Here is a 57,466-nt window from a genome sequence, read left to right on the forward strand (position 1 = left end):
AAAAATAAGACACAAACCGCGAGATATGAGCAAAGATTCCAAACTTGCCTAATATTCCTGGATAAAATATTGGGTTAGCCGTTTTTAAAAATGAAGTCATTTAACACTAGATTAGTAAAAATGACCATCTTCTGTCCAATTTGAGTTCTTAATTTCATAGCGTAAAAAGGTTATGGCTGACTGCCGTTTTAAGGGATCGAATATTTCGTTTATAATTTAGTTACCAATTTCATTAGTTGTGATAGTTTGCCCGACATTTCCCATCCATAAATCACCATGTAATAATACAGGTTTTATGTCAATATTTTCAAAAAATTTTGGTATTTTATTCTTCAAACTTTGCCAAAGATTCAAAATTTCTTCCTTGTCATCTGTGTACTAATAAACAGATTAATATTGTATAATTTGTTCAGTTATATAACAACTTAATATTTTAAATAAAATTTAATAAGAAACAATTAAATTAAGTAAATTTTAGATATTTGAATAAAAGAAGTCATATTCTTTAATTAATTAATGGTTTCAAAAAAATTTGGTGTCTTTCTGATCTTATTGTTTCCTAGTGTGGAAATTTGATGTCCAAACTATGTCCTTGATATTTTAAGCTAGGTCATGCTAACCATGTCTTATGGAAGTCGATAATACTTTTGGGTATAAAAAATAAATTTGTATTCTCGGACCCATTTCCTATCATCGCCTCACTAGTATAATTCACAATTTTGGTGGATTAATATTTCATTTGTAAATAGAAGGAATAATAAGTTTTTCTAATCAGGGCCTTGTATCTATTATTGAAGAGAGGGAGCACATATTAATTGGCTGTTTTATAAATTGACCCAAATTGGGCTATATAATAACACTAGCATTTAGAGATTGTTTTTGGCTGACCTCATACTTTATAATAAACCACCTCCTTTTTAAAGTACAATAAAGTAAATTATAATAAAACTTTATATGATATAAAATATTTAACTTAATATAAATTACTTTGTTTGTAAGACTGTTAATCAGTGGTTTTAATTTTTGTTCAATATAAAATGTCTAAGATAAATGACTAAAATAATTTTACAATAACTTTTACTGTCCAATTACTACACCAGGAATTTGGTTGCGATATAAATCCATTATAACTAGGAACATGAAATCCAAAATTTTCTATTTTATGATCAAATGAGTGAAGTCTTAATTACAGTAAAATTAATATCTATTTTTTTTTAAAAAAACTGAGTTAAAGCTTTAACAAATAATTCTACATCTTTGATAGGTATCATATTGATGTATTCCATTATTATAAAAGAGTAATCATTTTGAATATTATAGGCCACCTAATAAGTTTTTTAATAAATTTATAAACATTTAACCTTAAAGACATTGGGAACCCTTATAGACTGGGTACACTTTAATTCTTCTAACCCACTATATTCACTCTCAAACAATTTTAAAGACTATCAAAGTTAAAAATATAACAAACTAATACCATATAAACTTGTTTGAGGGCATTAAATTTGATAAAATATTTCTGATCATCAATATGGCATATAAATGATTCACTTATGTATCCCCCTTTAATGCTTTCAACATCACTGATATAAGAGGTTGGAAATTCACTTTGTATGAGATCCACAACTAAATCTGGATTCATTATTTTATTTTGAATAGATCATTTTATTTCCAGCTGTAAGATTAACCAATAGAAAATTATGAAATTTTTATCATTCGCCTGTGACTGCGAGACAGCTGGTCGGTTCAAATATATGTCATTTATATAATAATAAAAAATTTAGAATAAATGCTTTATCAATGATATCTGAACAATGATATATTGAATAGGCTTCAGGCGTGTACGTAACGAGTGAGATGGGGGGAGGGGGGTTTCAAGGCCAAAATATTTAGATGCCGACTAGAAAAAATTAATAAATATTACTATTTTAAAAGTATTCATTTTTATTTTAATAATTTTTACCTCATATCTCATATATATTCCAATTTACATTTATTTATCACATTACTGCATAAATAATACGCTTATTCTACAAATTAATGCTGATTTTAAATTTTTCTTGGCGCTATATTTATCTATCACTTTAAAATTTCCCAAAATTTGTAACTTTTTTACTACAAAATAAACATCGCTTTGAATAAGACTATGGGAAAAACTGATATTGAAACTTAAGAAAATTTGAGCAAATGTAGATGACGTATTTTATAAATAATATGTTATTGTTGAGTCAAAGGCTGATTTCCTTGTATTTAATATTTACAGTGGCGTAGCTAGGACTTTTCCTTAGAGAAGGTTTATACATATAAAAGCCTGGGGGCTTCGCCCCCAGACCCCCCTTTAACGGGCCTTTGGCCGGGTTTATCTTAAAAATCATATATGTTTTTCTTAGAATATAAAAGTCCTAGAATTATTGATCTATAATTAGTATTGTTAAACGGCTCGATTTGAGCCGATTTTTATAAACAGCTAACTCAATATTTTAGACAAAAAAATATTGCTCGAGCCTAGAGATTTCACATGTCTAAACCTTTGTATCATCCATCCAAATTTTCAGGCTTGCATAATTTTTTGGCTAATATTTTTTAAATTCATCAATAATATGTTATTATAATTTAGTAGATTACTCTCCATGACTTTATAATAATACTCTCCAGAATAATTTCAATAGTAATATCCTTCCACAAACATCAAAACCAGAAAAATATAAATATTAATGGTATTTATTTGTTAAAAAGTCATTTTTGAGTCTTTTGAACGTATAAAAAAAAATTCTCTGGGAGGGGGGTGGATAGGGGTCCAATCCCGAAAACCCTCCCGTAGTTAAGCCACTAAATATTTATCTACTATGACTCTCAAAAAAGCAAGTACATCGTTCCACTATTAATATATGGTCAGTTGAAGAATACTATATAATAAATCTCTTTATCCCACACTTGAATACATTAATTTTAATGAATGAATGGTTCTTGATAAATTTGGTCTTAAAAATCTGCAAGTATTATTACCATAGAATCCTTCCGAATATATTTTAAAACTTGATGGAGAAAAAATAAAATATTTATCTTATTTTTATTCGGAGGATGTTAAATTCAGTGATGTAAACCCTTCGATAAAAAAAAAGGTCCAGATCCAGATTTGAATACAGTAATTTACAAAGGGTCCGGGTTCAGGGAACTTAAAAAAAATGACTCAAAATAAGATTTTTTTTTCATTCATTTATTAGTATACTCAATATATACACATTCATAATTTACAAATAAAAAATTTAAAAATAAAATAATTAATATTTTAAATGTTATATTCAATCGCACAATCATAATATCTTATAAAATTTCATCCTTCGGACTTCCACGTATTAGACAATATATATTTCAAAGATGAAAATCCATGTTCTACGCTTACCTAAAATAGTTATCTTTATAATACATAAATTATTGTACTTGTGTCGCCGGTACATTCATGACGATTCTAGACAAGATATATAATTCTGGATATATTAAATAATTTTCTTCTCAGAATTTTAAAATATTTGTATCCTTAGTTATTTTCTTAACTTCTGAAAACTTTTTTACTAAAGATGCGATAGGCATTTTTTTCCTTTCTATCTGATGATAATTTGGTTTTCTTTTCTCTATCTAAAAGTTAAATTTATAGATCATCAATGTTGCTTTCATTATCATTATTATCACTACAACCAGTAGGTATTGACGTAGTCTCTAATATATTGTAAATAATGGAGTTTTGCTTATGCCATATATCCTCAAGATGATCTTTAACTACTTGTTTTTACTCAATAAAACTTGATATCAAGGATCTAAATATATAGAAGCGTATACAACACTATTTCGCAAATATTGTTGCTCTCGAATTTTTATGTTTTCTAATATTTCGTATGGAAAAAAACTAGTAAATCTTTTTAAATCAATCGGCATCTAATCCATATGCCATAAAAATCAGTTAAACATAATTGTTCAGATTGTAATCTTAATGATGTTATTTATAAAGGAACTAATACACTAGTAATGTCCATTATTTGACATCAATCATCTTCCTACAAAATATGCTCTTATAATAAAATCATTACAAAAATCTTTCAAACTTAATAATCGTTCTAGCTTCATACAAATTGAGGATCAACATGTTGTGCAATCTAATAATGCCATTGACCTTGTTATTGATTTTAATATTCTTACAATTGGGTGAGTTCTTAAATATTTAGAAACATCCATTGCTTTATCAATGATAGTTTTAAAGTGATTATTATTTAGGCAATCATAAATAGCCAATTATAGAGTATGGGCTGCACATCTGATGTAATATATATTTGTGGGGAAATCTAATAATAAATTTCATAATAAAATATTATTACCTACACTAAAAAAAATTTATGATATCAATCTATAAATAAAATGGAAGTCCAGGAAGAAAATTGAAAGAAAACGCAAAAATGATTCCACGAAAAAAAGCAAATAAAAAATTTATATTATTTTATATAAATATTTATATTTTTTTATGACACCTAGAACCCTTGAATCCTCTACTTTTAAAAAGGGTCCGGGTTTGGGTACAGCCAAAATACAAGGGTTCAGAAGGGTTTAGGGTCCGGGTTTTCACATCCCTGGTTAAATTTCTCATGATGCATTACCATAATATATCATTTAGCAATAAATATCAAATATAGGGGTCCTGGTACTCGTTTACCGTTAAATCTTTCAATAGAAACATTTATTTCCTCAAGACTATCGAGAAACTTCTTATTATCGCTATGAATTCCTTTCGATAAACCTCTAGCTTCTGCCCTCGAGCTCTGGAATGTCAATAAATCTTAAATTTCTCATCGCCTTTCTTCAAGAATCCTTTTTTTGAAAAATTTATAATAAAATATGTTTAGAAACCTTTAACAGGTTGGGCCAATAACTTGATTTTTTTTATTTATAAAAATGTATACAAAAACATTATATCCAATTCAACTTTCGAATATTTAAAACAAGCCTTGGACACAACCTTAAATAATTTGATATAAAATATAGTCGAATATGATAGGATAAGGGGCGTAATTAACATTTAAATACTAGTGAAAGATCCTTTACAAAATGGAAAGAAATAAAATTTGCCATAATATGATTTTTGCAAATCGGGAAAATATTTTGGTCACCATACAGCTGATAAATTAGCTATAATATTAATTAGGTAAATACACCTATTCGCGTTTTTTTACCCATTCGAATCGATTACTGGTAAATTAAAATTTTCTTGAGATTTTAAAGCGAAGCAGTTGATATCAAAATCTTTAAAGGCCTCTTAATATGATTTTAAGTAAAAGAATTTATATAATGGCAGTATTTAATATATCGATTATATAATAACAGTAACAATATCAATAAATAATAATAATAAAATAATGTATATATAATTATACATAATCAAAACAACTTTATTGAACTTCGATGATTATAGTTAAATTTTCTCCTAAATTTGTTTCCTTAAGGGGAACTCCACTATTAACATCATAAACCTCATCTGGCCACCAAGTGCGTCTTTCTGGCTCTTCTATTTAATAATTAAAAAAAATTATACATTTATATAACACTTAGATGACCTATTTAAAGAGATATGAAATTCTCGGGAATTCGGAATTCTCAATTTTTAATTGTTAAGAGTCATTTATAAATGTAATTAAATCGAATTTGACTTAAAATAAATTATAGCAAAATACATCGTATACTCCTGAATTTCACACAAACTTTGCCATATTGGGAATTTCACTTAGATTTTAATTAATTTTTATTATAAACTTTTAAAAAAAATACATGAATGTTTATGTCGGAAATTTTCTGAAATTCGTAGGGTAGGGAGTACCCCACACATGCTAGAATTTGATACCCATAATGTTGATAAAAATATCGCTGATTCCTTCTCCCCAATACCTAGGCCAAAATATTTTAAGCACCTTTTGTTTGATACCCATATCAAATTTTTAGTTTTTATTCCCCTCCCCACCAACCCAGACACAGTCCAACTCATTAAAATCAAGATTGAATACTACTAATTCAGTCAAAATACTTTTGAATTATCTTTTATTTGATATCCACCCCCCCCCCTCCCCAAGACCAAAATCCATTAAGACCAAGAGTGAATATTATTATAATCAAAATATTTTTAAATAGCTTCATTTGATGCTCATATAAATTTGTGTTAATAAAATATTCCTGACTTCCAAGACCTAAACCCGCCCACATAGAGTGATAATTATCATTTTAATCAAAAGATTTTTTTAATTACCTTATATTTTATACCAGTATCAAGTTTTTATTTTTTAACCCCACCTCCCTTGTCCAGACTAGGACCAGCCCTTTGAGACCAAGAATAAATGCTACTATTTTAACAAAAGCTTATTTGATACATTGTCATGATAAAAATATTCATGACCTCTCAAGTTCTAGAGCCGCCCACTAATGATAAAATGTATTTAAATTACCTGTTATTTAATACCCAATTCAAATTTTTACTTTTTACCCTCATACCCCCTCTTATCCACTCCTAGACCAAGTCCAACCCATGAACACCAAGTCCAAGTTATGAACACCAAGATGAATATTATTAATTCAACCAAAAATATTTAAATTAGCTTTTTGATACCCAAATCGATATTTTGTGTTGGTAAAAATATTCCTGGCCCCCAAAAGCCTAGTCTCGCCCATGGGATAGATCTCCAGTTGGATAGATTTTTTTCTTAGCTATCGATTGACACCTATATTAGACATATCTATAAAGCCAAAAAAATAACTAAGCTAGCGAGTTATTATATAGTCATATGAAATAAATATTATTGTATGAATATTAGCATATTGAATATCATTGAAAGAATAATGGTATAAGGAATACCATTGGATGCTTATAAAGTATGTTATTGGGTTAATATAATTGACATTTATTGAAGAAATTATTATTAAAATTTATATGTTTATACTCCATGGTAATTTTTTGTATTAATAAACTCGTATAACAATCAAATCGTGCAACATTATAAAAAGATTTAATGCTTGATAACTAAAAAAAACATTTAAATATTACACTTTATTTTGAGAATAATGTCTAATAATGGCGAATTATCATTTTATAATTGTTTCAACCGACTTTTTGATAATGCCAATTACTACTCAGGTATTGGTAGATTTGCGTACACCCCTTTTGATATCTTTATGAGGAGTTTAAAACACTCATCACGCATGATGACATGCTTTGATACAAGAAAATATAATTGCGTTCAAGTTACTTACCAACCGCCGAGCGGAAAAGGTTTTCAATATAAACCCCCCACGCAAGAAAATTTTCAAAAAAAGTTGTCCTTAAAAAATTTTGATTCAAGAAAGATAAGTAAAACCGTCAGTGAAAAAAAAATCGAACATCGTTATCAAATGGACGTGGAAAAATATTCGGGTATATACCCAAGAATATGGGTTAGGAAGTTCGATTGTCATGACGATGCCAGATGTTGTTCAACGCCAGACAACACGAACAAGAATAGTGAAACATGTAATGAGAGCACTCTATCACTAATCGACAAAAATGGGATTATTTCTTTGGACAATTACGACATGCAGAATGATATTGCAAAGGATCCCTTATTTATATGGAAAATAAAGGTCAAAATTTTGACGGACATCAAGAAGAGGATGCTTCAATGTGGATTAGATACTAGCGCATTCAATATACCGAATATTTGATGTAAATAAAGTATGGCTTATCCCTTTAAATCCTGATACATTAATATATAATGTTACAATGTATATTTAAGTATATATTGAAAATATTTATGAGTATTTAGTATATATTTTCTTTTTATTTATCGGGTATGACATTTATAAATTTACCTTAACATAGAATGGGAGATTCTAGCCGTTTATACAATGTTTGTGACTGTCGCATAAAACTTCAAATTAAAATTTTTCCAATTTTAGTTTTAAAGATAAACGCAGAACCGTTCTTTTGATTTAAAATATCATCCATTAATTTTAGGCTGCTAATTAAATTTATTGCTATATTGTGCGGTTGTATAAATCGCGCGTTCAGAGCTGAAACTATGGCACTCGATTTTACACTTAAATCAAATTATACTGCAAATGAAAATCAGGAATCTTAAATCTTAACAAGTTATATTTTTACTTAACTTCCCTAAAAATATCGCGAAATTTACCTCTTAAATTCTCAGAATAAATTAATTTTTTAACGTACAAATACAAAACCTCAATCTGTATTCAGAAATTTGTAAAGGAACGAAAATGGCTTCACTTTTTGCAATGATTCTGATGTGAGACTCTTTAAATATTTTTTGGCAAAATATCGCTAAATGTATCCTAATGAATAAGCTATATAATATTTTGAAATCTACTGAAATTAATAAAATGTTTTAAAAGCTGTCATATTTCTTTTAATTTCTTTCATTTTTTGCTATTAACAGGTCATCAGCATGTTCGTAATTAAAAATATTACTATAACCAAATTATCGGTATTCTCGGGGATGCTGGGTTTGCTGATGACTAATAATCCTATTCTTATCTGGTCTTAGGTACACAGTGTAATTCCTACATTCTTCATTTCATTTGCCGTTCTACGTTATCTTTAGTCTCACAAGAGATAATAGCTATCTTTAACCCAGTCGTTCTTCGCTTTTCACTCAACATGTTTGGTCAATTTAAGTATTCCAAGTATCCCTTTCTTTCATTCACTTTTTAATGCAAGTTAAATGGATATCAAATAGTGCTATATCGAGAAATTTTTCGGAAATCAGTTGCTGCATGAACATCGACTCACCATTTTCCCTAAAAAACATTTATAAGAGAAATATTTCTAACACGCTCCAATCATTCATTCCTTGTATCATTTCATGACAATAAACTTTTGTGCCAAAGTATGGGTATCATTTAACCACGAATTAAGCCAATGCCTTATTATTCTCAAATATTGATATCTTTTCAATTTTAGAAAGGGATTTCTAATTCCTCATTAGATTCTATCATACTTAATGGTGATATTTCGCTTAATTTATCAACGAATGTGAAAACTAACCAATTGCAAAAAAGCCTTAAAGAAAACAGATAGAGTGCCACAATTTCCTTTAAGTAACATGAATATCGATAGTAAAATAAATGGCAGCCGGATCCTAATTTAGAAGCCCACGGTTAGTTCTTGTTTGTTTGATAAAACAATCAGGTAAGAGAGACTCCATCCGTCGATTTAAAGATTTCATTCTAAATTGTGGTTAATTCTATTTAAAATTAATATATTTAGCATAGGGGCAAAAAAACACATTAGATGCATTTTTATTTTATCAATAAACAAAGCAAATTTGTCATCTGAGAGAAATTCCATGCAAATCAATATACTTACAGCAGCACTCTCAGGTATTTTCTAGGTTTATCCGGACCTTGAATTTTTTAAAAAAAATCTACAACATTCTAAGATTATTTCTTTTTACAAGATTTCCTAATCAAAAAAAGGAAAGGGTCGGATTAAAAAAGGAAAGGGTCGGATTAAAAGAGGAAAATGTCCGGTTAAACATATAATAGATATTATGGTAGCTAAGCAATAACTATAGAGGCAACTCATAACTAAATTAAAGGCATCGAATCATTTTATTTTTAGAAATAGTAATTATTTTATTGTAATTAATTACTAACGAGTAATTGTAATTAGCGGAGATGCACCTCAGGTCAATACTCGCAGTATCTCTAAGGGACAATAAATAGTTTAACTTAAAAAAATAATAATTAGAAAAAATAATTAAAATTAAATATAAAAAAGTTAAATGAGGTGAAAAAAAAATGGTAAAAAGAATTACCTAAGATAAAAAAAATATTAAAAACATTTAGGGTGGGGGGTGATCTTATCACAAAAAATAAGAAAAAAATTAAAAACTTTAGCTTGAGAAATATCGAAACCATTCTTAATTTTTGAAAATATTTATTTTAAATAGAATAAATAAACGAATAAATAAACGAATAAATAAACGATTCTTTTTAGTGGGACTTATTTTTTTTGAATTAAACTAGTATTAATTTACTTGATCGTAAAATTTACGACCCAATTTTGTGTTCAGGCCTGCTCACGAACCCGGCGTCTGGACCCGACTTTAAAAATATTTAAAAAACGCATGTGACTTTGCCATAATTATCCTCAACAATCAATATGAGGTATTTTTTATATTTTTGAAGTTGTTCATTAATTATTATTTTTTTAGTTAATTACTTAGATAATTTTGTTTTAAGAAAATATTTTTTTATTAAAAATAAAATTAAGATTTTTTTATATTATTGAAGTTAAGTTTATTAATTATTATTTTTCAGCGTTGTTATGAATGTGATGAGGATGACTGATGATGATTTAATATAATATCATTTTGACTATTAAATTAAAAATATTGTTTTACAATAAAACACATTTACTTTTAAAAACTTGAAAGAAAATGTTAAAATATTTTTTTAAAAAAAATTTATATTTTCTACGGCAAACGCTTGAAGATTGAGCCGAGTTAGCTTGTAAGCCATTACCCAATTATATCAGTTACACAAACTTTATAAAAAGTGTAAATTGAAGATTTAATATATTTTGATTTCAGAATAGGCAGGACAAAAAGAGACTTGTTTGTAGCCACCCCCCCCCCCCCCCAGATAAAACGATCCAAAAGTATTCTAAATATCCCATTCAAGCTCAATCTTGCCAAATTTAGAAACCAATGTTATCAAATGTATTTGTCTAACATACATTTCTAAAATTAGAAAAAAAATCAATAATATGTGTTTAAAAAATAGAACTAAAATTAAATAATCCGGCCAGAAAGTTTGTGGTTCGTGCTCAGAGCTAGTTGGCCTTACACAACCAACCAATTAACAACACATATTAAACCTTTTCCTTTTAGGGTAAACCATCACTTTTTTGATTGGTCAATTTCATTTTTCAATCGGATATTTTAGTATGTCAAACGAATCTAACAATAAAGGGAGAATATGATATCTACCCCCCAAAGTTTGCATTTTTTAAACTATCTTTAAGTTTACAAATTTAATAAGACAGATGTTTACTCTTAGAAGAACTAAGATTACTCACAAACCCCTAAGGAGTGGAAGATATGGATGTAGCTATCGACATATGCTGCAGATAGAAATTATATGAGGTTGGGAAATAGGGATTTCTGGATTTTTATAGTGTTTGTCATCTCATCTTTCTATGGATGCTAACTTGGATTTTCCATTAAAAATTGGTTATAGCTAATGTATTCTAAAAATCACATCTTAAAACTTTTAAGATTTAACCATTGTTTTAGATTTTGCAGATCTATGGCGGTGCAATTAGATTAGTTAGAAGAGGGGTGTATTATTAACTTTTACTTAGATTAATATATTTTAGTCTAATTTTTAGTATTAAAAATTCGAGAATGATGTTTTTAAAGATAATAAATTCAAAATCAGATATATTTTCATGTATAAAGCTTTAGGGGTTATATTGCTTATATTTGTATTATTCTCAGTGTCAGGGTCCACACTGATATCTTTTAATGAAATTTGAAGGGATGTTTAGTCACAATGTCAATTTCTATCTTTCTCATTTGTTTTGTCATAACCCTTTAGGGTTAGGGTTACTTTTAGTTCTTCTGCTAGCAGCTTTAGTACATGTTGATACACCTTCCTTATTGTTTACCTTGGTTATTGTAAAAACTTACATAGGAGGCTCCTGTACTCCTGTGTTTTGTTTCATAATCGAATAATAAAATAAATTTAAAAAAAATGCATATATTCTATGAATAACCTTTTTGTCATAAACTAATTTATCCTCATTTTTTTTTAGATATTAGAAATTAATATAATGAAGAAAAGAAGTACTCATTTCAAACACAATAATTTATTGATTTTTCCAGATACAATAATTAAATACAAATAAAATATATTAGAGATTAGCAATCATATAAAACAAAATATAATGCATATTTTTTTTAGATAAAATTTAAAGTTTTAGTAACATTGATGTTCGTCATATATATTTTTGGTTATAATTATAAATTATCTGTATCGACATAAATAACAAATATTGGTCATTAGATTTACTAGTTATATTTATAAATACAAATAAAATTATATTGTTATGAGATAAACAAAATAAAATTTGTCTAAAATATTACAAAAAAAAATTCATAATACATTATTTTAAGGATAAAATTATGAGTATGAAACGAAATTGAACAATATAAATCGAATATATTTAGACGCATTAAAAAAGTTTATTAATATTATTATCTAGCCGCTTTGATTCACTTTTATTTCCATAAAACTTATAAATACAAGATTCTACCTTGTTTTGTAAAAATTTATTTTTAAAAAATGGCTATAAATAAAATTTGTAATATTTTTATGAAACCCAGAAAGCTTAAGTCTTTCCAAAATCCCTTTTCATAAAAAATTTAGATTAAAATTATTTTGTCATTTTCTTAAAAAAATAATTAGTAACTTATTATTCTAATATAACCGATTCTACATTAAAGATTTCATGCCTTGAGATTCGAATTCTGCCCAAGCGTCATTTAGTTCGATAAATATTAATTTGGCCATTTTTTCTTGTGGGGTGCCGCTGAGCTGTATAAATGCATTTTTTAAAAATATTTATATCAGCTGTTTTTTTATTATACGAGATATATTTTTTTTTAAAAATCAAATCATATCTATACCTATGTAAGTAAATAAAATTCCTAATTACTTAATCTATTAAAGGTCAAATTTAATCATATTATAATATTGCCGGTTGAATATTATAGTGTTCTATATTTATTTTTTTATAATTTTTCAGAACATTTTTAAATTTCATAATGCTCAACCGAAGATTTATATTTTTTTTAAAAAACTTTATCTGGGTGAACGCATAAGATAGCTTTCCTAAACACCTTTTTGACTTGATCGCCAGTCACTAATTGATGTATGCCGACCTCGTTCCATCGCGTTTCTCCTTCCCATAATACGTTGTGTAAGGAAGACAGAAGGGCCCTTATATTTTTGCGCTTACCTACGATCCAATCCAGCACCTTTAAAATATAATATGTTTTTAAAAGTGAGTAAAAAAATTACTAACTTTGATTAGAATTATTCAATATTATAATTTATATATTTTTAAAAAAAAGTAAAAGAAAATTGTTAACTATCATATAATATCAGCTGTTTTTAATGGTTAATTTAATTTAGTTCTATGTATTTGTCAATGGTAATAATGTCAGTTGTCATCAAGTATAAATATTATTAATTATGAAAAAAAAGAATGAAAGTGAAACATTTTCAATAAAAATACAATTTTTAAAATTATAATAAAATAACAGTTTGGAATCGGAACCAGAACCGAGCCCAAATTACCGGAAGTGGCGCAAATTTAGGAACTGGAAACTAAAACCCATTTTAATTTTTTTTAGACAGTTCTAATAAAAGTGAAAATGTTGTGATTCATTTTAAAGGATTTATTTATTTCTTTAAATTTGATTGCCTTCACAGTTTGAAAAAGAAACTGAAACTTTGGAAACAGCATCAAATTTAAAATTTCCCTACTTTTCAAAATTTTAAGAGCTAGAACCCTTTTTAGACCAGGTTCCAAATCTCGCAAAATACAAGAGCAAAAATATAAAAACCTTAATCTCCTCGGGGTCGGCATTGGCGTTTATTAATAAATTTTGCTTCTTGAGCTGACTAAGAGTAGCCGTATTACGTTTATAACCGGGTTGTGGGTGGCTACTTTGACTATTATTTATATTGTATTGTAAATTCGAAGGAGCAAAGCCCTGACTCTCGAGAATATCTTCAAAATCTAAGGTCTTCGTCTTGACATTATCGAAATTTTTGGAGGATTTGGAAGGCTTACATGATTGGTTTTTATTAACAGATGGATTTGTTGGGGGTTGAGGGAGTGTATCATTAAGAAGATTTGGTGGTGGCTAGATATTTTAGGTTGGTTGGAAAAAGGAGAAGAGAATATAAGGGTAATGATATAGAAAAAAAATTAATAGGCGCAGTCAATAATTTTACTTGAATTAAATGTTAATAAATTCGTAATAATTATATATTATCATATTTTCCTTAATTTTTTTGCTTTTTAGAAATTATTTAAAAACCTTTCCTATTCAACGTCAACCTAGATCAGTGCTGGCAATGATAAACACAGCATTCTTGAAAATCTAAACCTAATTACAATTGTTTACCACTTGAATCATCCAATAAAATGAATAAACCCTTATATAAGACATTAATCAAGTATATTTAAAACAATATTATCCTGCTAAATTTGACTATTTTATCAGATGGGGGAGGGGATTAGTAAACACTTAGTTGAGATAATAAATTTTTGTCTATATTTGATAACTTTTAAAGCTAAATATTAATTTAACTCAAGTTCTAAGCCAACTCTTACATATCACTTATAAACCATGATATAAATTCACATTAAATCAATTTCAATACTCGCGATGATGACTCGAGGAAAAGCATTCCAGAAATGATTCTCTTAACCTCAGAACAATATAAATCACGCATATTTAAAATACTGTCATTGAGACCAAATTAGCTTTAACCTTCTCCTATAATAGTCAAATTTAGCAGGAATTTTTAAAAAATACTCGATTAATGTCTTATAAATGTGGCCAAATCATATATTAACTAGACATGGGTTTTATACTGTGGTTTTCTAGTGATTTCTAAAAAAACAAAAAAAAAATAAGTAAAATATGACAATAAATAAGTAACATTTTTAAATGTAGTAAATTGATTTATAAAATTAACAAACTCACATTTAATGAATGATGAATCTAGTATATGTGATAACGGGATGGAAATCTCTCGATTTAAAATCATTTACTAAGAGTGTAAATTTGAAAAATCTGATTTGAAAACTTATTTTGCATGTATTGTTTCAGATAAATTTCGCCGTAAACATTTGTGCATCAATTTATATGAAAAAAAATCTATATAATTAATATACATTAAGAGTAGTTCCAAACTAAGTGAAAAGATTAAGAAAACTCATAGGACAAGGTATTTCATCTGTACATATTGGAATAAATTTTCGGTCAAAAGTTTTTTCAAATTTAAAAATCGCAATCACTGGATCTCTCAATTATAATTCATTTTATAAGAGCGATAATTTAAATTTTATTTGAGCAGAAATGTATTGCAACATATAGCCTGGACACTGGGTATTTCAAACAATTTTGCGGGACTTTTGAAGTATTTTTTTAGTTTCCATCCATTTTTATATAGAAAAAAATGGAATCAAAAGTTTATGGCGAAAATTGTTTGAAATTAAGATAGGTATATTTTTCTCACTCTGAATTTTTATATTTGAACATATCCTTCAGTAAATAGAGATTTCGAACAGCAAGAATTCCATATTAAAATATGAGCATTATATTAAATATTCTTAAAAATTATTAACATTAATAATATAATTATATAATATATCAATTTATAAAAATATAAATAAATATCATTAAATAATCTTGGTTTTCATATGAAAAGACAACTCAATTTAATGTATAAATTCCATATAAACAAAAATATATCAATATTTTTTTTAAAAAAAATCCAAACTTTGGCCTCAATAGGTGGCTTAACATTGCAGGAGAGATTTTGTGAATTCGATTCTGCTAAAGATTCGAAAGGGTCCAAAGATAAAAAATCCATTTTCTGAACCCCCTTATTTTTGAAATTTGCATTGATCTTTGATTTGTCTTGTAATGAGTGATCATGACTATCACCAAAATTCAAGTTTTTTAATTGGAATATCGAACCGGTGGACAGAGGAATGCTAGGCTTATGATGAGGAACGTCGGAGACATCTTTGAGATCGGCCATATTTACAAATTTATAAAAATATATTTTTAAAACTTTAGAATACGACAAGATTAGATGTGCGTATTTAATTTAGAGTTATGCTGCACTTATAGTAAGCGCGATTCCCACAAGAGATGTGGAATTCTTCGTTATATTAGGTATAAACTATAAATACTGAGCGAAATGATGAAATCGCGACATCTGTTTATGTATATTTCGAGCAATATTATTTCTCTGATTTCGCTAGCAATTAATTTCGCATCGCTCGAGTGAATCGCGTTCACTAAAAAACGCAGCATAAGGGTAAAATTAACTTTATAAAAAATACATACCATCAATTATTAACAGTGGTTCTGATTTGATAGGTAGAATATCATTTTTGAGGGTCGAAGAGGCGACATCATGGTCAAAATTGTTAGCAAATTCGGAATTTAGTAAATTGCATAATATATATTTTTTTTTTAATTGTATATAATATTAGTATTGATTTAACGTGTACTTGCCATTTAAAAAAAATGATATTTCCATAAAACATTTGTTTTCACTGTTAAATATCCTTGAGTGCCGAATGCCACAAACACATAAGGCACATATAATTTTTCCTATCTCGTATTTTTTATGTTATAATGAATAATTTTGTGGTGACAACTTTTCACGAAATATTACAATTTAAGTTATAGGCCAAAATAATATTGGTTAGAAGTATCTTTTTATCAATTGAGTCTGCGGATTAAAATTTTGGTAAATATTTTAATTTAAAATAGATATGTCAAAAAAAAATCTCATTAAACAACCCTTTGGCACTAACCATATATACATCAAATACCCCATTTTCTGTTATAGATAAATATTGGAAATTATTTGTCAAATAAGTTCATCTATTAATTTTTTATAAATTATTATTTCACAGCAAATATATTAACCCTCGATATTATGGGAATAATAAATCACTCAGAAATATCAGAATCTATTATAGCCATAAACAACTGGGTCACAACTAAATATAAATATTGTCAATCTAGCAGATTACGGAAGCCGAAGATGTATGGAAGATAGTTGGAATTTGGAAGAATGTTAATTATATTTACCTCTTAACCTAGTGGTTGAGGGGGGGGGGAGGACTTCTTTTAAATCTTAATAGTGCCGCCATAATTACTTAGGGGATTTTAATTTCAGATACTTACAGCATTTTTTAATATGGTTAGACGTCTTTGCTGTATTGCAATATTTACATATTTTAATGAATCCTTTTTAGTATTAGAACAAGAACTTTTTAAATTTATCAAAATATTCCATTTTGGGCGTGGTAACTAAATAAATAAATTTAGTAAATAATTTATATACTTTTTAGTTAACTTCAACAAAATTTGATTTTTATGTAAATATGCTAACACTTAATTAATTTATATAACTATTTATCTTATCACATATAAATATACTGTCAAAATATCTTCTATTAGAATGCTATTTATTAAGATTAAACTTCTTAATCTTTAAAATAATAAATTATCATAATAAATGAAAAAAAAATCGGGGATTTCCCTAATATTCCCGAAAACTATCTGGCTATTTTGATCTCTAACTTCTTTTTTTCTGAAATCGAGCGAATAATAATTAAACTAACCTTCTTTCTCTATTCGTTCAGAGTGCACCTCTTCATCTTCTTTATCATCGCTATCGTAAAATATGGAATTACTGATAGGGTTAATAGTCTCGCTTTGATTTTCGGTATTGTGGGCAATAGAATCTGTTGTGGTATAGTCTGTGAAGCCAATAGCAGTCCCGTTAGAAGAATAAGAAAATTTGCGTCTTCCTTTTTTTTGTATTATATAAGATATAGAATAAATTTAAATATATTTATATATTATGTTTAAAGATAAAGCGAGTAATAAAGTGGGGTCCATTCAACCCCTATAATTATAGAGTATACAAATTTTGAAAAACCCGTCAATAGTTATTATCTTTGATCGGCTAACTCTTATATGGATATTTTTTGCCGAATGTGATAGTTCTCTATGGAGTCATCAATACTGCTAGAAATTCTCTTGTTCACTCTTTTTTTAAATAATGGAAGAAAAAGGTAGTATAGTATTTTGATGACTCATTTTCGGCTTTTTAAAAAGAGAAATTGTTGAGAAAATTTTCAAGTAAAACAGGGGTCACCATGAAGAACTTGCACATTAAAAAAAATATCCATATAAATATTTGACTGGAACACACACAGTATCAATCAAAATCACGGGTTCATGCCCAAATAATAAAAAAATTAAATCTTTTTATGTTTGAGATCATACCATAATTCAGAATTATATCCTGATATTCCTTGGCGGTAAAACAGGATATATCGGAGTTCAAGTTGGACTTATCTTCCACGCTAATCCTGGCCCAAGGATTATGCTCAATCACTGTGGTTTCGCCAAAATTTTGATCGCTTTCGTAATTTATAACCACCTGAAAGTGAGAAGGAAATTTGTCCAAGCTCTCATACGTATCTATATCGTTTCTTAGGTAGGAGATATGTTTATATATAAATTACAATTTAATATTTTATGTAATAGTAATTTATTTAGACTAAGTTATTTTTTATATTTATTTTATATTACGTATATAAATTTTATGAAATATACCATTACAATTTTAATGTCATATGATCCACCGACCTTGGCATCATGCAAGCGTTCAATTGAAATTCAAAAATTTTTATGGCATCCAACTAAATTAATTTTATTTAAAAATACCCATATAATGAGAAAGGAAATTAAAATGATTGGTGAAAAAAAAAATTCTTTATTAATTATAATATAACTTTAAAAAGTATAATAATCAGCCGACTATTTAATTTTGTAAGGATAGTTTTCTTTTGCTATCAAATATAAAAAAAAATATGTAAAAAATTATTTATTACCTTAGTTGCAAAAGACGTTGATTTGGCGTGATAAACGCAAACCAAAAAATCAGAACTAATTACCGCGCTAATATTTAGATGAATAATTTCCTCTTGATACGAATAGGATCTGGGAAGATAAACAAATAAAATGAGTCATTTTAGACAGGGATGTGAACCCGGACCCTGAACCCTCGTATTTTGGCTGAACCCGAACCCGGACCCTTTTAAAAAGTGGAGGGTTCAAGGGTTCAGAGTAAAAATTTTAACATATAAATTTTTTTTTAAATAATGTAAAAATATTATTTTTAAAAAATAATATAAAATTTTTATAATTTTATTAATTTTTTTCGTGGAATCATTTATTTTATATTCGCGCTTTTCTTTTGATTTTCTTCCTAAACTTCATTTCATTTTATTTAGAGATTGATACCATAAATTATTTTCTAGTGTAAGTAATAATATTTTATTATGTAAATTTATTAATATGCTTTTTGCCTAAAAAAAAGCATTCATATTCAAATGTCTGAGGAGAATTTGATGAATGCTTTAGTTGAGCTTGTTACAATAAATGGAAGACCTTTCAATATTATTGAGGATTCCGGTTTAAAAAAATTATTGATCCTATTAGTAAGGCAATTGGAACATCAATTAACCGTTTATTAAGGACTTAGTGGTTGATGAATCGAAAAAATGCAAGCAAAAATTATAAAAGAAACAAAAAACAAATTAATTTCATTAAAAATGGATTCCGCCCAAAGATTAGGGAAAAATATTTTAGGAATAAATATACAATATATTAAAGGAAATAATATAATCTTAAGAAATTTAGCAATGAAGGAGATTAAAGAAAGTTCAACTTCTGAAAATATAAAAAGAATGATAATAGAAACTTTAAATAAATTCCATATTCCTTTAAGAAATGTTTATACCATTACTACGGATAATGGTGCTAATCTAGTCAAATCTATTAAATTATTAAATGAATGTTCATTGGACGAAATGGATGATATAGATATAAATAATGATGATAATAATTTTGAGGACATAAGTGAATTTGACATACCAGAGATAATAAAAGATTTTTCCACGAAGATATACTGTATCAGATGTGCAGCCCACACACTACAATTAACTATTAATGATTCCCTCAAAAATAATATCTTTAAAACTATAATTGACAAAGCAAGGGATGTTGCAAAATATTTAAGAACTCCTACAATTGTACGAGTATTAAAATCCATGAAAGGCAAATGGCAATATTAGATTGCACAACCCGTTGGTCCTCTATCTGTATGATGCTAGAGCGATTAATAAGTTTAAAAGATTTCTGTGATGATTTTATTATAGGATCATGTGAAATCATTTTGTCAGAGGATGATTGAAATCAAATCAAAGACCTTACTAGGGTGTTGGTTCCTTTGAAAATTACTACATTATGATTGCAGTCAGAACAGTTGTGTTTATCCGATTTTTATGGCATATGAGTGGAGATGTCGATTAGAATTAGAAAAATTTACAAGTTCCTTTTCATACGAAATATTAGAAAACATGAAAATACGAGAGCAACAATATTTGAAAAATAGTGTTGTGTATGCCTCAATATATTTAGATCCTCGATATCAAGTTCTATTAAGTATTGAGCAAAAGCAAATGGCAATAGACCATCTCGACGATTTATGGCATAACCATAACTCTATTATTAACAATATATTGGAGGCTTCAACATCTAATGGTTGTAGCGATAGTAATGATGATAGTAATATTGACGATCTCGAAATATTATTAGATAGAGAAAAAAAAATAAAATTATCATCAGGATCAGATAGAAAGGTGAAAAAAATATCGATTGTATCTTTAATTGAAAAATTCTCAGAAGTTAAGAGAATTAATAGGGATAAAAATATTTTAACATTCTGAGAGGAAAATTCTCTAATATATCCTGAATTGTATACCTTGTCTAGATTCGTCATGGCTGTACCGGCGACACAGGTACAATAATTTATATATTATAAAGATAACTATCTATTTTAGGTCAGCGTAGAACGTGGATTTTCTTCTTTGAAATACATATTGTCTAATTAATGTGGAAATCTCAAGGATGATATTTTAGAAGATATTATGATCGTTCGATTGAATAAAATATTTAAAATTTAAATTATTTCATTTTGAATTATGAATGTGTATATATATTGAAGTATAATAAAAATGAATGAAAAAAAAGTCTTATTTTGAGTCATTATTTTTATGTTCCCTGGACCCGGGTCCTTTAAAAATTTATTACAGGACCCGAACCCGGACCCTTTTTTTTTGTTGAAGGGTTCACATCCCTGATTTTAGAGTTCTAACCTCGTCGTGATATCATTTTCATTATATGAAAGTTTTAGTATGAAAATTTAATTGTCTAAAATTAGTATAAATAATTCCATAACTTGTGTAGTAAATTGGAATCATTAATTTTATTTAATTTTAATATTTTTTTAAAAAAAATATGCAAAATACAATTAAATTAATCATACCGTAAGGAATCTATTTCGGTTAAAGAGGTAAAGATTTTGACGTCTCCTGACCAGATCTCAACGAAGGGTCTGCATCCGGTTCTGAAAAAATTGAGTATTCAAAATAGTATATAAAAAACGATTTTTTTTATATTAAAACATATAAGAAAAGGTATTTTAATAAAAAATAAATTAGGCGCAAATTATAATTAAACTTCCTATTTCCGTATTATTTTTTAAAATAAAATAAATAGTTAGATTAGATTTAATTATTTATTATTCCTTGTTATGCAAAAATTTATAAGTTTGTTAAAATATAAGAATTGATGTTAATAAAACGTTTTTTTTAATTATGTAAATTCCTAGCTAACAAACATTATAGATTTCCTTATCCATTTTAATATCAAAAAAAAAGTATTATTATTAAAGGCTTTTAATAGTCATTCGTATATTATTCATGGCATAAACCTGCATTCACATACAGCATAGAATACAAAAATAGAGCGTATTTCGTATAATTTGCTGAGAATTCGCGCTAACTATGAATGAGGGGTAACGGAGGACTGCTGCTTCCACCCCCTTAATGGCTAGAGAGGCCCAGCAAAATAAAATGGAGGACAACAAATAAAATTTATAAAAGGAAGTTAGGAGGCCCCAAAAATATTTTTTCCCGCGTGAGGGGCATTTTGAAGTACATCTAGCTATAATGAAAGTTTTAAAACAGTTAGAAATAGTCTTAATTGGTAGGTATTTTAAAACCCTGTGGGTCTAAAAAATCTACTAAACCAGCTTTGAGCAGTGACTCTGAGCTAAAAGAAAGAGACCCGGAACAAAAACTCTTAAAATATTTTTTGTTGACCTTAGGAATGTATATAATATTTAATATAAATGGCTCAAAATATCTATTCAATAGGAGACCACGCGCTCTCGATGGGCGAATCTATGGCTGGGGGGGGGGGGGGTCACGAACATTTTTATCAATGTAAAATATTGATATGGATATCAAATAAAAGGCATTTTTATTATATCTTGATTGTAATCATAATTATTATTATAAGTGGGAGGGCCTATGACCTGAGGGGTTAGGAATATTTTTATCAACAAAAAATATTGATATGGGTAATAAAAGGTAATTTAATTATATTTTCATTGTAATCTTACTTATTATTCAAAGTGGGAGGGTCTAGGTCTTGGGGGTCAGTACTCAGGAATATTTTTATCAATATAAAATATCGATATGGTTATAAAATATAAGATAATTATCATATCTTTTTTATAAATGATGAATATAATTTCATTACATGTATTACAGCTATATATCAAAAACCTGCAGGTCCAGTCTTCCTAATTTTTTTTAAAATTACACCCAGACCAGGGCGGGACTAAAAAATTAAAAATATTTACATAATATTTTTTTAAAATATCGATTTATTTTTATAAATACAATATATTATACTAGCTGATAGCCAGTCAAGAATGATGTGGAACAGAATTTTCTCTTTATATATACAAATACAAATAAATAAATATTTCGTTGAAAAGATTTTTTTATTGTGCACATAAATTAAAGGTTGCAAATATATTTAAATATATAGTTATTACAAAAATATAGTCCAAAAGGGGCTAAAATATATGCGTTACTACAAAAAAATATATTCCAAAAGGAGCTTTTAAGATGCCTAAAAATATGTCCAATAACTTTTTTATTTGTCCTCTTAAAAATGAAATTTTTTAACCATAAAAGTAAAAGCATTACTTGAAACAAATATTATGGACAAAAAACCCAAATTATGCAATGAAAGATGATTTATTCTGTGTATGGACGTAATATTGAATATTTGGATTAGAACCTCTAGAAGAATTGAAATGTTTCCAATAGATGGAAAAAATGTTCCAAAGTGTTATAAGTCTATAGATTTTTTGAAAAATAAAAATATATTAAATGAGTCAAGTTGTTCGACCAATCATGCCATTCATCGTTTATTACAAGTAAAAGAATTTGAAATATACAAAACTTCTTCACCAAAAATGGTCGAAATAATTTTCTGATTTTGGAATCTTTGAATAACATAGTGAACATCTGATTATAGCTATCCTCAATTTTGCTATACCAACTCATAATGCTAACGTTGAAAGAATCTTTTCTTTAATCAACAATCAATGGACAAATGAGAGAAATAGATTCTCCGTGATATTTAAAAAAAAAATTATATGCATGCAATACAATTTTAGATCGTTTTGTGCCAAGATTTCTATAATTTTTTAGAGAAAAGACCAAAACGAAAAATATCTGCAAATGAGAAATAAAGTTATATGAATTTATTCTATTTTTTAATGTTTATTTATATATAAATGCAATAAATATCAATCAAATTATTTAAATTTATTTAAATGTCTTATTTAAATTATGTATACACTAAGGAAGATCTGGGAATTGTATCTAAAAGGGACCTATAAATATTTGTTTCATAAAAATTAAACATTTGAAATAATGGGCCATGATGGAAAATGCCAAAAACGGATCTGACTGGATTTAAAAATCAATAATAAGTTGAGAAATAAATAATCATAGCCACAAAATAACGAAAAATTAATTATAAAAATGGTTTAATATATAGAGTAAATTGTAAAAAAAACTGAAAAATCCTTCCCCCAATTAATTAAGCATACAATTTAAACAGGAATTCGTAATGTTTTTTTAAAATTAAAAACGTAACGCAAAAGCTCAATTTGTTCGCACTATTATTTATAATTTTATCCCTGAACTCAGACCGAACTCTGTTTCTCTGTCGAGGGGGTTAACATCCGTGAATTATTAGCATATGTGTAAAATTGATAATATTTTATCATTTATTTAATATCTGTGTTGATGTCTAAGTTTGTCAATCATATACAGATGATAAATATATTACCATTTATAATTAACTATGACAGTAATCCATCCATCCCAAATGTTGGTAAAATGCTTGGTCACAAAAATCACGGACCCGATTTTGTGCTCGGGCCTCCTCTGCTCTAGCATCAAATTGGTTCGTAATTTTTACGACCATGCAAATTAACAACACAAATTAGGAACATGGACTTCCGGTTCATGAAAATGTTTAGAGAAGAATTTCGGGTCCTGGTTTTTAGATTTGTCCCGAGTATCAAATTCATCGAATATCTTTTTCAAAATCATTTATTATATTTTTTTTTGTTTAAACTTGGATTTGTTGAAGAAGGGTACGTGACTTAAAACGAGGCTTTTGAGAAGGATGGGCGAATCTTGGTACAACGTGAACCTATTATGAGACTCCATTAACTGGTAAACGTATTGGAAATATCTGCGTTTGTAGCGTGTTTTAAAATTTTCAAATGCTGGTATAAAATATATAAAAACCTAACAAATCAAAATTATATTTTCATTGAAAAAATCTTCAAAACCTCTGATGGGAATGTGAAAGCATAGGGTCACACCTACGACTTGTATAAAATTTCGTAGCAGCTATAGAACAGTTAAAAAGGTGACTGTAAGCTGAAAAGGCTAGGAATGACATGGCTGTATTGCTTTTATCTTCGTCCTTTGTAATTTAATATATTATTAGTTTAGTTCATAAATGAATATATTTTCGGATTTAACAACGATTTTCATCAATTGATAATTTTTTTGGTGGGGAGGATTTACAGCCGGATGTTCTTTTTGGCAAAAGCTCAATAGTTGCTTGTTACAACCCGAATTGATCTTTGCATTAAATTAGCCACCAGAACCGGGGAAAAGTGTGGGAAGTCTAAATAATTTTGTCTTGCTCAATCTCAAATAAAATATATCTCTTGATTCTTAAAACCAAAGCGCCAATCAAAACGTATATATATAGCATATAAAATCCTGAAAGGTAAAAGTAGACTTTCAAAAGTTGTTGTATCCACGCTATCACTTCAAAATTTAAAAACATTTCAAAAAACGCAGGATATTTTGTTTCTTAATAAATAATTTAAAATGCAAAACTGAAATGTTTCCAATTTAAACGAATGCGTGTGAAATGCATTGTCGCGTTTAACGCTGTGTTGAAACGTTCAATTAGAGCGCACTATTAAATATTATAACACTGGTCTCTATTTTAAACCTGCTTAGTGGTAGATTCTACCATTTATGAAATTATTCAAGACATCAGCTTTAATACATGATACTAAAAATATAAAATTTACCATGGAATGTATAACGCAAATATTTTTAGTGTGCGCTAGAAGCCATAAATGCATGTGATAACACAGTTCGAATAAGGAATTCAGGGCGGGAACGCGGAACGATTTCCAATGACAATTTTTCACCTTCACGGCGCATTCGTATATTTTATTTAAAAGTGTGAATGGTAATTAGGCAATAGGATAAATAGAGATATATAAATATTGATGCGATATCGATGTATATTAAAATGATATAGAATGTGTAATATAATAATTTAGTTATTTTTTCGTCTTATATGTATGATTTGCATGAAGAATTTATTTTGACCAAGGTTTTTTTTTAAAGATAATTTATATTTATTGTTAATATTAGGCATGTAAATGAATTTTTATATTTTTATTTATTAATTTGGAAAATTTTTAAATATGTAAATGAGAAAAAAGAACGAAAAAAAAATAATTCGGATTAGAATATTATTTTTTTACTTTTTGTAATATAATTTATATTTTTTTACTTTTATTTTTTGGTAAATCACTAAAACTCGGGGAAATATTTAATTTTATTTTTTTTTAACATTTTTTTTATTAAAAAATAATAAATATACGATCGTGTAAATATTGGTTGAAATTTATTTTTGTGAAAATTTTCACAATTCTTTGATTTTACAATAAAAACGGAGTATATTATTTTAAAATTTTTAAAAAGTTAGGACTATTAAATCAAATACTGGATAATTAATCAATTTATTTGAATAAACATAATATATAAACAATGATAATATTAATCGTTTTTATGATTATTCGATTTTTGCTACTCATACTATAACCAATATTTATTTATTTTTTCTAAATTCATGGATTAGAACAATTTAATAAATTCGCATTTTATAATATAAACCTCGTCAACATTTTATGCATTAAAATATTATATTCTTTTCAAAAAATAAAATATAAATTTCTAAAAAAACCCTCTTTTGAAATAACTCTGATGGATAGTGCCTGTCTTTGGATAAATTGTAAACCGCATAATGTTGATTATGAGCTAGGTCCAGGTAATTTCTAAGCTCCTTCACGCAAACAAAAAACAATTCTTCTTTCGGATCGTGAGGTATTGACATGACTTTGTACACAAAATAAGCATTTATTTAGAAATTTTTATAGATAAAAAATATGTTTATTTCTTTCTTTGTAACCTTCATCTTTCTTTTTTACCTTCTTAATAAACATTAGGATACGGAAATGTAACCCGTCCACGATATTTCTAACATCATTCTAAATTTGACATGCCAAAATTCGAAAAACTTTACATGACCGAAAAACAATTGCAAATTATAAGATTCTTAGGACTGGAAATCAAAATGCCAAAAACGAGGGGAGGCGTTATATACTAGTATTAATGTCAGAAAAATAAACTATTTTATAAAATTTAAGATTACTATGTAACTGTTTCATCTTAAGAAGAAAAATTTTCGCCAGGTAATAGGATAAATTATGTATTTTTTAATAAAAGAGCAGAAAATATACTGTAGAGAAGTTTAGATTAGTTGAATCTTATTTAAATATCAGACCCACCTCAAACTAAGCCAAATTGACTTGATTATGCCTGTCAACACAAACATAAAAAATAGGTTAAGCTTAAAGACTACATTGAATTCACAGCTGTTGCGGAATATTATTTCGCAAAATGGTGTTCACAAATGGACCTTAGGTTTGCATTAATGCAAACATTGGTTGTATTTAAATGTTGCCTAAACCCCATAACATATAATATACCATAAATTAATTTAATTTTGAATAATTACTTGCAATACGAGAGGTTATAAACCATATATCTAAACCGGGCTTAGAGCTAAAATAGGTATAATAAAATAAATATTTTTATAAGTTTAGCAAAGTTTTAAAACTTAAATATAACAAAAATAATGTTTAAAAAAACCCAAAATTTTGGTTAGCCATAGATTGAATGACTTTGTTTGATGTTTCTTTAATATTTTTGAAGATTGTGCCGGACGTTTGTCTTAGTGCAGTGAGTAAATTGTTTGAATTGGTATTAACTCCATTATTAAAAGAATTGCAATAATTATTATCGATTGTATTGTTGGGTAGACAATTGTTATTTTGTTTGATAACTTGAATAAATTTAAATTTCATATAAAATAATTTAAATCAAGCTTACATACCAATAAAAAAAATTTTATAAAATATCTATCAGATAAAATCTTTGAATATCATCGAAATGTGTCTCAATTTGTAATAAATGATATTTTCATCATAATTGAAATTGATCATTAGTATTAATTTTTGTAGAAAAATTGGGCTCGTTAAAGCGTGAATTCAACCTATGGGATAATAAACATATTTACCGTGATTTCTATTCGCGTAATTAGTGTGTATCGTTTCGTCATTCTCTTTGCTTGAATTCTCATTTAAGATGTTACCATTATCATTTAGATTCTTTCCTTCATTGTGTCTTTCTTTCCGCTTGTGTTTTGAGGAGTACCTATGATCGGCGGCGCGATCAATTTTATCAGCGTGGGCCATTTTGAAATCCCCGTTCCCGGTCAGAATATTGATCTCTTCGTAAGATTTTTCCAGGGAATCAATATTTTGGTCGTTGAAATTGAGTTTGGATTCAGGGTCGATTTTGAGCTTGCACGCTATCGTGATGAGTTTGTCAATGAGAGTTAAAATGTCTGGTCTGTCAAGGGGATCCCCAGTTATAATGTTTTCTTCATTTTTTGAGGAGTGAGTGGGGGGGGGGGGGCAAATATGATAAACTTTTTAAAAAGTATTTTGTGTGATGCTGATAGAGACTGCCTTAGAACTAAAAGAATGAATATCGCTAACGACACCAGTGGTGTATGTTTAGGTTTTAACAAGTTGATGTATGCTTTCTTTTATATGGACGATTACTAACTTAATATTGGATTCTTGCTTGCATAAAATTTCCTATATTTCTCTTTCTAATGCTTGCAAAAAAAATTGACAACCAACCCATAGTTTATTTTTGCTATGATAAAACTTTTTAACATAATAGTAAATTTTCTTGGACATACTAAGGATTTGATGAAAAATAGAATATTTCGTATCGGTTTCTGGAATGCTATAATTACAATACAATATGCGTAGCTTAGCTGAATCTTCGAAGGGATGTTTACCAAAACATAGCAAATATAACAAACAACCTAATGCCTAAAATAATTATTTAAATTGTTGTATAATCATTACAAATAAATAAAGATGGTACTATAAATCCCTATTAGGTAGGTCTTTTCCTTGCCTAAAAATTCTATTAAAAAATGCTTATCAAAATGCGCCCCTGTTCTATGTTCTTAAATTGACATCGGAAGTTTTAAAATATATTTTTAGTCATTATATACCCATATATCGGCTTTTTCATTGATAGGATGATTAGAATATAGATCCAGCATCTCAGGTGCTCTATACATAGGAGTCGTATGTTTTGCTATCTAGTTTGTTTTTTTAAATTTATGAGAGAATTTTTAATTGCAAATTATCCTAGTAGAATAAAAATTTAATTGCTTGAATAGCAAAATCAATTGATTGAATGATATGAAATGGCTTTCTATTATCTTTTTTATTTTCATATGAAAAGCTGGGGGGAAACTTTCTCGTACTAAATAAATTAACAGTGTTAGGATATACGTTTTAAAATCGAACTTTCCTATATCGATATATAGATAATTTTAAAGGAGCGTGCATTTCGAACCCGTTTTTATATAAATAAACGATATAATGAATTTGTAAGAAAATTATTAAATAATGTGAGAGTGCAATGGTAACCTTTCACGGGATTTACAAATTTAGCCGTGTAACAAATCTCCATTTTGAATATGAAAAATAAAATGAATGTAAACTTCTTCTTCCGCCATCCCTCGTTGAATTGACGTCCAATCAGGGTCGGGGTAATAACCTTGGAGAGTAGAGCTTCCAAAATCGCAGAGCTTTATTTTACCGTCTCTACCTACCAAAAGATTTTCTAACTGCAAATTAATTTTATTTATTTAAATAAAATTTTGTTTGCTAATTTTTGCTTGAAAGATTCGAAAAATCAAAAATATATCTTATAGCATTTTAGAGATAATGAGTTATAAAAAGATGCATATTATGGTTTATTATAGGTTAATGGTCAAGTTTAGAAAATGTTCAAATTAGTTAGGGTTATTATAAAATAATTCCACTCCATCTAGATTTTTTTTTATAGGAATTAATTTTGCTCTTAAAAATAAACATTTGTTTGAAATAAACGATAAACAAGGGAAAATTTACACCTTTATATCCCTGTGTATGATTGGGGGATTTTGGGCGTGCATGTGCTGAACCGCCTTGCAAGTTTGGTAAAATATTTTACAAACCTCCCTGATAGGCAAACCGGACGGTGAAATATTAGTAGTGTTATTATTATTTATAACATTGTTGATGGTAGGCTGATTATCGATATTGGGAATTCTGACCGAATTTTTATTCGTGGGAACTGTATTAATATTAACGGTAGTATTGCTGCCGCTCGAGGGAAAATTGTTGAAAGGGAACACGGAGGGTGTTGATGGATAAGAGGAGGAAAGGTGTGGTAAAGTACCGGTAGAGAGCGGGGCGTACAAGCTCATCAACGATTTACCTGCAATGAATGTAAATTTAGAGTATCTATAAAAAAAAAATTACAACAAAAATGGGGAAGTAAAATGTATAATTATATCACTCATTATCAGAATTGTTAAATGATGGATACATTTATTTCTAAATACTTAGAGATCTAAATATATTTAAAGTAATCGTCTATCAACTCTGATTTTAACCAGCCCGCATGATTTGCAGAATGGTGATAATTTAGCGATTTAATAAGAATGCCGTTCTTACTTTTTTACGAAAAATAGGCATTTATTTTTTATTAAGTAGCGTTTTTTTTTACTGTACTTTTCAAATTTAATTCTTTTTTTATAAAATGCATTTATAAAACTTTATTATCAAGCCAAGTTTTCGCAGATAAAAAAAATACCCAGAAAAAGTTTTTATACTTAAACCTTCATAATTTTCTTCTTTTTTTCCATATTTATAACTTCAATTTCTTTCGAAATTTTATCCGGAGTCGAGATTTTTTAAATTAATATTTAATCTTAGTTAAATTAAAATATCCCACTATATTTAATTTTATTTCTTAGGGAGTTTATATAATATAATTGCTAATAATCGTTTCAGACTTTATTATTCAAGCCCAGACTTCAACGTAAAGAATTAGTTGTTACAATTAAGAAAATTTGGGATACCAGATAACTGGTGTAGGCCCATTTTACAAGTTTTTCTTTTAAAAATTATAAATAGATAAAAACTTTGACACAGCTCCATTAATAGAATGAATTCATCCTTGCCATTCTCGGACAATCTTTTGTCAATATGAGCGGCTTCGTAAAACTTGATGATATTGGGATGGTCATTCAATTTACGCTTTAAAAAAACAAAATAGTTTCAATATAATAATTTTTGTTTATGACATCGTCGATCGATACCCGTGTTGTTAAATCACCTTGTTTTTCGATTGTTTTTAAATAAAAAGGGTTAAATAAAGATTTCCGCCAAAAATATATTATATAAGTCTCGAGATTTCGCTAAAAATGGCACGAGGTGATTAAACAACATTAAATAATGAAAGATTATCAAAAACCTAGCAAAGATTTAAGTGATTTGAATAGAAGTTCTAGCATTCAAATTTCGATATAGCATGCTAACCCCCCCCCCTCCCCAAAACACTTTCAAAATCTTCTTAAATTCCTATCCACAAAATGTTTCTATATTGACCAGCGCCTTTACTAATTGTCCAATAAAAACGTAACGAGGAAAGGTTATCAACAACATGTTAAAAAATAATGTGTAATTCGATATTTACCATAATTTCGATTTCCCTTTTTATTGATCGACTAGTTTCAGTATCTAACGCGAATAGTCTCTATATATAGAATTATCATATATAAATATATTTTCACAAAAAAAAAGATAAGAAATATTAAATCATTTAATCCAAAAAAATAGTTTAATTAAATTTGATAAAATTTTAGGTGTAATAAGGGGTGAGGGTGGGAGGTAGATAAAATTTGATATAAAATTAATTATTAATTTTGTCTAGCTACGTTTTAATCGTTGACAGACTGTGAAATTTTTGCGCATGCTCAAATCAAATCAAATCTGAACGAATATTAAATAACACATTCTTAGGGTGGGTAAAAATTCCATGGGAAAAGAAGGGGAGGGAGGTGAATGTATTTGTATTTACTTTTAACGCATATTCGGTTCCTGTTTGGATATCTTGAGCACAAAACACGTAAGAGAAACCACCTGTAAATAATTGGGAATATAATTAATAATTTTAAAAAATACTGATCATTTAAAAACTGCCAAAATAAAAAAATGGCAAAATATTTATTATTTTAAATTAGCCTGATCCTATAAAATACTTAATTCTAAAAAAATTAAACGACTACTCATATTCTGGCAAACAAAATATACTACTCTAAAATCTATAAATATATTAGGACTCGCTTCTAATCTTCTTCTTTTTAGGTAAAGTTCTATTCCAAAAAAAATAGTTTTAGATTATCTGGCTCGGTCCATCCGAATTCAAATATCCGAAACAATTTCCGGCCCGGTTTAATCTTATTTTGCGCAAACAGGATTCGAATAGGTTTGTGAAGGATTCTAAAAAAATATATTATATATTTGAGAAATTTTCCCAGCAGAATTTTAAAAAATCGATTTCCATGCCCAACATTTTGAGCGAAAGGTCATAAAATTGAACTTTTTTTAAAGAAATCAAAGACATTTTTTTTTTTGAAAAAAAATTGTGATTTCATCAATAAAAATCGCAAAAGTTTATTTATAAAACTTTAATTTTGCCAAAATTCCTGTTTGAGCATTCTTAAAAAATCTTCATTTTAAAAAATTTCTGAGGATTTTTAATTTTGAAGAGGATTTCAATTTCTGGTTCTCAATGAATGCTCTAACGTATTTATTTATATAAACAATATAAAGGTAAATGATTTCAAATTTCTATTTAAAAAAATTAAAGGGTAAATATACTATAATTATAGTATATTGAATTGGAATCACGAAAAGAAATGTCCTGGACTAAAGTAGCGCGGACAAGAAGTCACTGGTAGATAAATACCCACGGAAAATACCCCAATTTTCAAAAATAAAATAAAGGCTTTAAAAAGTTGACAATTTTTTTAAAATACCCCCTTTTTAAAGCATCGAAACAATTTTCTAAATTGTGGTATTTTTGTCTGGTGTCTTTTAGCCCGGGGTACTTTTGTCCCGGTGATTTTTATCCATCTATTCGTGATTCATTAAATTGAATGTGTCAAACGATAGAATTTCTTAGCATTATAAATAGTGGGCCCAGTATTCTATAAGGCTGGATTTATATTGGGAACCTGTCCGACATGATTTAACATTTGATCGATTTTAAAAACCTGTTTACGATATCAATTTTTCTTTATTAGTATTAATTTTATCTTTAACTCATTCACGATAATAATTTAAGAATTATTGATTTTAATAAAGAAAAATAGATTTTAATAAAGAAAAATTGATCTTATAAACAGATAAATCGATCAGCAGTTAAATCGTGTCGGATTTAATCCCAATGTGAATCCAACCTAATCCATATTTTAGGAAAAAAAATTCCGACTATTAAATTCTTTGATTTTTGGTACACTAATTATTTTTTATATCAACAATAAAAATCTGGTTAAAAAATAATGATTTTCATTAAATTATCTAAATGGTTTTGAATTGGAAGTTTTTGATGACGTATTTAAGGGAGAGGCGGCAAAAAAATTTCATGGATTAGGAAACACGATAAATAGTATAAAATCCAATAATTTTGCTCGATTTTATATAATATATAAATATTATTTTATATCAAATAAAATCGATGGTTTGTATTTTTTTTTGTCGTAATTACTTTGCGTTTATGCCTAAATCCTATTGGCCTGATCTGAAGCCAGTAATTCAACAAGATGAGAAAAAAAAGAAGTATTTAATTTACATATTAAATTAGTTCCATTAAGGTAAAGAAAATATATTAGACTGGTGGAGAGAAATCAAGCTTTAAGTAAATTAGCCAAATAAATATGATTCGTCTTTCCAACTGCCGGCATTTTTATAAAAGAAAAATGCGCCTTAATCCTGGTACTATATATTATATACTAGCTAAATATAAGAAGAAATCATGTACAAAACTGATTGCAGAATATTTAAATTTAAATGTACATTATTATAAGTTTAAAAAAAATTCCATTTACCTTTTTCAGAGACATCATATTACTTTTTTTAAAAAGAATATAGTATCTTCCTTCAATCTAATTAGCAATGAAAATGAAATTTTTTTTAAAAAAATCACTATTCCTATGAAACTATGTAACTAAAGCATCATCTATAACGCGAATTGTTCAAGCGATGCTGTATTTAAAGCTATCGAAATAACAGCTAGTTCTTCGCAATCATTTTTGAAATGTACATCCGCAACATATTTGTTTTCAAATATTGTTATAGCGTTTTCATCGTTTTTTTATTATAAAAACGGTAATGACTAGCAAAAAAACAAATCCATTGAAGATGATGAACTCTACGACAAATCAATAAAAGGTCGGCTGAGTATTATAGTGTTCCATGTCCATTTTTTTTTATTCGTTTAGGGGAGCATTTTAAAAAATATATATTTCTTGTATTTAAAATAGGAGATCACAATGTAATAACGCTATTATAAAGGATCATTCTAAATTATATTTTAGCAATTTTATTGTGGAAATATAAATAGGTTTACTAAAGAATTCATTTATCAAAAAAAGTGGATATAGAAAACTAAAATACTCGGCAGACGAATTTCTGTCTGTCCTCTTCAGATTTTTTAAGAAAAATATGTAAAAAATTTATATTTCAAACTCATTCAGGGGCCGAGATATGGGCGCTCAAATTAGAAAATTTTATCAAATATGTTTTTAATTTTGAAATGAAAATATCTCTGGAAGTTGTTGAGCTAACTAGCATAGTTATGATGCACAAGGGAATAAATGGCGGCGCAATTTCTCTCTTATAGGATATTTAAATAACTTCTAATATTTCAAGTTAAAGACAGAAAATTTGGACTTGATTATTCATTCTATAATGTATATTCTGGGGAAAAATAATTAATAAAATTTAACTTAAAATTTTGCGAGATATTTTACAAAAAAAATTATATTTCTAAGAGCAATATTTAAAGTTTGCCTCATATAATATCGACACTGAAAGAGAATTTTAAAAAATCAATATCTATAATAATCCATCATAAAATAAACGATTTTTATTTTAGGGGGGCTATAAATTAAAATTATTACGAACAAAGAGATCATTATTTCAGGTCAAAATTTATTATAAAATTAATAGTTTAATTATCCAATCTCTTTCTTTTCTATTATGTTATAAATGTTATGCCTTTAAATTTAATTATTCGGCAAAATTAAATATGATATGAAAAAGATTATAAAATCTTTCAGTAAATTGAATTATTAAACTGACTTTTAAAAATCACGTATAGCAAATAATTTTTTCATTATTTCTTGTCGTCCTTTTGGCTCTAGATTTTCTGAAAATTTTTTTTTGTATTTCTATTAATTTTTTTACTTTGTGAATAGTCAATGGGGAAAAAGATGAAAGGGGTGATAAATAAATTTTTCTTATAGGTTAAGGACCTGGTCGTGCCAATATTTATTTATGTTGTTACGGCGGCCTAGCAGAACGTTAAGGTGTACGGATAATTCCATAGTAAATGAGCAAGAAAATAACATTTTCGACCGACCCCATTCAATTTTTTTAATTGGGAAGCAGAGAAATCATTATTTAAGAGCATGTTTGATAAAAAAAAATAAAAACAATATACCGTAGTGAGTAGTAAATAATCATGTCAAATTTGATGGCCTTAAACTTTAGTAGTTTTAAAGTTATTTAGGATAAAATGATATTTGACCGTTGATGTCCGTCTACATGAATCATAACTTTAAAATCTGTCAAATCACTATTCTAATTTTTTTTATACAAATGTACCTTGATCGATTTGCTTATTTATAAAATAAAACAAAGGATAAAAAAAGTATGATTACTATTTATATCATTTCCTACCGTCCGGTATTTTTTCGATTAATATTTTTTCGAAAATTGAGCTATTATTTTATAATACCAGAATATATTGGAATGAATATTCTAGCTTAACTACATCTAGAGATATTTGAATTTTTAAATTCAAGAATTTTATAAATTTTGCACTTTGCAAGAGCAACCATATCTTGGCTCCTTGATAATAAAATCTAGAATTTTATAAGTCTTGACAATTTTTTTTTAAATTCTGAAAGGGGCAGGCCGAAACTCTTGTTGATTTGTAAATTCCATTACATATATTCAATTATAGTCAACAATCTTTCCTTATAGGGTACAAACTACTAAAACTAGAAATATTAGGATTGCTAAATTTTGGGATTGATAAAGTACAGGTATATCTAAAGACAGCATCTCATATAATAAAATAAATGGAAACATAGCATACAAAGTAATTATGAAATAAAAAGCATGAATAAATTTAACCAGTTGTAGGTTATAAATAGATTTTCAATAAAAAACATGAAAATTTTTCCCAATCAAAGATTCTATGACCAGGCAATATTCTAAACAAGTGTTAACTACCTCGATTCAGCCTATTTTAAAAAAAGGTTAAATATTACCTAAGCCTAGAAATTTACCAAAAAAGGGCTAAAACGTTCTATGTTTGGCGAAATCTCGATGGCTAGGTAATATTTGATTGACAAAATTCTGATTTAGCAGTTGTTTTATATCATCTAAATCGAGATTTTTATAACAGTTGTCAAAACTATTTTCGTATATGCAAGAACTATCATTCAAACATTTATAAGCGTATATCAAAGTTATAACGTGAGTGCAACTATGGGGGAAAAAAAAGATATGGTTAAAAATTAATAAAAGATCGATATCCTAAATACTATATTTTCGTTGCGTATTATATTATAAGGATCTACAAAGGGTGGGATTTAGCCACTCGCACACGTCCGTCTATCGGGCGGGTTGAAATTTTTAAACATTGGTTGGGAAGGTTTAAAAAAATATTCTTAAAACAATGGAAGGATGGAAGAGTAAATTTGAAATATTTCTAGCGAAATGAACAGGACTAACTTATTCATAATTTATTAAAAATTATTTATTTTTTTTATAACTGCATATATTATAAGTCTAAGTAAAAAATATATTAAAATAAATAAACCAATCAAATAATTTATAAGTATTGGGTGCCGGTTAAGCATTGGGTATGGGTTAAATAATACTTTTAGATAAACTGATTAGAGGCAATTTTTTTTAAAAAACAATCCTCAGGGAGGCAAGTGGGTTAAAAAACAATGCAGACGTCTATTCATTTTCAAAATTTAGTTTTAAATTTAAATCAATTAATTATGACATCTGAACGAAATTTTGTAACAAAATTGTAACTGTACAGTCAGGAACTTAATAACCTTTTTTGGATTGGTAAAAAGGGTGTTTGATGGACATAAGTATTCAAAACTTTAAATCAAATTTTATATCTTACAATTAAAACAATTTATATGAAACTAAAACAATTTATATGCAAATATTTTAATAATAATAATTTTTAAAATAATAGTATGTCGAGCTGAACTAACTATTTTCCATATCTATCCATTTCAATTCTTATGATTCTTGATATTGATAATATTGTCACATAAGCCTTATCAAGAAATAAAGATATGATTATTTATATTTCTTGAAAGGTATAAAAAAATTCTGTTGAATAATAAAAAATTACATCAAGTTAAGTATGGTGGATGATTTCAAGTGACATCTGAAGTTATAGAGAAGAAATAGAAAAAATTATTATCAGATGTTATTAGTGAGAAATAATAGATGAATTTGGCAAAGATCTATATAAGGCTATAATTCCATCTTAATTAAAATGTTTATATTATAATATACTATGTATAGATAAAAAAGATGGAATTCTAAAGGAATACCTAGTGGATTTATTGTTAATACTTTCTAATTAACCTTGGAGAACAGTCTATATTAGAGTTTGATTAGGATGCGAAAAATGAGATTTTTTTAAAAAAAATTATTATTAAAATGGCAATTTTTTTATTATATAAAAAAAATATTGAAAATGAAATGTTAAGATTTTTTTGTGAAATGTAAAAGGGCACAAAAAAGAAGATATGACCTCTTTTTTTAACTGAAATTGCCAAATTGCCTAAGAGATTTAAATGGATATTAAAATGATACTAACATGGTATCAACCAATACAAATAATATTATCATCTTTAGTCTATTATTTATATCTAGATAACTTTTTAGAAGCTGTATCTGTATATAGATAAATTTTTAGACTATGTATCAGTATCTGTATCTAAATCCATTTAAAAAGTATCTTTTAACAACTCTGGAGAGCACTTTCTTTCTTTTTTATCATTTTATAAATTTTTATGATTTTTTTTATGATATTCATATCATAATGTTAGCATTTTATTTGCAAATAAATTGCAAAAATATGGAAGCATTTTTCATAAAATTTGAACAACACTGTAGACCATATAACAAATTTAATTATTTTCAAGTTTTTAAGCTAAGAAAACACAATAAACAATATTTATTTTTTATAAAATGATATCGCATAGGTTCTAAATCATTAAAATAAAAAATTAGGAATATTTTGTTCTCATGTATCCTTATAATTTCTAAAATAATATTGATAAGTAGCAGCATAACCAAGGGGAGTTGTGATGGTGGTGGAAGGGGGGGGGGGGAGTGCTATCACAAATTTGGTTGTTCTCATAAATATTATTTAAAGCTAATAAAATCTCCTCTCTACCCCCACCCCTTTTTCAATAAATATGTATACAATATATCATTAATAAGAAAAATTCCAACATTTGCATTTTTATAAAAAAATATGTAAAATCCCTAATTATTTTTTATAAAAGTATAATATAGCTAAAGCCCTAAAATAAGTGAACTAAAAGACCTCAAATAAAATTTATGGTGAAGAAACCAGCCTAACACTGTTTCCCCCCACTATAGGAAAAACCTGATATGCTTATGCTGATAAGATAGAGAAATGTACTTATATTTTAGTCATTAAAATGGGGGAAGTTCCTTTTAACAATTTTTTAAAAACTTAAATGAAATAAATCCTTTTTATGATGAAAATCATTTTGGGTTTGATGATGATATTGCAACAATTATTACAATATTGATTAAAAAATATTTAAAGATATTAGATCAGTAAAATTCAGAATATAATATTTTATTTTTTATACAAATCAAATATTGAGTCGATTTATAGCAACTACTACTCTCATCATAATTTTATCAGAATTTATAGGTTGTTAAAAAAATGAGTAATATAACAATGAGTGTATAGAGCAAACACACTATTATCATTTATTTCTATTACAATTTAAAATAATATTATTCATATTAATCAATATAATTAAAAAATATAAAACCTTCAGCAATTAAGTATTTGACTCTATATTTAGCTTTTCCCATGTCAATTATTTGTCCAATAAATTCATTCTCACTAGACTTATATTCCCCACTCAGAAACCCAAGAGCAGATTTAAAGATAGTAGCCATCTATCTCTTTTATCTATGTTCACAATACATTTTTTAAGATTTTGATACTGAATAAACGTTAATCAATTTAATAAATAAACGGTATTATGCTAAAAACTGATCGAGTGACAACATATACGTCTCTGACATTCCTATGACTGACATCCGATCATATGGTATTGATATCAAAATTTTAAATCAGTCAAGAAGCAGATAATATTCCTTTTAAACAATTAGATTTCAACACAAAAATAATAATTAATACAAATTACATTAACTTTTATAATAAATGTAACAATCTAAAAAAACTGATGGTTAGTAAGAAATTTTAATTAAATATAAAAAATTAAAAGTTCAAAAAGTAAAATAATGTATTCCAAAATAAAAAAGCACAAGTATGAAACTTAAAATTTTTATCTCAAAAAAATGTAATTTTCTCTAAAATTACATACACCATCTTTTCCAAGAATATAAAAATTATTTTAATACTCATCTCATTATAACATCCTTCACTTAATTAGACCAACAAGCAAATTTCCCTTCGATCTCTGTTTTATTAATCTTGTATCTCCACCACACTAACACTAGTCTTATTCCTTATCCTATAAATTATTTTAATCAGATCTTTGGTTAATCTTTTGTGTCTTCTAAGTTATAACGATTGTTGTTCTTTGTCGATAATTCATAGATACTAACGACTACCTGTATCAAATTACCGTTTATTTTATTTACAATTTTTATTTTTTTTATTAACATAACTGCTCACATTCTTGTTAGCTCTTATTACTTGCCTACCTCTGGTATGATTAACGCTCTATCTTTGTAAACGATTGACGATTGTAATCAATTAACAATTAATTCTAGTCTCTTTATGTACTTTTGTTTCTTCTAGTGCTTGCATGGAATTCTTAAATTATTCTAGCTCCTGTTGCATGTTTCTAACTATCTCTTATAAATAAGTAGCTCCTTATCTCTGTAACCTATTGACGATAACTGGTAAACAATTAACGATTTTGTAAACAATTCATGAATTCTAGTAAGCGATTAACGAATTCTTATAACCGTATCGATCGCTTGTCAGCTAACAATTTGCTATAACTGTAAAGATCTCTTGACGAAAACGATCCCTTAGACCATCTACTGTAACATATGATCTCTTGAAATAATAACTAATGATCTTAAATTTCAATGTCTTCTACAACAGTTTGCTTTTGCCGAGCTATCGATTCTATTATTTCTTTATTCTAACTTAATGTCTTTTGTCTTAATGGCTAAGTCCTTTCATCAATTTACATCACCTAACTTCTTTCACAATTTATACCAAAAAATTATATTAATATGTCAAATACTACTATCCCTTTATTCTCATTAACCTAGTTTATTAAACCATCAAGCTGAATTTTAATTTAAATACCTCTTTGTACCGAAAAATTTTTTTATTCTTAAATTTATACCAAAAATATGTTTTATCTTTGTTGTGTCTGCGCATTTATTGCATAATACTTTATGAACCTTTGTACGCCCATGTTTTTCATGTGCTTTACTCTTAAACTAGTTGAAACAACAGAAATATATTTTTATGTAATCATTATTTAGCTCAGTCGTTGAAATAATCTATTCCATTTTAATAATTATAATTTTCGCACTGTTTCAAAATAAGAAGTAATAGCTTTGTTAGTAAGATATATTTAAAAGGATGAAAGGTCTAAGCAAGTTTTATGATTAATAGATATATAATTATGAATAATCAGACCAGTCTTCCTTTTCATATTGAAAAAATATAATATTCAAACTAAGTCCCATCAATCCATACACTAATTCTTACTTGGGAAAGCTATGATAGTGCTTCAAATATGAATGTATGGATGAATGAATGAAATACAGGCTTTGATTAAAGCTGAGGCCCCAAAGGCAGCTTTTCCTAGGTGCTATTTTATATTAAACTTAATCTGTTCAATTATGACAATCGATAAGAGAACTAAAAAATGTTTTAGGGATCTTAAACAAGATCCATGCATATTTCAATGCTGTTAAAAGATAGGAAGTACTCAAAGCATATTAATATATCGACAGATATCAACTACTTTGAGACATCAAGAATACCACTCGGCATATTTTCTTTACATTAAAAATTTATTTTTTCAAGATAAGGTTCCTATCACTTGATATGTCGGAATAGACATTTCTTAGGATGTTATCGAGAATATGCCAATTTTACCATTTAAATATGAGTCAAGTTTTAAAGAATATCTGTTTCGAAATGTTTATGATGACTAAAATACCATTATTACATATGACCGGATGTTAAAGAATCTAAAGGCTCGAGATAGCTTTTTCTTCTGACTTATGATTCAGAGTGGAAAAAATATACGTTTTATTTTACCTTATCAACTTTGTAATTTTTCTGTTTTTCCTAATTTATCAAAATTATAGTAATATTAATTAACTAGTCCCACTAGTTTTTTATAAGTTACAATATGGCTTATTGTTGATTGGCAAAATAAAGAAAGTGATGATAAATTATATTTATTTTTAAAAGAAAATTATATAGGATTTAAATTAGGGATGTGCCGATATTTTATATCGGATCGGGCCGATGTTTCACCCATTTTAAAATATCGATTATCGGCCAATATTATAAAATTTTCCGATCCGATCTAAAATGGCGTCTTTAACAAAAATAAAATGTAATAAAATTTTTTTAAGTTAGATTTAAAATCATTTATTTTTACAAATAAATTCGAATTATATATATTTTTTAATAATAATTAATTAACCTTCTGCCATATTGTTATTTTTTTGCGCATTCTGTTTATAAAAGTGTGCGATAATCTCTTCAGAATCTCTTAGTGAAACTAATGATATTGACAGTTACCATCGCCGCAGGCTGACCTCTGATAAATTTGAAATTTTGGTATTTCTAAAATGAAATCTTCGATATATTAATGTTAAATATTATTTTAATTATCTATTTCAAATTTATAATATTTTGTTTATTACTTATTATTTATATAGATTAATGTTATATAAAAGTGATTTAACAATAAAAATATTTTATAATACAAAATTAGATATATCGGATCGGTAATCGGCCAGTATCAGTATAATATCAAGAATATCGGATCAGCCTCCAAAAAGTGGTATCAGTTACACCCTTAATTTAAATAATATATTATTCGATTTTTCGATATTATTTTGTGAGATTATAAGTTGTATTATGTTTAAATTCAAATATAAAATGAAAACAAAATTTTTAAGAAATAAGATTGTAATTGATAATTAGTTATTTTTAGAAATTTGTTAGAAAGAAAATTGAGTTTAAGAAATTAATAAGTTGTGACTAAGTGTAAGTCTGTTAAACCCACTACCTTATGTACTGGCCAATGAAATATAATATCTATGTCATTGGTATTGCCAAGAGTTTTGAGCAAAATTAAAGTCATTTTAACAAGACTTTGTATATCATTAAAATTTAACAATTTTATCAATGAAAAAATAAAATTTTATGAATGAAAAAAAAAATTATAAATTCTTTCATTTATTTTTTCATACTATGTACAAAGATTATTACAAAAAAAATATTTTTCAAATTTATATGCTTTTTTGGATGGGGAAGGGGGTGTATTCTGTTTCTATTACTCATGGACCACTGAGCTAGCTACATTGTTATATTAGATCATTACATAATATTTTAACATAAACCATCATTCTGCCAATTGAACTATAAATCAGAGACCTGCATGCCTGGTCCTAAGCCCAGATACATGGGCTAGGCTATATTTTAATTTTTATAATATATTCAAGCTATTCCAAAAAAAATTTTAAAAAAATATCCAGGCCAGGCCATATATTCTCTGATCAAATATTTTAAATCGCCATAAAAATCAAAAATAAATTTTTAAAAAATCTGGGCCAAGTCTAAAAATTTTTTTAAAAAAACCCAGGCCAGGTCTAAAATTTTTTTTTAACAGATCTCTAATAAAAATTATGTGGAATATGAAATAAAATTGGTAGGAAATTTCATTAAAAAGATATGCTTCAAATTTTTCTAATAGTGTCCATTTAATTTAATATTTTTTCAGCAACAAATATTAAAGAATGTTTTATTAATTGGTAGTTAATTAGATTTAGGTATAAAGGTATTTAAAATAATGTATCAGTAACATTACAGATGTACCAGATCATGTCTGGATCTTCACTATTTAGAACCAACCAGATCTTTTTTAAATAATCTTGAGTTAAGAATTTCATATTTTGTAACTACACCACATGTAAATATAACGTGAAATTATAAAGTAAATAGGTTAACAATTTTCATATTTTGCAACCACGCCACATGTATATATGGAAAGTTAATAAAACCCCAATTTATAAAAATGATACAATAATATCTTAGTCAAAACAATTATGCCTCAAAATTTAGTAAGAGATCTATCCTGCTAAAATCTCAATCATCCGCATTATTTTTTAAAATCAACCCAATGATGCTTTTTAACATCCTTATACATATATGCCATTGTTGATTTAGTAAATCAAATATATTTTTACTGAATTATCAGTTTAAAAAATAAATTTGATACATTATTTACTTATATATAATTAAAAATATAACATTATATAAGCAGAGGGTTATGAAGGAGTTTCATTATTCAATTTACTTACAAAAAAAATATTATGTTTGTTGATAATATGCACATAAATAAATATTTGGCAGCAATGATACTTTCATAAATTTTATTATAAATTTATGATTATAATAATAAATATAAAAAATAATTTATCTATTAATCATTTAAACAGAATCAAGAACTGGAGGTTCATAATTATCTGGCCTATCAATAACATGACCCTTTTCATCGACTGTTACTTCAGTAGAATCACCAGAGCCTTCCCCATGTATTTCCATCAATTTTGCAACTAAAATAATATTATTATAATTAATAAGATGTATTTGTTCAAAAAGTAATCAGATATTTAATAAATCGCTTTTGGAACATTATATCTCATCGAAAATAATATTTCTAAGATTCGGCCTCCAATTCATCATTTAAAAATTATTTATAATATAAATTTAATTTACGATCAAATTTTGGTCTTTTCAATACTTTGACTTTACGTATGTGAACTTCATTTAAAGGGTAAATTCGGCTGGAAGATTTTTCAATAGCTTTAGCAATACTATCTGGTATTCTAAAATAAATGATAATATTTACTTAAGGCAGCAAAGAATATTACAATTTTTTCACAACTTCTTTAAGATCAGTTGAAGATACCTCTCTGGTCATGATTTCAACCATCTTCTTTCTAATATTTACAACCTAAAATAAATAATTATATTTCAATAAATATTTATTTTTAAACCTGAGAGTGTTGAGCATAACTTGTTTTCTTTTGTTGACCATTAGCTCTTTTGGTAAATCCAATTGCAAATAGTCTTAAAAGGTAACCATCAGTTGTTTTAACATCAACATAGGCCTCAATTAATGTCTTGAAATATTAATTGCTTTTTTATAAATTTATTATAAATAACCTGCCATTTTTTAACAATTGAACATAGTTTGTCCCTGGTCATATCCATTCCACAAAAATTTGTTAGTATATTACGTCCTTGTATATCTTCAGCTAAAAGCTTAATTTTTTTATGCCCATATTCGTCATTACTTAAATCTGCTAAACTAATTTCAAAGACTCTTCCTTTTAGACTATCTGTTGATATTTCTGTAATTTTAAAAGAATGTTAGCAAATTGAAATATAACTTTGTAATAATACAAAATATGTGGAACTTTACTAATTTTATTGCCTTAATCCTTTTTAATATTATAAAATATAAAAAATGGAATATTGGCTATTAAATATTGAATTTACTTGTTCCTTGAGTTCGAGTGACTAAGGTTTTACCAACTTGTCTAGTAGTAAACATATTGGGAGCTTTAATATCATACCATTCTTTTTTAGTAAAAGGATCTACACTATAATTATAATGCAAATACATATACATAAATAATAATTACATTTTCTTTTTAACACCTTTTTTGCCACTTTTAGTTAATCGTTTATTTTTACCAACAGCCATGTTTCAGTAAGAAGTAAGTGAGTTGATGATATGGAATTTTTTGAAAATTATTTTAGATATTTAACATTTAATAATATTATAATATAGTGTAAAATTTATTAGATAAATTTCTATAAATTTAATATTAGTTATTAAGAGAACTTATAATTTTATTTAACATTATTAAGTCTAACATAATTTTTAAAACAAGAATGATCGATATTTATTAAATAATTTTATATGTTTTATTTATACATTTGGGCTCTCCCATTGGTGAGGCAGTAAATTCTTTTTTTTAGCGATATGGACGATATATTTGAAAATTAATACACATTCTTTCCTGTCCCTCCTTTCACATGGCCTTTTTTTAATTAGGAATTTCTTCAATATCCCTAAAATTCTCTACGCCCTACGATAGAGACCATTATTTTTAGAGAGGTTGCATCTGTTAAGATTTGAAACCAGAACAAGAGTAATTATTAGTGATTGCTCAAATATCAAGTTCACGGACATTGCTTGGCATCAAGCAACACTTCCTTCCAAACATGGCTGACTTTGTATAAGGTCCCCACTGTCGATCTCAATATGCGTGTTCATTGCTAGCCACCTTCAGGCACCTAAACTAATTGACCAACATCTGTCAGTCAACGATTCCATTTTGAATAATCCTAGGACGGAGTGGGCAAAATCCGTGACAACCACAACAATATTTCCGATATGATCTCTGTAAAATAGAATGATTGGGATCTACCACTTGTGAAAAACTCCGTTATTTACCTTTTTCGAGTCTTTCACCTTTGGCTAGATCCACATTCATTGAACTTATCAAGGATCGGTATGAATTTTTAGATGTTATTCCATCTAGCTACCTTAAACTTGAATTAGACAATCACGAGCTCAACAATGCTTTATGTAATAGTCTCAACATTCCTTTTTCATTAACATATAAATGCATCAAATGTCATACTAATGATGACAATTGCATCCTTTACTTTGCCATCGGAATCTCGGTCGGCAAACTCGGCACTCGAGGTGCAAACAAATCATAATTTCCTACCTCATTGGAGCCTTCTGGTCTCTTTCCCGCCCGATGGTAGTCGTCCTGTCAGAGGAAACGACATGGTCACAAGAAAAGTTTCTAATATGGGATTTTTCTTGTTTGGATACGAACTCCCCTTCCAATCTTAACAAAAATGCTCTGAAGGGTTGCCATGTCTCCCCCACTAGCGGGAGATTCTCGCATTTTTTAGTTTACAAGCAGACATCTCTCTCCCGCAAAACTACCGCAATTGGAAATCTCCCGCAAAAATCTACCGCAATTTTTTAATTTCTCCCACAATTTTTTTTTAGTATATTAACGTTTTTAATATATAAATAATAATTTTGAGAGACATTAATTGATTATTTTTATATTTTTTAAATAAATTTTAAATATTTATTCGAAAAACATGTCTAATTTGTAAATTTCATCTTTCCTGTTTTATTTTTATCCAATGATAAATCAACATCATTTTATTTATATATATCAGTACAGGGTAGTATATCAACATCGATTGCAATACAAAAATATTCTTAAAAATAATAAATAATACAGACGCAACTACATTTGCGGAAATCGTATACATCTATCATGTAGTTCAACATTCACTGAGCTATATCCTCACAATGTGGGTCGAATCTTTTCTCATGATATTTAAAGACACCAAAATAAGTGCAAATCTTACTTGTGGTAGAACAAAAATGAGCGCAGATGCATCTAATAAATAAAATATTAAAAGATTTCCCTTGATCCTTCACTATTTCAATAAAAATAAGAACCATTTCAATAAAACTGTTAAAATTTTTTTCCTCGGATAGTGAAAAATCCAACGATCTAACCACATTAATGGTAAATATAGCTATACAGGGTTATCAATGATTTGCATGTCAGCTTTTTCACTGATATGCCTCTGTAAATTTTGGCAAAAAACCAAAGTGTATTTACCGAATTAGGCAGCACAATAATTAATTAATTCCAATTGGCTGTACCATATACTACATAATTCTTGCAAGAAGGCAATGAAATAAATGTACTATTTGTAGATGTAGAAATAATTGTGATGAAATGTTTTAACGAATTTAGTTCATCAACTAAAAGAGTTAATGAATTAAAAGAGTTAGTGGAGTGGTCTGACTTGGAATGGTGTGAGTTGTTGCGATATGTACCTATCAGGTGGTTATCATTAATATCTGCCATCGATGGAATTTTAAAATTTTACAAACCCTTAAAAAAATACTTCTTAAATAAAGATTTTAAAAGCTGTCCAAAAATTTTGAAAATTTTTTTCGAGTAAAAATTGATAATAAATTTTATGGCGCTATTGCTAAAAATATTATATTAAAATGTTTAAATAATACTCTAATTAATACATTTTTAAATGAAGCAGATATTTTTATCAAGACAATTTTAGAATATTTACAATCAAAATTTGATTTTAATAACTCTATTTACAAATGTATAAATATTATGACCTTGGAACAGAAATCATCAATTGATGATTTTTATAATTTAATAAATACATTCGTGTCTTGTTTGAGAAGATTATAATTCTCTCTATTTTTTATGATTCGCCAAAATACTAAAAGCAGAGGAGAAATGGGTAGAATTTTTTCATAAAAACGATAAATCCCCATGTTTGGAAAAAATATACAAGTATGTCTTCTCCCTCATTCTAATGCCTCACCCGAGCGCATTTTTAGCCTGATGAGGACTGCCTGGAAAAAGGAGAGAAATCGGATTGCTTTAACAACATTAGAGGCCGAGCTAATGGTTAAACAAATATATTATGTAACATTTTGAGAATTTAGAAGGATAGGATGATTAGAACCGTTGTCAAATAAAGAAAGGTTAGAACTAAAATGATACTAAATCAGACTAATATCCTAGATTATATATACTTTTCTATAATATTCGTCAAATAAAGAAAGGTTAGAACTAAAATGATACTAAATCTTTATTAAATAATAAGTAGTGTTGTTAAAAAGTCGAGTTCTTACGACTTGCGACTCGAGTCGTAGTCGTAAGAAACGGCTCCGACTCAAGCCGATCAAGGAGCCGAATGAGCCGACTCACTTAGTCGGCTCGCTTAGTCGGCTCGTGTAGTCGGCTCGTTGGGTCTGCTCAATTTTTTTGTTTTTTTATAAAATCTGGTAAATTGCTAAATTTTGGGAAAATGATTAATGTGAATAAAATTATAATAAGAATATGTTGTTTTAGTTTTTCGTATTTTTTTGGCATAAATGGGTTAAAATAAGTATTGCTAAGGCTAACATGTTTAAATAAAATTTTAGTGAAGATGTACCATATATAAGTGACAATTGTCATAATCGTTGTTTTTCGAATTTTTTTGACGTAAATGGACTAAAATAAGCATTGCTAACATGTTTAAATAAAATTTAAGTGAAGATGACCCTAGATAAGTGACAATTGTCATAATCGTTGTTTTTAAAGTTTTTCGAATTTTTTTGACGTAAATGGGCTAAAATAAGCATTGCTAACATGTTTAAATAAAATTTAAGTGAAGATGTACCCTAGATAAGTGACAATTGTCATAATCGTTGTTTTTAAAGTTTTTCGAATTTTTTTGACGTAAATGGGCTAAAATAAGCATTGTTAACATGTTTAAATAAAATTTTAGTGAAGATTTACCACAGATAAGTGACAATTGTCATAATTGTTGTTTTTAAAGTTTTTGGATTTTTTTTGACGTAAATGGGCTAAAATAAGCATTGCTAACATGTTTAAATAAAATTTTAGTGAAGATGTACCACAGATAAGTGACAATTGTAATACTCGTTGTTTTTAAAGTTTTTCGAATTTTTTTGACGTAAATAGGCTAAAATAAGCATTGCTAACATGTTTAAATAAAATTTTAGTGAAGATGTACCACAGATAAGTGACAATTGTCATAATCGTTGTTTTTAAAGTTTTCGAATTTTTTTGACGTAAATGGGCTAAAATAAGCATTGCTAACATGTTTAAATAAAATTTAAGTGAAGATGTACCACTAGATAAGTGACAATTGTCATAATCGTTGTTTTTAAAGTTTTTCGAATCTTTTTTGACGTAAATGGGCTAAAATAAGCATTGCTAACATGTTTAAATAAAATTTAAGTGAAGATGTACCATAGATAAGTGACAATTGTCATAATCGTTGTTTTTAAAGTTTTTCAAAATTTTTTGACGTAAATGGGCTAAAATAAGCATTGCTAACATGTTTAAATAAAATTTTAGTGAAGATGTACTTTAGATACGGTGTTTTTTAAATATCTATTTAATGTATAATATAAATTTGAAATCTAATGGGGCGAAAACAAGGAATCGAACCCGAACCTTGAGGAGAAAACCCGCTAACCAAACCTGGGTAAAAATTTTGCCGGGTTCGCATCCCTGGGCGATAATGTTTTTGCCGCAAAGATTTAATGTCATTTGATTCTATAAAGAATAAAGGAATAACTGATTTTCTAAAGTTTTAAAATTTTTATAAAATGATTATTAAAAAATTAATTGTCTAAGAAATATAAGATAATTATTTCTCGTCAAAATAGAAAATACATAAATGTAAATTGGAGACAGGAAATAGTTGAAAAAAGGAATTAGACCATATAAACAATGTGTTAGAAAAGAGCGCCCAAAAAGATTATAAAAAAAATGTAATTCATTGTTTTATAAATTAAATTCATTAAAAAAACTTTTTAAATAAATTTCGTGTCACCGTCGCTGACAATTTAGTAGGCGGTGGCAAAATCCACACGCCGCAGAACGCCGATGAAAAAATTATAAATCGCCGAGGTTGTAGCGACATCGGCGCACAGGTCTAGATATTATATTAGAAGTAGATTCATCTAATGAAGGTATAGATAATGTGGAAAAGCCGTTTAAATTAAAATTAGTTATTTTAATCAGTTGTTAAAGTAGCGGGCTATCTTTTTGGTAGTGGTAGGTATTAGCATAAAAAATACTACCACTGATAATTTATATTAAAATAAAGGATATTAATATAATAGAAAATCCTACTTTTATGTATATTATTTTATGCAATTTCATTATAAGCAAAAAATAAAACAAATTTATTTCTAAATTTTTTATATAAAAAGTAACCTAAAATAAAAAAAATTAATTTTATTTAGTCTGTCTTCCCTATTGTTTTAAATAATTAAAATTTTCTAATGCGTTTTAAAAATAAGAATTTAAAAATGATTATATTTTTTTAATTTAAATATCGTTTGGTATTACAGTTAAGGTAAACCAAACGATTAATTTATAATTTAGCTATTGCAATTATATTGTCTGCCAAAAACATTAAATATAATTTTAAAAAATAATTATCAAAAATGAGAAGAAAAAATAGATAAATGCTCAAAAAAATAAAGATTAAAAATGACGAGATTGAAAAGGTTAAAAATGTATGTAAAAGATTAAAATGAATAAATCATAAAAAGAATATTGTATCTCTATGTATGATGAAAAAAAACGTAAATTGTTAAAAGACCTAAATTTATTAGTGTTGTTAAACGGCTTGTTTTGAGTCGATTTTTAAAAACGGCTAATTCTATATTTCATGCAGAAAAATCATTACGCAAGCCTGAAGATTTTGCTCATAGAAGGAACATAGGTCTAGGCATATATTATCGAAATCTTGAGACTTAGACAATATTTTTCTAGCTAAAATATTGAGTTAGCCGTTTTAAAAAAATCAACTCAAAATGAGCCGTTTATCAACACTAAAATTTATTAATTGAAGAAAAATAAATTTAGAAGATATAGTAAGAAAAATAAAAGTAAAGAAAATCGCAAAAAGTTAGAAATAAATTGAGAAAAGGTACAGTAAGAAAAAAAACGTAAAGAAATACTAAAAATTTAGAAATAAATTAAAAAGGAATAACTAAAATAAATAAAAGTTTAAGAAAAATTGATAAAAAATTACGATTTTCTTTTTTTGAACGGGAAACACTGTATCTAGAGTAGGCCTACAAAAAAACGAATCGAATCGAATAATTGCGCTATTCGTATTCGTACGAATAATAAAATCATTATTCGTTTCGATTCGTCGAATATTCGATTCGATTCGAAAATTTTTCTAAAGCTTATAAAATATTTTGCAAAAAAAATTTTACAGATGTTTAAAGATGACACTTTTAAGGATTCTCTAAACTAATTGTCATTACAATATAAAAATTTATTGAAAATAAACGAAATAAAACCCAATGATTTCATATAACGTTAACCAAACAAATTGACCAAAATATCCGATTTTTAGCATTAGAATTGCTTATAAAAAAATATTTAACTATTTCTTCAATCTAATATTAAAATTTTATTAAAATTTTATAAAAATGTACAATAATCTCATTTTATAAAAATAGAAAATAATACACAAAAATATTAAATTATAGTAAATCCGAATTTGATAATATCCAATTTTTTAAGCATAAAGTCTTTCTAATAGTTTCCTTCTTCAAAGACATTCTATTTTTCATTATCATATTTGTTCCTATTGAGAACAACCGCTCACATGAAGCCGAAGATCCCTGAATTGACAATACATCAGTTGCCATTTTCGACAACACAGGAAAACGATCCCCATGCAATCTCCACCATTCTAAGGGACTCTTATTTGAACTGATTCTTATTTCGTTAAGATATGTCTCCAACTCACATACTGATGCGATGTTATTTTGTTTAAAAATTCTATCCATGTTCGTATTGGGTTAACTGATGTTGATTTGATATTATATTTTGTAATCATTATATACATCTTTAAATTTTTCTAATAGATTTGTCGTGCCTATGTTATATGTAGTTGGTAGTTGCTCAAAAAATTCCATTTTTAGTCTAGGATCCAGTATTGTTGATATTATAGTGTGATATTTGTTAAGTTATAATAAGTTTCTATTTTCTCAATCGCACTGATAGATATTTGCGAATAATTACGAATATTTATATATAAATAATTTCGAATAATTTCGAATAATACGAATAATTTTCCTCATTATTCATATTCGATTCGAAATTTCGAATCGAATAATTGTGTTATTCGTATTCGTAAAATACGAATCGAATCGAATTGAATCGAATATCAAATAACAAATAATTCGTTTTAGGCCTAATCTAGAGTACATCTTCACTAAAATTTTATTTAAACATGTTAGCTATGCTTATTTTAGACCATTTAGGTCAAAAAAATTCGAAAAACTTTAAAAAACAACGATTATGACAATTGTCACTTATCTAGGGTACATCTTCACTTAAATTTTATTTAAACATGTTAGCAATGCTTATTTTAGCCCATTTACGTCAAAAAAATTTGAAAAACTTTAAAAACAACGATTATGACAATTGTCACTTATCTGTGAGTACATCTTCACTAAAATTTTATTTAAACATGTTAGCAATGCTTATTTTAGCCTATTTACGTCAAAAAAATTCGAAAAACTTTAAAAACAACGATTATGACAATTGTCACTTATCTAGGGTACATCTTCACTTAAATTTTATTTAAACATGTTAGCAATGCTTATTTTAGCCCATTTACATCAAAAAATTCGAAAAACTTTAAAAACAACGATTATGACAATTGTCACTTATCTAGGGTACATCTTCACTTAAATTTTATTTAAACATGTTAGCAATGTTATTTTAGCCCATTTACGTCAAAAAAAATCGAAAAACTTTAAAAACAACGATTATGACAATTGTCACTTATCTGTGGTACATCTTCACTAAAATTTTAGTTAAACATGTTAGCAATGCTTATTTTAGCCCATTTACGTCAAAAAAATTCGAAAAACTTTAAAAACAACGATTATGACAATTGTCACTTATCTAGGGTACATCTTCACTTAAATTTTATTTAAACATGTTAGCAATGCTTATTTTAGCCCATTTACGTCAAAAAAATTCAAACTTTAAAAACAACGATTATGACAATTGTCACTTATCTAGGGTACATCTTCACTTAAATTTTATTTAAACATGTTGGCAATGCTTATTTTAGCCCATTTACGTCAAAAAAATTCGAAAAACTTTAAAAACAACGATTATGACAATTGTCACTTATCTAGGGTTCATCTTCACTTAAATTTTATTTACATGTCAGCAATGCTTATTTTAGCCCATTTACGTCAAAAAAATTCGAAAAACTTTAAAAACAACGATTATGACAATTGTTACTTTTCTAGGGTACATCTTCACTGAAGTTTTATTTAGACATGTTAGCAGTACTTATTTTCGCCTATTTAAGTCAAAAAAACTTTAAAAATAACTATTATGACAATTGTCATTTATCTAGGGTACATCTACATTAAATTTTACCTGTTAAAGAAACATATTTTTGCCCATTAGCGTCACAAAAAAATCTTATATGTTCAAAAATACCTACCTATTATGATAATTATCATTTTTCCAGGGAACATCTTCATTGAATTTATATATACTTAAAATATAGATATATTTATAAAAAAAATTATTTAGAAAAAGAAAAACCAGCTCTTTTATATATTTTTAAAATATAGATATATTTATAAAAAAATTATTTAGAAAAACCACCTCTTATAATAAAATAAACTTAATATAGATATATTTATATAAATAATATAAAAAAACTATAGAAGATTTGACCTAAAAGATTATTTATTTATGATAAAATTAACAAAAGTATTTCTTAAAAAAGATTTAAAAATTTATAAAAAAATCAACAAAATATGTTTCAAAAATATATTTGTATTTCAAAAATTATTTTTTGCTTAAAATTTTTAGCTCGAAAATATGAATTTTTTTTTATTTAAAAAAATCAAATAAATAAATCCATTTTTATTATAAGATCAAAACATATTTGAAATAAAATTAAAAAAAATTTTTTGTTTGATAATAATAAAATATTAACATTAAATATAAATAAAATAAATTATTTCACTAAAAATAAATAAATAAAATTCTACAGTATTATTTAAAATATCTCAATAACATAAAAATAAATTTTGGCTCTAAATTTAAATTAAACTCAAGCTAACCTCTGAGTCGACTAAGTGTGCCGACTAAGCGAGCCGATTAAGCGAGCCGAGTAAGTGAGCCGACTAAGCAAGCCGACTAAGCGAGCCGACTAAGCGAGCCGACTAAGCGAGCCGACTCGAGTCTGAGCCGTTTTATCGACTAGAAACTAGGCTCGAGTCGTAGCTAAGTCGACTCGGCTTAGCCGTTTAACAACACTAATAATAAGATAAAAACATAATCAAAATAAATTAATATAAATTAAAATTAAAAATTAAAGATTAAAGATTAAAAAAATTAAGTTCGTAAAATCATAATTTTATCATCATTTTACGCATCATAATTTCCCCTTATATATCCTTTTTCTTTAATCAACATTTGCATAGTCTCAATTTGTACCGAGATTTAATTCTTGTAGATTTGAATATCTTTGGGCTTCGTAATTTTGTTTAAAAGCAATTTGCCTGTCTGGCGTTTTTCTTAATCTAGTAAATTTGCATGTTACCACAATTACAACACCTTTCCACTTAGATTAGTCCCACCATTCTGCGAATGATCTCCTTTCTTCCGATTTTGACTTTACTGATCTTGTTTCTCCAATCTATTCGTCTTAATCTTTAATGTCTTCTAGTTTCTAACGACGGCGGTCTATTGTCTAATATTCTTCACTTCTAAGGACTGTTTGTATCCGATTACACTCTGAAATTCTTGATTCCTTCTGTTTCTTGTCAACCCCTTGTAAACGATTATCTCTTGATCTTTATAGGCCATTGACGAATCTGTTATCATGATTCCCGATACATTCTTCTAGCTCTTTTAATTATATTTCGTTTTAATCCCAAATTATCCTAGTCTTTGCTTGTTTCTAACGGTTTCTAGTAACTAATGAGGGTAAACAACTGCCGATAATTTGTCTGCGAGTAACGATGATTTCCACGACTTCTTGTTTCTAAGATCATCGATTTTTTATCCTATACTAAAGTTTTGATAAGCAACTGGCGATAATTTGTCAACGATTAACGATAGCATACTAGTCTTAACCACTTGTTCTACCTAGTCGCTTGTCAAGATATCCACGTTGTCTTAAGATCTCTTATACGACTTAAATAACAGTTAACCGTATATCTTTAATAACAATTTAAAACGAATTTCTTTTAGCTACATAGATCACTTGTACGTATAACGATCTCTTGTGACGAATTACTTTTAATTAAACGACTAATTCTATTCTTTTTCGAATTACGACCTTTGATATTGACACCATGTTTCATTGATCTCATTCTTTGTCTTTGTGTCTATAGTCATTTCATACATCCCCTTCCCCCTTTATTTAGAATCTATTTTCAGAGTTAATTAGACTGAATTGTTGTAATTGCCCTGTCGCCTCCTCTCCCCAACACAATGTAACATTTTAGTATTTTATGGAGACTGAATATGTCCATAGAACATAATGTTTCGGCCAACAAATGTAGTGGTTGAGAGAATTTAGAGCATAAAATAAATAGTATAAATAAACTACTAATACTTTATTAATTAATATAAAGACTAATTTCGTAATCATAAATAAAATAAGAAATTAAAATAATATAAAAAAATTAAAATAATATAAAAAAATTAAAATTAAAAATTAAAGATTAAAAAAATTAAGTTCGTAAAATCATAATTTTATCATCATTTTTCGCATCATAATTTCCCCTTATATATCCTTTTTCTTTAATCAACATTTGCATAGTCTCAATTTGTACCGAGATTTAATTCTTGTAGATTTGAATATCTTTGGGCTTCGTAATTTTGTTTAAAAGTAATTTGCCTGTCTGGCGTTTTTCTTAATCTAGTAAATTTGCATGTTACCACAATTACAACATATAATATGTCATACCAGGAATTTTAAATATCTCAATAACGACGGTAAACATTTAGTTCTATTATTTAAATCTCAAATAAAATATAATTAAGTTTTAGCAATGACGCCATAAAATTTATTGTCAATTTTCTGTAAAGATGAACACATCTGCAGCATATTTGTGAATCTTTTATAAGATTTTTCTGATTGCAACTACACATTAACAGCATGTACTAGATTTCCTACATGTGAAATCATTCCTAAATATATCTCTGCCATTCATTATTGAAAAAAATTTTCAAAATGTTAGGACAGCTTTTATAATTTTTATTTAAGAAATATTTTTTAAAGGTTTATAAAATTTTAAAATTCTATCGATGGCGGGTTTTAGTAGGAACATATCGCAACCAACATTGTGCTGACTCAATTCTGTAAATACACTCTGATTTTACCAAAATCACTGAGGCATTATCAAATCAGAAAGCTGACATGCAATTTATTGATAATCTCGAATCTGCTATATTTACCATTATGGTTAACTATGTCTTTGGATTTTTCACTATTTGAGGGAAAAAGATTTAATAGTTTTATTGAAACCACCTTAATTTTGTTGAAATAGCGGAGGATCAATGGAAATATTTTAATATTTTCCTTATTAGATGCATCTGTTAGAATTGCATATATATGCGAATCTTTCAAATCGTCAAGAATTGACCTCTTGGATTTAGGTCCTAAAACATTGATGATAGCCTTGCTCATTTTTGTTCTACAAGTATAGTTTTCATTAATATTAGAGTCATTAAATATTATGGGAAAAAGATTCTACCAACATTGTGATGATAAGTATCTCTGTGAATGTTGTATTACAAAATAAGGGATTATAATTGCTGCAACTATAGTTGTATCTGTATTATTTCTTATTTTTGGAGTATCTTATTATGTATTTAAACGTGATACATGATAATTAAGCGCCTATCCCTATAATGTTATACACACACATGGTAGATTTCCAATTGCGGTCGTTTTGCGGGACATTCGCATAAAATATATATTTAATTATAAATTTAAAATCGTTTTTTTTAAATAAAATTTTATCTTGTTTACATTCTTTTATATTTAAAAAAGTTCTGTTTTTTTTTATAAATTAATATATTTTAATAAAATAGTTACCGACTTTATATTTATATAAACTAATTATAAAAAATATTAGGCGGATAATTAAGTCATTCAAAATCCCGGCCGAAGGTCGGAACTTTTTAGCAATTTTTATATTTCTACCGCAATTTTCATATTTCTCCCGCATAAAACTAAATATCTCCCGCAATTTGAAAATTTTGACCTGGCAACCCTCCTTTGAACAGAGCTCAAAATTTTAAGATCACCAAATACAGCGCTGATTATTCTAATTACATATTTGATCTGCTTTACTTTAACAACATATGGTGATTTGGCTTAAAC

The 57,466-nt window shown here is 27.1% G+C and overlaps 3 protein-coding genes across 3 annotated transcripts in view; all 3 read right to left on the bottom strand.

Annotated features, from left to right (window-relative positions):
• LOC135928281 (fructosamine-3-kinase-like) overlaps nt 1-1,672 on the bottom strand; it is a 3,882-nt gene extending 2,210 nt beyond the window's left edge. Inside the window, exons 1-6 of the mRNA XM_065464698.1 lie at nt 1,487-1,672; nt 1,362-1,445; nt 1,225-1,325; nt 1,082-1,181; nt 988-1,041; nt 225-378 (exon numbers count right to left, since the gene is read on the bottom strand). Coding sequence (XP_065320770.1) covers nt 225-378; nt 988-1,041; nt 1,082-1,181; nt 1,225-1,325; nt 1,362-1,445; nt 1,487-1,642 — 649 coding nt within the window. The 5' untranslated portion in view covers nt 1,643-1,672. The remainder of the gene's footprint in view (nt 1-224; nt 379-987; nt 1,042-1,081; nt 1,182-1,224; nt 1,326-1,361; nt 1,446-1,486) is intronic.
• A 10,405-nt stretch (nt 1,673-12,077) lies between these two features.
• On the bottom strand, nt 12,078-39,188 carry LOC135927760 (cyclin-G-associated kinase-like). The gene is made up of 25 exons (XM_065463921.1): nt 38,976-39,188; nt 31,688-31,749; nt 31,304-31,363; nt 30,750-30,864; nt 29,694-30,040; nt 29,280-29,405; nt 28,782-28,871; nt 28,458-28,593; nt 27,765-28,130; nt 27,338-27,530; nt 27,204-27,250; nt 26,370-26,521; nt 25,423-25,545; nt 24,661-24,797; nt 24,441-24,560; nt 21,259-21,339; nt 18,761-18,869; nt 18,489-18,568; nt 18,150-18,358; nt 17,480-17,668; nt 16,188-16,208; nt 15,613-15,860; nt 13,662-13,964; nt 12,894-13,070; nt 12,078-12,627 (listed from the first exon to the last, which is right to left on the bottom strand). Exons 1-25 carry the CDS (start codon nt 39,103-39,105, stop codon nt 12,526-12,528), a joined length of 3,723 nt encoding a protein of 1,240 aa, XP_065319993.1. The 5' UTR covers nt 39,106-39,188; the 3' UTR covers nt 12,078-12,525.
• Nucleotides 39,189-43,804: 4,616 nt separating this feature from the next.
• On the bottom strand, nt 43,805-45,207 carry LOC135927786 (small ribosomal subunit protein eS1-like). The gene is made up of 7 exons (XM_065463969.1): nt 45,097-45,207; nt 44,951-45,054; nt 44,615-44,802; nt 44,446-44,571; nt 44,320-44,402; nt 44,165-44,274; nt 43,805-44,001 (listed from the first exon to the last, which is right to left on the bottom strand). Exons 1-7 carry the CDS (start codon nt 45,156-45,158, stop codon nt 43,877-43,879), a joined length of 798 nt encoding a protein of 265 aa, XP_065320041.1. The 5' UTR covers nt 45,159-45,207; the 3' UTR covers nt 43,805-43,876.
• Nucleotides 45,208-57,466: the final 12,259 nt, after the last annotated feature.

Source organism: Gordionus sp. m RMFG-2023, chromosome 4, assembly GCF_954871325.1.
Source record: "Gordionus sp. m RMFG-2023 chromosome 4, tfGorSpeb1-WG-v2, whole genome shotgun sequence".
NCBI classification, from domain to species: Eukaryota; Metazoa; Nematomorpha; class Gordioida; order Chordodea; family Parachordodidae; genus Gordionus; species Gordionus sp. m RMFG-2023.

What these genes read in the sequence shown, in the direction of transcription:
- LOC135927760 (XM_065463921.1), bottom strand. Translation starts at nt 39,105, where the DNA reads ATGGCTACTATCTTTAAATCTGCTCTTGGGTTTCTGAGTGGGGAATAT. An exon ending in TTACGCGAATAGAAATCACG is followed by an intron (nt 27,531 to 27,764) that starts GTAAATATGTTT and finishes AATTTATTCAAG; the next exon opens with TTATCAAACAAAATAACAAT. An exon ending in CCCTTCTTCAACAAATCCAA is followed by an intron (nt 21,340 to 24,440) that starts GTTTAAACAAAA and finishes CAATTTTTTCAG; the next exon opens with AACCGGATGCAGACCCTTCG.
- LOC135927786 (XM_065463969.1), bottom strand. Translation starts at nt 45,158, where the DNA reads ATGGCTGTTGGTAAAAATAAACGATTAACTAAAAGTGGCAAAAAAGGT. An exon ending in AAAGGTGTTAAAAAGAAAAT is followed by an intron (nt 45,055 to 45,096) that starts GTAATTATTATT and finishes TTATAATTATAG; the next exon opens with TGTAGATCCTTTTACTAAAA. An exon ending in CACTCGAACTCAAGGAACAA is followed by an intron (nt 44,803 to 44,950) that starts GTAAATTCAATA and finishes TTAAAATTACAG; the next exon opens with AAATATCAACAGATAGTCTA.